The sequence below is a fragment of the Balearica regulorum genome, chromosome 2, assembly GCF_011004875.1.
Source record: "Balearica regulorum gibbericeps isolate bBalReg1 chromosome 2, bBalReg1.pri, whole genome shotgun sequence".
In the NCBI taxonomy this organism is placed as follows: Eukaryota; Metazoa; Chordata; class Aves; order Gruiformes; family Gruidae; genus Balearica; species Balearica regulorum.
Window position 1 is genome coordinate 92,344,734 of NC_046185.1, and position 69,052 is coordinate 92,413,785.

Sequence of the window (69,052 nt, forward strand, 5' to 3'; positions counted from 1 at the left end):
AATAATCACAAGGGACATGCTGATGGCCTGTTCTGCACAGAGTGAGTCGTTGCTTCTTGCTGTGAAGTGTTCTGCTGATTGACATCATCAAGTGGATCTCTTGTTTCTTGTTTTGGCTTTCCTATGTTTATATCATCCATGTCATCAGAACTCTTTGCGATTTATAAATCATATTGAGAAGTCTTCATTCCCTTGGTCCTGACCCCAAGGCCATCAGAAACAGTAATAAAAATGTCCCTGGCAAGTGAAGAAAAAGTTTGAGGCTTTCAGCCAGAATGACTGCAAACAGGTAAATAGTGCTGAACAAAACTTGTCCCTAAGGATGTGGCGCTATTTACAATCTTTCCTAAATGTGGGGAACTTCAGGGGTAAGAAGCAGCTCAGTCTGTGATCCACTCCTCTGTGCCTGAAAGCAACTTTACCATGACAAGCATCTGACCACAAGCTAAAAGGGCTATTTCTGAAATCTGCATTCTCTCCAGGGTAGTCTATCTGAAATAAAATCTGCCACTTCTTTTGTACTTGCAGTGCGTTTACATCTTCATCTTCCTTTCCACACAATGCATCTCAGCAACTACTTCTTTGTAATCTTTCAAAAAAATCCTCCTGTTATTTATCCTATCCTTATCATTGGAAAGGAATAAAGAGAGTCTCCTGATTCTGAGACTACCATGACCATCTTCAATCTTCTTCATTTTCCTCTGGCCAGCAACGAACCTTTGCATTACTTCAAGAGCAAGAAGGGAGTCACAGGGCTGACAGAGGTGCTGCTAGCTCTAGTCCAGCTCCCTGTTTGATGGCAAGATGAGCCACAGCTTTGTCTTTCTCAGCAGGCATTTGTGTACTGAGTCTCCTCAGAACTTACAACACAGGAGATCCTTCAATCTACTTGAACAAAAACTCCTGTGTTTCTAAAACACAGAGTGGTTTAAGCCACTTTTTAACCTGCATCATACTAACCTAGAAGAGCAGAAAATATCAAAGGAAAAGACTAGAAGAGCAGTAGAAAATGTTCCTTTCTGGAAAGTAATGCCAGTCCAGCTACTTCATTGGCTATAATTTGACCACTGACAGAAAATGATGCATGTGAAACAAACCTCCACCAAATGGAGCAACGGAGAGACACTTAACCTTCAGGGTAACTCAAAATGTAATATGAACAGAAGTACCAAAGAAATAGAGAAATAACAAACAACAACAAAGAAACCTGTTTGTCTAAGACAGTTAAGACAAGAGCTCAAAAGTATCGGAAAACTAAACAGGGCTAGGAGTATAGTGTTTCACTCTGCTAGTATATTAGACAACTTGAACTTTGCCTTGATAGATTCATACACAGAATGAATTTTAAGGGGACTTGTGGCTAAAGGCCACGATTTATTGTGCTCCAGGATTACAATTTTCCATTCTCTATATTAATTTGGATTCAAAATTGCCACTATTCCTGAATGAGAAACACATAATTGTGTCTTGCTGCTTGAAAACCATCTCCCTTGTGTTCTGGGAGATTACTGAATGCTACTCTGACTTAGAGCTGTTGCATCTTGCTGGTCCTACTCGCATACTTTCTGCTCTTATATTCCAGAACATTTTTCCTCCAACTATGCTACACCTAGTGCCAAAAATAAGAATGCAGAGAACAGCCCACTATGGCAAGAAAGGGAGCAGCATCTGCCTGGTTCTGCTCTGCAGTTTAGAATCATAGAATCATAGAATGGTTTGGGTTGGAAGGGACCTGAAAGATCATCTAGTTCCAACCCCCTGCTGCAGGCAGGGACACCCTCCACTTTCAGATGACAACATGAGGAACAGGCTCAGGAGCTGGGTTTTGAAGTGACTGTGTGGAGAGCAGCCATTTCCTCAGCAGAAACCAGGAAAGCAAACCAAACACTTTTCTGGGAAGTTTTCTTACCCCAACATTAAGTAAGTAAAACCAGACTCCATGGCTTTCTTCCCTTCAGGCAAAATCTGTGCAGGTCAAACTCTCTTGTCCTCAGGGCTTGAATAAACAGCACGTTTTAAATTTCTATTTCCTCTGAGAAAAAGATATGAGAAAATTCAAACCAGAAAAGAAATAAACTCATGAGTATCTTATGAGTGGTATGAAACCGCCTTCAGAGCTTCCTAAATACCAGAGAAGCCTAGCATCTGATTGGGTTGATATGTAAGTATACGTTAGCAGCAATAACTAAGTACTTCTTACAAAACAGTGTTATAAGTGTTTGTGCTTGCATACACTCATGCAAATACTTGCCCACCCACACATCATATCAATCTAAATGTGAAGGAAGACTTTTTTTTCAGGAAAATAACCCCAGAAACATACTACAACTTATAATTAGGTTGCTCTGTCCCTGCTGCCTATGCCTTGCTGAAGCAATATAAAGCAAGGACCAGACATCCTCAGAGTCATTGATAAAAATGAGGAGCAATGAGAAGTCCTGGACTAAACTTAGCTGACACATCAGTGGAAAGCCTGCCTGGACAAAAGTCGTCCAGCTTTCCTGTAAACACATCTGCAGAATGCAAGGTTTTGAAAGAAGACTATGTGGACAGGGATAACTTCTCTATGTTTTGCCCCTTGTGCCACAAATCCCTTCCCCACTTATAGTAGAAATATCAGAAATCCCCAGGAGGGGAACAGGGCTCTCATATTTCCATCAGGTAAACCTAAGAAAATGCAGATGATGCATGGGAAGCTCCCAACTTCAGTGTCTCTGCAGGAAGCATAGCATCTCAGGCGTACCAGAGTTAGTCTGCACGTGCTGTGTGGTTGGTACGGATGCACACAATCTGTGCTGCATCACTGCAACAGCTGCAGAGTGCTCAGCTGCAGCATACCCAATGTGCTGTGCATGCACTGGGCCCGCTCTTCTATGATGTCATGCAAATGACAGCATGCTACTGTTTGTCCAAGCTGATGGATATTCAACAAACTCTGGAACAAATAGCTAAATTCTTCTTGCTCATTAAGGACAAAATTTCCCCTTGAGGAAGAAAACAGGTAGGGAAAGCTCCCTGGAAGGGATCTTTAAGGGAGAAGTCTTCAGAAGCAGAGAACTGGAGCAAGCAAAGGGAATCCCCCTACCTCCACTCTGGAACCACTACCTTATGTCACAATTGGCCAAATAGATACTTTTGTATTTTATATTTTTCTTTCTCTTCCTACTGTGAAACCTGTACAGGTTTAAAAAATTAATTTCTATTTCAAAACCATATGTGTTTGCATTCAGTGGTGCCACTTCTGACAGCAACACACATCAAATATTGTAGAATTTATTTTTTTACAGGTAAAACCCCTGAAACCTCCTTTGTTTCTAGGAGTTTACTTTCTTTTTTATAAATAGGTAGAATTTTTTTACATCTCAGTATGCATTTAAAATTGTGACTTCTTTTTGAACTCCTAGGGATAAGGAAAAATTCAAGATTCCACAAAAGGTCCCCTAATTATACTAACTGGTTGCAACAGACAGGAATGTGATTCGTCATGAGCAAAAATTATGCTGCCACTGGGAGTGGCAATGGCTTTATATCCCATTGCTCCAGAAGCCCTGTCATCAAGCTCAGCAGCCAAGTTGACACCATCAATCCTGAGAAGAAGGTAAATATCTCCCTGACCTTTAATTCTAACCTTCATATTACAAATGACATAACTATGAAATATCTAAAGACTGATATGTGCATTACAGATGTACATATCTGCCTAGCACATATATACTGTACATAACATATTTTGAGGAAGTGAGAATATTTTCAAGATGCTGTGCATTAAAATGTATGGGCTGTGTGATGAAGCTGTGCTTAACTTGTACAATAGCTTTACCAAGTGTGTTTCTAAAGAAGATTAAAACCAAACCTTTTCTCACTCTTGCATGACCCAGGTTGATAATTTGTGAGAGCATAATCTTTCTACACCATTCCATCTTTTAAATATTTATATGGATAATTTAATTCTTCTTGTGTAATGGGGTAAAGGTATCTTCTACATCTGTGGAGAAAATTATTCAGACTCAGTAAGAACAAAAGTGACTTAGAATAGTGGAAACTCTAAAATACTGAACTGACTTTCTAAAAGGGACCAGATTCCTCTACATCACTTTACTGGATGAAGACACTGGGAAAATGCCTTCATAAGAAAGGAATTCTGTCCTAGGTGTAGGATGTGAAGAATTTTGCAGAACATTCAAGATCACCTACTAGTAATAAGTGTGATCACCACTAAAGTATATCTGGGAAAAGTGTTAAAGCTGTAGTTAAAATAAAAAATATGACTGGAATTTTCCACTAATACACAATGTGCTTTTGTTGAAAATCTTGCTAAATGAGCCTATCTGTAGTTCAGTTTTCTGTCAGATGTTTGTTAAGCAACCAGCCTTAGAAGGACACAGTATGTGAGGCACAGCTGATTAATACACCCAAACTTTTTAAAGACACAGACAGAGAGTGAGGTATAATCAAGGGGTGTGATTAATAAGTGCTATGCCTAGAGGACTTGAGACAAGAAAGATCAGGACATAAGGTGAGCTGGGACTGTGGTTAGGACAAAGTTAGGGCTACGTGACAAAGCCATAGCTATTGCTTGAGCTGGAGAAACAGCTGAACTCAGAATACTGTTTCTGAAAATGTATTTCCCCTGCCATTCAAGGTGCTGGTTTTCAGATTCACTGTGAAATCCCAGATGTGGTGCATCAGGACTCTTCCATGAAGTGCTGAACCCTTCAGCCATGCTACTGCAGAAAACCTTACCGTGCTCTACCAAGGCATCTAAGCTTAGCAACCATAAGGATGAGAAGCCTAAATCTTTGTTTCCCTTGTTGCAGGCAATCGCAGCACCACAATGTGCTCTCTCAGTGCAGCCAATGCCAAGTTCTGTCTTGACTTTTTCAGAGAGCTGAGCAAAAGAAAAAGAAATGAAAATATCTTCTTCTCCCCGCTAAGTCTCTCAGCTGCCTTTGGGATGGTTGTCCTCGGAGCCAGGGGCAACACACTCAAAGAAATTGAGAAGGTGGGTTTCCTTTGCTCTAAAAAGGGGACGGTGGCAGGATATGAGCCAAGACGCTGATAGTACCATCTGATATAGTTCCTAAGCATCCAAGTGATGTACACAGAGTGCCCTTTAAAAATACCCTTTTTTATGCTATTCCTAATACCAAACTTTTTCAGACTAAACACTGTTACAGTAATTGATTGTTCAATTAATACATCAGTGCTAAAGAAAGTGTTTTGGAGGTATCCCTTCACTCTCGAGGGCTCAGAAATGGTGGTTCCCTTTGATATGGTCTTCTGCTTTCTCTGGATACCCAAAGTCTTCTTTCTTAAGAAGAAAGATTTCAAACATTTCACGAGATCACCCTCTACAAAACCTTCTTGTTCACTTGCAAGGATCTCATGATAAAGGGCAAACAGGATTTTCCCCATTGACTGTGTCTGGCTATGTTTTGGGATAGACTTGTAACTCTCTGTTTCAGCTTTGAGGTACTGTCACTCAGCTGCATTCACCCAACATTTACATTGCAGGTATTTCATTTCAGTGAAGTTTTGAGCAGTACAAGCCAGGGAAACAGATACCCTCCTGAGAAGGTAAGACACAGTTGCAGCTCTGAGATGAAGCAATAGGTGCCGGTTTGTCAGCCCTTTTCCTCGCAAACAATCCCTTAATCAGAAAGCACGGCAAGGCTGACCAGCCTCTCTGACTAGGTTTGCAGACCTGCTTATTACTGTTCTTTTATTAGTTGTTCAAGAGGCCTTGTGAGATCGCACGTTTCAACAGCTAAGCCTTCCCATTAGAGGTTTCTAACCAAAACAGCAGTACCAATCTAAAATGTGATAAGTGCTTAAATTGCCACCTGCAAAAGTTTGTCTACAGAGCATGCCAAAGGCACCTTGGAGCTTGCTCCTCCCAGGCTCTAAACCAGCAGAATTTTGCTTAGTGTGTACAGAGCCATCACTGTAGGATACAGTGTGATTTGGAGGTGGACTAGTGCGGGCCTGAAGGGGAATTGTTTTGTCATTCTTACATATGGTACAGGGTGAGTTGGAGGTGGTGTCCCGGTGCATTTATTTCAATGCCCATATCAACTGTGTGGAGTCAGGCTTCTCGTACAGAGAGAGGCTGCCATTCACCCTCAGGTCCAGCTTTGCACAGGAAAGCTCAAGCCTGCCATGAAACTTCTGTTTTCCTGTTTGAAGTGTGAAGAAGTTGGAGGAGTCCATTCCCAGTTCCAGGCTCTGTTGGCTGCAGTCAGTGAACCCAGACCAGGCTGCTCTCTCACCATTGCCAACAGGCTCTTTGGAGAAATTACTTACCCGTTCTTCCAGGTAAGTGGCTGTGGTGTCCATTTTAACAGCTCCTGGGAGTTATGAGCTCAGCTCAATTTCTTCCATCGTAACGTACAAAGGGAAATGAAACACAACGGCGCTGCCAGGGTGTGCTGCCAAGTGACTGCACTCCACAGCTCTTGCAGTCAGGGAGCTTTTCCATCTCAGTTGCCCAGCGGTTAGATGTGGGGAAGAGCAGAGCACTGGCATATCCTTGCCATGCACACTCGGTGCCTAACAGAGCTGGCGCTTGCTGCATCATTTCTGTCCAAGGAACAAAGCTCTGTGACCAGCAGAAGATTTTTTTCTCCCCCAGTGTCTTCTCTGTTTCTAATAAAAGGATTGTACTCACTCTTCCACCTGTCCATCAGAGTCTATGCAGATACGGGACTGATTCCTGCTGCCTTTTCAAACAAAGCTTAGAAGAAAGTAGCATCTTTGAGGTTTTTGTCAATTAGTCTAAAATTGACCATCTCAGAATGTGCCTGTGGAACACTGACAGCCCAGGCAATGCAAATGCATACAAATAATTTCCTCAGGAAACCAGACCTAAGGTGTTTGTAAGAATATTGCTAGAAACAGCGCTGGTTTATCTCTGTAACCACCTTTCTCTTTTCAAGTCAAGATTTCATCTTGCTTCCAAAACTTTGCATTCTAGGTAAAGAGAGATTTTCAGAGACAGTAAAAGGTTAACCAGCAGCCTGGAAAAGCTTTATACTTAATACAAGTTGTAAGTTTTACAGTGTGTGTATCTACACAGAGTAAACCACACACATATACACCCACCCTCCCCCCACATCCCTCACTGTGATATTATCAATCACAGTTATTTGTTCAAAATAAGGCAACCTTCTTCGTTTGGTGTTTGGGGGAAGACAGGAAGCATAACAATGATATATAAGCTTAAAGAAAGGTATCAGGTTTTGATCTTAGATATTTTTTTGCTCTGCTGACACATTTCTGCTGCTCAGTACAGCTTGAAAATACAGAAAAATATATTTGCAAATATGTTTTTTACAAAAAATCTCTCTCTAAAATTGAAGGCTTGCATTATTTCAATGAATTTCTTATATGTACCTTTTTACTCATTTCTTTCTTGCTGATCTACTACATGGAATTATCCTGAAGTCATGAAATTATCTGTCTTATAAAAATCATCATGTTGCTATAATCTTCTGTCATTTGTACTTTACAGCAATACTTGGATTCCACAAAGAAATTCTATCGAGCAGAACTGGAACCAGTCAATTTTAAATACACTGAAGAAGAAGCCAGAGAGAAGATTAACTTCTGGGTGGAAAATGAGACAAAAGGTAAAGAAGAAAATGTGCAGGTTGTTTGGTTTCCAATTGAACCAGTTAGGAATATTGTGTCTGAATTTCAGTCTCCCTTTTTTCTTTCCAAAGATAGCGATATTTTTATATGTTAAACACTTACAGCATTTTTTTGCTCAAAAGAAAATAAATGTACACAGAAGCATGAAAATGCCTTGAGTTTCTGGCTTCAAAAGCTCTACATAACTTTTTGTTATTTGTCTGATAGCATTATACTACTTTTCAGATTTACAGAAATAATTATTAATAGTCAAATGCAGCTGATTGCCTGAATAAAGTAATAATTCTTCCTAATTCATTATTTTAAAAGGTAAAATCAAAGACCTATTTGCTGCTGGATTTATTGATCCCTCTACTGTACTTGTCCTGGTCAATGCTATATATTTTAAAGGAAAGTGGGCAGTAGAATTTAAGAAAGAAGATACTAAGGAAACATATTTCCAACTGAACAAGGTACAGTATGGGCAGGAACTGAAACAGCTGGGGGATGGAAATCAGATATCTGTCTCTTTTAACAACAGATGGGAGCTTTCCTCCTCTCTGTTATCTCTGCTAATAGAAAGCTACATCTTCTAGTGGAAGATGTCCCTGCCCATGGCAGGGAGGTTGGAACTAGATGATCTTTGAGGTCCCTTCCAACCCAAACCCTTCTGTGATTCTATGATATTCTTTCCCATTTGATAACCAAATATGCAACTGTTTCTATTAATTCACATCAGAAGTGGGTCTCGTGGAGCTGAGATCCTGGTTGTCATTGAGCACATGCAATAACTTTGTTGGGGATTTTGCAACTAATGATGCGTTTTCAAAAATAGTCTGCTTTTGGGTCTGAAATTGAGGATTCTGTTCCTCTGCTACTATTTACCAACAGAATAGTGTTTGTTTTCAGGAAAAAAAATGAATGAAAGACAAATTATCTCAGGAGGATGTATACATTATTCATAAAGAATTCAGATTCATGGTTGCATCAGATGCACCAGTTTCCTTATCTGAGATGCCAGAAAAAAGAAGGATGTAATGAAGGAGTTCTGAGTAAAGTAATATGGCACTGCTAGAAATGGAAAAGTAGGTTTTATGCTTATAAAATGGATAACTTCATTGGAGCTACAAGTCCATTAAACCCATGAACAGTGTAAACAATGTTTCTGGACTGAACTTGAATCTCAATACTGGAACCAATTAAACCCATGGTGATAATTTGTGTATTTTCTGTTTAATATGTTTCATGTGTTCTAGAATGAGAGAAAGACAGTGCAGATGATGTTTCAAGAAGGTTATTTTAACATGGCCATCATAGAGGAACTGAAAATGAAAGTGATAGAGCTCCCGTACTTTGATAATGAACTGAGCATGTTCATTCTTCTTCCTGAAGTTGTTTGTGAAGACTTTACTGGTCTAGAACAGGTAATACCTCATTTTCTCTCTAGTAGCATATGTAAGGGACTGTAAACAGAGCAGTACTTTAACATTGCTCCAGTGTGTGGTCAGAAGACAAGCGGGAAAAATTGAACCTTATTATCTTTTCCTTCCGTTCATTATGGTGTCAATCATTATTATCAATACCTCCTTACAGCTTGAACACACCCTCACATATGAAAAAGTAGCAGGATGGACCAGCTTGGATCGAATGCAGCAGCTGAGAGTGAAGGTGTACCTGCCTCAGTTCAAGATGGAGGAAAGTTATGTTCTCAACAAAACTCTCCAGGAGATGGGAATGATGAATGTTTTTGACTGGGGAAAAGCTGATTTGTCAGGAATCTCAAGAAAAGATGGTTTGGTTGTGTCCAAGGCCATCCAGAAGTCATTCCTGGAAGTCAATGAAGAGGGGACTGAAGCAGTTAGTGCCATGGGGCTTGTTGCAGTGCCTCTGTGTCGCCCAGTTTCTTACGAGTTCAAAGCTGACCATCCATTTCTCTTCCTTATCAGACACAACCCAACCAACACCATTCTCTTCTTTGGAAGATATTCCTCCCCTTAAGTGGAGGTTATTTTGGAAATTAGATCTTTCTCCCCACTAACATCCCCGTTTGCAAGCACTGAGAACAAAAGACGAACACACTTTTGCTAGGCTTTATCCTAATATGTTAATTTGCTGTAAAACAGCTATCTGATAAAGGCTAAATTAGAGATAAAAACCTAAAAACCTCAACTATTTCCTTTCTAACATCAACTTCAGGCATGTTTTACTTTTAGGAAGCCTCATTAAAATGGCATCTACCTTAAAATACACTATGCGATATTTGCCAAAGAGCTGTAGGCCTCTAGAGACATCTGCACAGAAAACCTTATTTTGAGCCTTTCCTAATGTAGTATGCCTCCAATAAAGCCATGATTTTAGTGTCCTAAAGATGAGTGATACATTCTCCCACATGAAGAAGACAGGAGGATGGGGATCTGCATTAAAAGGATAAACTCAGGTACTCAGTCTCTTTTAGCTTTACCTACCCAACCTCTGTATATGTGACAAGGAAAATGCCATTTTGTATGGGAGTAGCAAAGTATTTCTGTGGAACCTGCCCCTTTTAAATGTTGATTTGGGGTCATGGTTCCAGCTGGAACTCTTGGAATTTGTTCTCAGAGAGCAGAGAAAACAGAAGACTTTTTTGGTGTAACTTTGCTTGTTCTCAAGCAGGGCAGACCTATTGGTTATTTTTTTCTGTGAGAAACTCTGTATGTGCTAGAAAGTTTTCCAACTTCTTCATAAACTTCCATGTGACAAAAACAGGGCTCCAGAATAATGGAAGGCCTTTTCTGACAAGGCCTGATCTGGGATGGTTGTGAATTAGACACTTGATTCCCACATAAAACTTTAAGCAGTGATCAGCCATTCCCACTTCTAAAAGACAGCTCTGTCATACCATGAGTTTCTTGTTCCATCTGTTTTATTTCCCATTAGCATACAAAACTAATTAAAAAAAAATCTATAGTGTTGGTATCTAGATGGGTACCTTGTATTTGTTCCATTTAACATAATAAAACCACTGCAAACTAAATACAGAATGTAGTAGTCCACAGGATTAAGTGGACAGCAAGTCCGTATAGCAAGTAAAAATAATGGTAATCCTTTAAAAAATGTAAGTGACGCTGAAGTCTACTTCCCATTTTTAAATGTTCATCATGCTAAGTTTAGGCACCGGAAAACTCGTTATTAGGATAGGTAAACCCTGAACCTCACTTAGAGCTTCTCTCTTGCGTTTGATTTTACCAGGGAATTAACAGTGTGTTTTTCAGACATGGTTGAGCCAGTCTAATGCCATTGAGGAGGAGGATGCTTCTCCCCTCGTCTCCTTCCTTACATGTGTTTCTGCTCCCTCCCCTACACCACCACTATTAGTTGCCTGCCTTGATGATGAGTTCTCTGGGATGTAAATCAAGAGAAAAATCTGTGGTAAAGTTAATTTGCTTGCTGATGACCTAGTTACCTAAACAACCTCCTGGATGTTGTGGAGCAGGTGGTGGGAAAGTATAGCAAGGGGTTTCAGAGAAGAAAGCAGCCTGCCCGGTTTGGCAGCAGGCAATGCTGAAAATCCTTGCTTTTAAAGGAAAAATATTCCACCTCTTTGATAATTCACTCTCCTTTTCCTGTTGCTCACTGAGGGGAAGAAGGTAAATGCTGGGAGCACACTAGCGCCATTTCAGAACTGCGGTTTCAAAGGACTCTTCCAAGTGCTGAGATATGCAGGAAAGACTACAGTAAATTACATTACTCAACACAAAATCAATTGCTAAATAAAGCAGACTCATGATAGTCTGTGGAGCTGTCTCATATGGCTGCAATTCAGTATGAAACACAGCCTGAAATAGTAAAATTACCAGTAGAGGCACAATTTTCATATCAATTACCTGGTAAAAGAAGAGAACATCAAACAGGCTGTGGGCTCTTCTGATGAATAGAGTATGCAAAAAATAGCTATGCATGTTTTTCAATGACTGTCATCGGTATTTTGTGTATACCTGGTTTGTCTCAAATACAAATTACTTACGTTTAAAAAAAAACCTGAAATGAACAGTGTTAGAATGTATTAGCTTGCACAATCAGACCTATATATTTTCAGATAAAATGTGAAAGAAAAACAATTAATAGCATATACAATAAAGGCAAGTGCTGTAAAATATTATCCTGAAGAGCACGAGTCTCACAAGAGGAAAACGAATTCTGTGTGTGAGCAAAAGAGAAGGTGTGGCTGAAACAAGGATTGTCACTTAGCTTACTACAGCAGAAGCAGTCACTTATGATCTTTGTATTATTTTTTTAAAACTTGCTCCAGGGATATCTAGATAATTTTGAAACCAAGAACAAAATATAGTATAAATAAAAAAAAATATATATTATCTTCATATAACCTTTGTTCTAATTGACATCTTAATTTATAAAACATATTAAAAATCTGGTGAAAACAACCAGGAGCTGGAAAGTAGCCTCCTGCTGCTAGTTGTAGTGGTAGCAGCTCCTAGTGTAGAGGGCAGTGCTCCTGCAAAATCAGAGAGGTTTACTTAAAAAGAAACCTTCTACTCTGGCATCAAATGCTTCTCCTGTGTGGAACTGTAGACTGTAAATGTGCAATGCCAAACAACAGAGCCTGCAGCGCAGAGAAAAGCCAGAGCCTCCAAATGGTGCCTGGAGAAGACACAATGCTGAAGGGGATGCCACTACCTCTTCCCCAGGGACAGGCTTGATGCTGAGTGTTGCTGCACAGCCTGCTGAACCACGCTGGCATACCTCACAGCCTACAAATATGTACACTGCCAAAAAGCAAAGCAAAAGAAGTCAAATACTATTTGCATGAGCATCCATGGAAAGATAATGCCCATTTGTCCCACAGTAGAGAGATCTGTGTCTTTCCATGGTCTGATTACTGAGTAACTCTCAATTTACATATTCACCTTTCCACTGGACTCTAATCTCTCTGATGGCTGCAGTTCTCCTCAGTTTTCTCTGATATTTTGCTTTCCTTTAAAGTATTTCTTAGTATCTATGTATAACATAATTGTTATTATATCTTCAAAAGATTTGCAACGGATGGACAAGAAGAGCAGAGGAAGATTTTTGGGTTGTCACTGAAAAAGCTGAAGAGAGCAGTTTTGAGAAATACTTTTTTCCCATATTGTGTTGGGTTTGTGTAGCAAAGTTTTGGTAGCCGGGGCGGGCTACAGGGGTGGCTTCTGTGACAAGGTGCCAGAAGCTTCCCCTGTGTCTGATAGAGCCAATGCCAGCCAGCTCCAAGATGGACCCATCGCTGGCCAAGGCCGAACCCATCAGTGCCTCTGTGATAACATATTTAAGAAGGGAAGAAAAAACACCAGTTAGGGAGAGCTTTTGCAGCCAGAGAGAGGAGTGAGAAGATGTGAGAAACTCTGCAGACACCCAGGTCAGTGCAGAAGGAGGGGCAGGAGGTGCTCCAGGCCCCGGAACAGAGATCCCCCTGCAGCCCGTGGTGAAGACCATGGTGAGGCAGGCTGTCCCCCTGCAGCCCATGGAGGAAGGATGAGGGGGTGTAGAGATTCCACCTGCAGCCCGTGGAGGACCCAACGCCGGAGCAGGTGGAGACACCCAATGGAGGCTGTGGCCCATGGGAAGCCCACGCTGGAGCAAGCTCCTGGCAGGACCTGTGGCCCCGTGGAGAGAGGAGCCCACGGCAGAGCAGGTTTGCTGACAGGATTTGTTACCCCGTGGGGGACCCATGCTGGAGCAGTCTGCTCCTGAAGGTCTGCACCCTGTGGAAGGGACCCACGCTGGAGCAGTTCATGAAGGACTGTCTCCCGTGAGAGGGACTCCATGTTGGAGCAGGGGAACAATGAGAGGAGTCCTCCTCCTGAGGATGAAGAAGCGGCAGAAACAACGTGTGATCAACTGACCCCATTCCCCGTCCCCCTGTGCCACTGAGGGGGGTGGAGGTTGAAGCCGGGAGTGAAGTTGAGCCCGGGAAGAAGGGAGGGGTGGGAGGAGGTGTTTTAAGATTTGATTTTATTTCTCATTCCTGTACTCTGTTTTGCTTAGTAATAAATTAGATGAAATTCCTCTCTAAGTTCAGTCTGTTTTGCTTGTGACAATAATTAGTGAGTGATCTCTCCCTGTCCTTATCTCGACTCACAAGCTTTTCGTTATATTTTTTCTCCCCTGTCCAGTGAACAAGGGGAGTGATAGAGTGGCTCTGGTGGGCACCTGGCCCCCAGCCAGGGTCAGCCCACCACACATATGAAGACTAATGCTGATTTCCTTCAAACTATAGCTGATAGAAGGTTTTATACCAGGATGTCGTGGTTCCTTATGATCCCAGTAAGAAAGGCACTCAGACTCTGTAAGGTATCACTTCAAATGCCATTTATTGGATCTAATACTATAAAGAAAAAGAAGAAAGGTCCCTTCAGAGGCTGCACAGATGAGCTACTCAGCAGCTGCGTGCACCAGGCAAAGGGCAGCACTGCTTGCCAGAGAGCACCACCAGCATGAGACTGTTGCATGAAGTGAGTGCAATCTGGTGACCTGAGGAGTGGCAATTGGACAAGCCTCTTCCTTTCTTTTGGCAAGCGTGTGCAACAGAACAAAAGTCACTGTTTTACTGCTGCTTTATTATAACAAATTGAGTTATTGCTAGAGCCAACCAGCAATCAAGGGCCATAGAGGACCGGTGGATGTGCTTGGCCTCCTTCTACCTTGGGTTGCTGTGCTAACACAATACACATTGACATACCAGCTACTATGAGCTCTGAAGGGGAAAGGACACGTTAGGCATTAACTTTACTGCCAGCCTGACACACTGACTCTCTGAGAGGTTTAATAAAATGCGCTGGTTGTCTTTAAAGTGCTAGCACCTATACCAATGACAGTCTGCCTCAGACTGTATGTGCACCACACAGAGCAGATCATCTCTAGCACGGCAAATACCATGACTGAATAAAAAGCATCTGAAATCCTGTAAGCTTCTTTGGCCACATCTCAGTTCATTTAAGGTGATTGAAAGATGCCAGTATAGCCTCTGCTGAGCATAGTGCAGATGGACAGGCCATCCAAAGCATAAGCAAACATTACCCCCAAGCATTGCACAATAGTTGCTGAGCAACCATAGGAAATTAAATGTGAAAATCTGAAGAGCAAAATGCTGGAAAGAGCTGTTTTTTTCTGCTGCTTAGTATTTCCTCGATTATACCAACACTGGAGAAGAGGGGCAAACACCATGAACTGGTTTAGGCACAAAGGACAGTAGAATCCTTGCTGACCTCTTTCTTGGCACAGACATGGATATGGAGCAGATTTTAACCAGTATGTCTTGCTTTACAGTACTACACTCTTAGCTTTTGAATTTCAGAAGAAGCATCTGATTTCCCCAAGTCTAATGCCCTAACTAGGCCAAGTTACAAAAGAGCACTTGACTGCTAATGACTGCATATGGTAGCCCATTCTGATCAAAATTTTCAGCTGCTCCCAAGCTGCTTTTGCAACACTTTTGCACTAACATTCAGTGTAGAAAAAAATACAAAACAAACCCAAGGGTGTGTAGTGAAGACTTCTCTCTGGAAAAGTTGTACTGCCCCATCCATGAGTACTAGCAGAACCAAACTCGCTCTCTTCCATGATCTCATTTACTTTGGGTGTATTAAACTATTTCACTTGCCTTGACAAAGTAGCTTTTTACACTAGGGTAGCTAGCCTAATTCAGAAACTGAGCAGTTATCAGATGTTCAACCAGCTTACCTGTGTGGAGAACTGTTGTGGTGATCGTGGTGTTGCAGAGGTATGAAATGTAGAGTGTACAAAGAAGGAAAATATATTGGCAGGGAGAACATACCAGAAACATCTACATGCCTTCTTCTAGAGAAGCTTGTGCAACAAAATGTTTATTTAGAAAATCTTGGACATTAGGGAAAGAGCTGGCCCTCTGTGTCCTTCATGTGCGTGCTCCACAGATGTCCAACCAGGACAAACACATTGAAGCAGAACATATATAGGAGTGTGGGTGCCCAGGAAAGCTCTTGATGAAAGCCCGAAAGGCGTGTTTGAGCACCTGCTGACCAGTAGCTGGAACTCTAATGTGAGTGTGTGAAAATGGGAGAATAAGAAAAGACACACTACAGCTCTTTCCACACAAAGCCTGTGCCCTAGGGTAGTAACAGTTTGATAGGATAAAGTAAAAGTTACAGCTATAAGTATAAGGAACATTGAACAAGGTGAGAGGAAAGCTGCTCACTGTCTTTAGATTTTTCTCATCCTCATCACTGCTATAACATCGTCAGATGAAAAGCTCATTCTGAGTTGGGAAACTGAAAGCCACCCCAATTATCAGGCTCTGCATGTACATGCCTGCATTTCAACAAAACAAAACACACTGTTAAGGGTAAAGTAGCTGCCTTTCCCTTTCACAGAGGGTGCACCTACTGCTGTATGCTCTGTGAGTTAATATGTACAAATTTGGGATTTCTATTATCCACTCCTATGGCCTTTATAGATGCCAGGTTTGTTTCTTTACTGCTCATCAAGTCTATTATTCACTAAAGAGTAATAGCTTTTTACAATTGAATTATATTTGATATTGTGCATTATGATTGTCTAACAGACCATGAATGTTTCTGCAGACAGATTCTGTAGTTTATTCACCTGCCATAGTAAAAAGGTAGGTATGGAAGATCTATGAGAATGGCCTGTGCATGTACCATGGGCCTTGTTGCCATGACCTGGGGAGAATGAAAATTAAAGGTGACCCTCAGTCATCCTTTAAATCCTAGTGGCTGGTTAAAATCCATTTCTGAATATCTGAATACTCTGGGGTCTGACTTACAGGCCAGCAAATATGTAATTCCTGACTGTTCTTCAAATCTCTTCCTCTGCCCACCAGACCTCTAATTCACCTCAACACTACTGCTCTGAATATTTTCATCAAAACAAAATTTTAGCAAAACATGCTTTCCTTTCAGAGCCCTTCTCCCCCTCTTCACATGTATGCTGTAGACCCTACAGTTTGACTTCAGGTAAAAAACTTTGGCCTCACCTCGGTACAGAAATAGATGTGGCTGTGCTTTTAACAAGTACAAGCTCTAAACCACACCAGTCCTTGGACTCCAGGAACATACTTCTGCATTTTGGCAGACCAAAACACCTTTCAGTACTATTTTGGCCTTGGAAAATAAACAGAAAGTTGTGGGTTTGTTCTTACATGGAAAAAATCCATTTCAAAACCCTCTGACTAGAATGACCATCCTGCAGCTGGTTCTGCTTGGAAATGCATTAATTTGGCAACATCAAATGGTCACTGTCCACGAGGAAGATGTGTTCTGCTGCACAGATGATGTAATGAGTTGTTGCATACATATCAGACCTTCAGCAGTTAGCCCAGTATCCGCTTTTCCCTTCACGCTTGGTGGGACTACTATGTTACAGTGCTTCCTGTACTCACTGTGCCTCATAGGTGAGAAGAAGAGAAACAGCTAGGTTTTCAGGGACCGATGCACTTTTTTGCACTCCCTGGTAATAGAAGACTCTTTCCTCAGCTATGTCCATGGATGCTTACTAACGATAACCTGTGGTGGGAACTGTTTGCTCACTCCCAAATCACTGCACTATGACTAGGTCTTTTTTTCCTGTAATTGGATCTTTAGCTTCACTTTATTGTGAGAATCACCTGATCTGATGTACAGCTAGGTTTATTAAAAATGTATTATGTTTCTCTGGATATATTTTTAACACTGTTTTTCCTCTGGTTTTTTTTTGCATTTGTTTTTCATTTGGCTCTAGTTACCTAATATGGCCCAATCACATTAATGTGTAATTTCAAAAGAACTGTATGAAACATAGGTTTAGGCTTGAACTCCAATCGCTTTGGTACAGCCTTATAAGTTACAGCAAAAGCTTAAATAATTCATTTTTTAAATTAAATTTTACTTCAATAAATAAAGGTTGACTTGCTGCAGATGATAAAGTACCAGCTTAACATTGGTCTACTCAATGTTTCAAAGTGCAATGAATCAAAGGGTCATGATGGAAGGTAGTGACTCAAAAGATCGCTCCTTGAAGGCTAGCAGTGGGAGTGTCTCAAATGGTACAATATATATCACCAAGAGCTCAGAGAATCTGTTTAGGTTCAGCTGGCGAGTTGGATTATTACGTGCCTCTTTGAAGTTTGTGGGGTAAGTATTTCTCCAAGTAAAATATAATTTCTAATTTGTATTCTTTAATATGGAAAAAAAAGAGTGATATTATGTTTAAGAACTTTAAGGTAAGTATAAGACAGATACGTAAAAAGACAGCATCTACAGTAATTTTACCTTGCCTTATCAATATATCTTGTACTGTTTGACTGTCAAATACTTTTAGGTGTGCAAAATAGGAGTGTTTGTGCACCATAGCTTTGAGTAGAAATACCTCTTTTTCATTGAAAATCTGGTGTCACATTAAAACTGCTTTTTTATAATTTTAATACTTATTTTGGGAATAAAGGTATTTCTCTTTTCTCAATCTCACTCTGGAGAACACGGGCGAGGTACAGTATGATGATTCACAGAGTCTGTGCTTCCACAGTCATAAGCGCCAGATGCCTCTCAGGTCACATAATCAACCACATCTGCTCCAAAGCACAGATATGCTGCTGTTCCTCCAACTTTAACTCTTTTAGAGATAGAAGAACAGTATGCAACTTTCTTGGTTTCAGATTCAAAAGAGAGAATAACTGCAGGTTTCAAGGAATATCCTTAACATATCACAATCATTTGCATCTGACTGCATGAATGCAGCTCTACACTGTTTCAAGCTGTGCTGCCAAAACCTGTATTCATGATATATATGCTCGTGTTTTTTCTCAACAAAAAAGCATCAGCAGAGATTAAATGTCTGAAATGGGACTACAGGAAAGAACCCTCCTAAATCCATAGTTCAGCATCTAAGCAACTGGCTGGGTTTACAGAGCAACTTACTCCCATTATTCCTATAAACTACAGGAAAGCAACTGCCAAATTTGTGGCTGGTTGTACTAAACAACAGTAGGAAGTACAATAAGAGTATAGTGACTTGACTACATTCGATTTAAAGATCGAGAGCATAGTCCAGAGCAGCCACAGAAGAAAGGAAATACGAAGTTTGCATCGTCTCAAATGTCATTGAGAGTCCTCTGGATGGCCATAGGGAAACTCATCCATTCAGTGTTATACTTATCATATGGAAGGATGGATGAAACTATCTATTTCCTAAAAGGCAAATACAAGATACTATCTTTATGATGAAGTAGTGTCTTGCTGAAAGAAAACAAACATGTGTTCAGAGATAAATGGGTCAGGAGTTACAATATTTCTAATGATCACAGAATTTGCAGGCTTCACATCATTCATTGGTTCAGCATCATAAAGCCAGTGATGAACTAGCAGTTTCTGGGCTATTGACAGTACTTTTTGCAACAAGTGCTACATATCACTACTATACAATTGCATTTCTGTTTGCTGCAGATAACACTGATTTCACAATGGGCTCCATCAGTGCAGCAAATGCAGAATTTTCTTTTGATGTATTCAAAGAGCTGAAAGTCCACCATGCCAACGAGAACATCTTCTACTCCCCCCTGAGCATCATTGCAGCCTTGGCCATGGTTTACCTGGGAGCAAGAGGTAACACTGAGTATCAGATGGAGAAGGTGAGTTACACAAATGGATACAAACTCCTTTTGATCCCATTCAACACAGCAACAGATTATCCATTTACATCTTTGGGACTTTCTCCAGTTAAGGGGACAAAGTCACACAGTCACATTTGGCACTGGATTCAAACCTGCCTAAAAAAAGCATAGCACTCCAAACCGTGAAGTTTGGATCTGGAGCTGAGGTTTCACTTACCATTGCTTTTCCCCATGAAAGGCAAGAACAGCCTTTGGTTTCCATTAAGAAAGAGCAGTCTTGAAGAATGGTTAAGGTAGGTCTCTTACTTCAGCTCATATTATTTCACTGACCTGATTCCAGGAAAGGATAATCTGTAATATACAGAAGATGAAACATTCAGAAAACAAGAGTGACAGTTATAAATACAATACAGGAAGGCTGTAGCTGGTTTATAGACTGATGCCATTAACTGGGAAAGAAGGGATCTAAGCTGAGGATCATAGGCACAAATTTTCAATGTGGCATACGCAGTAAAAAACCCACCTGATTTAAAGCTTACATGAAATTTCACAGTTCATCTATGTGCTGATCAGACCTGGCTAGTCCAGACCTATCGTTTCAACACAAATATCAGTGACTATTCATGTAGTTAATTTCTTCTATTGCTACCTTCAATTGCAGGTTCTTCACTTTGACAAAATTGCAGGACTTGGAGGAACTATTCAGACCAAGGTACAGAAATCTAAGGTACATTTATTTCTCTTTCACATTTTTCTACTGAGAACAGACTGTTCTGACTGTGCTTCAAGTAGGTTCAACACTTTCCCAAACCTTTGCTAATGCTCTTAATTTAAGAGATGTAAATTTAAAAAAAACCAGAAAAACAAGACAGGCTGCACATGTTGCACCAGAACAAGTGACAGTACAGGATAGGATGCTTTGGGCACCAGGCTACTGTCTTGTGTAGAGGAGCATCTGCACACCTGCCAGTGCTGCTGGGGGACAGCATGTGAACGGGGCTCAGCACCTGGAGCCAGGGTACAGCAGTCAGACTTGCAGCTGAGACTCCGAAGTGGGGCAGGAAGATGCTTTGGCAGAAAAGAGCCCAGAAGCCTCAAAGGCTGGAAAGTAACCACACTCTTCCAAAAGCTATAGGGACTTTTCTAGCCTCAATTCCCACTGCTACCCCAAGAGAACCATGAGGGGCACCAGAACCTTGATACCACCTGTGTGCTTTCCTCCATGTTAATCTGCTTGCCCTAAAAGTAACATGACCCATGCTCCCTGGCTTGTCCTCATCCACTTGGGATACACAAACACAAGGTGGGACTTTCAAAGGACAAGAAGACTTTTCCTTTTTTTTTTTTTTTTTAAATAAAGATAAAGGTAATATCAGCTAGATCATTTAGTGGCTGGTTAAGCATTTAGAAAGGAACAGTTTAACACAATTCTCCTTCTCATAAAATGAAGTCCCAGCCACTGTTTATCATTGTGCATTTTTCTTACATGTTGTTAGCCTGTGTCACCTGGAACACTATTCTTGAGGCATTAGACAGTTGATCCATTTTTTCACTATGAGGCGCTTCCTGAATCCCTTGCCCTCTAGCACTCTTCTCCCATCTGCAGCTTCAGCAGAAAGCTGCCATTAAAATCCAAGCAGAAGCTGGGAACTAGAGGGTCTATATCTATGACAACTAGCCAGTTGCAATCATTGACATCTGAATTTTTCTTTTTGTCACCTCACTCCTGAGCCACGCGGTTTCAAATTCATCACTGAGTTTTTCTGCTTGTTATCACCTAGAATGAGTGTCATCATATGCTATGAGTTAATTGTACATCATTAGTTGCTTACATTGAACTGCCCTCCCATGGAGCTTTAGATTGTAGTACATGTTCATTTGCAAATGTCCAAACACTGTGTTTTCCTATGTTGTTTGCACCTTATAATAATTATATTCCTAGTAAAATAAGCTAACAGCTATACTTTTTTATCTTCTTATCAACAACTTAGTGTGGCAAGTCTGTGAATATCCACATACTGTTTAAAGAACTTCTCTCTGATATCACTGCACCAAAAGCCAATTATTCACTCCATATTGCCAACAGACTCTATGCTGAAAAGACATGTCAAATCCTACCGGTGAGTTGTACATTAGAGTGATTTCTTGCTAAACTTTGTATAAACCTGTAATCCAGGAGGACTAGCCAAAGTAGATGATCTGTTAATCCAATGGTGCCCACTGGTAGGAACTTCCATGGCTTCTCCCTTTGCCACAGCCCTGACAATAGCCTGAATGGAAAGCAATTCCAGGCAAAAAGATGGCCCTCTTCAAAAATGAATGCAGCAATAAACAAAATTATTTGGTAATATAACCCCCCCACACCCCTTGCTCCCCCAAAGCCTTTTCATTTTAATAGGTTGTTTGTTGTGGGTTTTTTTGGGGGGGGAATAATTTGACTTCAGTGCATTTCTTCATTTGAAAAACTTAACTCAAAACCAACTTTTGGAAGTGTCAAAATCTTTCATTTGACATTTTCAAAACAAAATATACAAATATTCTAAATCAAAGAAAGTTCTTATCTTTAAAAATAAAGAAAAATGCCCTTTTTTTTTTTTTTTTTTAAAGGAGTGGACATAATGATAATAAAACACTCTGAAATGTACCTGAAACAGTGGATTAGGCTTTCTTTAAGAAAATGTTTAAACATTTCTAACATATACTCTTTACTGGTCAAGTAATAAAAATGTCAGATCTGAAAAAGTAATGTATCAGAGTAATTTTTCTGGCCCAGTTTTAGTAGATTCTTCCAGAAAGTCAGCAATGAGAACAGCCTAACCATGGCATCACTATAAAAATCCTTTTAGCCATATTTTATTTCACCTTCCTACTGTTTTTAAAAAATGACTAGTTTGGTGGCCACAATTGCTGTCTTTACAGATCTACTTAAAATGTGTGAAGAAACTGTACAGAGTAGGTCTGGAAATAGTCAACTTCAAAACAGGATCAGAACAAGCCAGACAGCTCATTAATTCCTGGGTGGAAAATCAGACAAATGGTAAGGTCAGACAAGATTTTGAAATATACTTCCCTCTTGCAACTGTATTTGAACAACTTCTGGAAAGACTAAACTATTTCTTGCAGAAATATCTGGCCTGGTGCCAGTCATTCTGTATTAAATCATCCTCATGAATCTGAATTCCACATGCAGACCTTTGAAGAAGAGGTAGCCAAGTCAAGCAGCAGCATATCGATTGACCTCTAAAATGCAAGACTACTGCTATGAACCTTACCACTCTCTGCTCTGCTTCTTCCTTAAAGGACAGATCCAAGATATCCTTGAACCAGGCTCTGTTGATCGCCATACTATGCTGGTCCTTGTGAATGCCATTTACTTCAAAGGGATATGGAAGACAGCATTTAAAGAAGAAGATACTCGGGAATTTCCCTTTACCGTGACAAAGGTAGGGGGGCACAGACACAGGTTCTGGCCAGGAAGCCAGACAACATGCTGTGGTCATTGGCTAGGTGATTTAGTTGGGCCCCTCACTGTCAGGTTTGCAAGAGCTGTGTCTGATCAGAGCACACCAGCAGGCAACAGACTGAAACAGAGACACAGCTCTTCTTCAGAGGCAACATGCTTGAAGATCGAGTCCTGTCCCTTTCAAAGAGCTTGTACATTTACCTGCCTAAAGAAGAAAATGCTGCCTGGTCATATTGTCTCACATTTCTGTTTTTGCAGCAAGAAAGCAGACCTGTGCAAATGATGTGTCAGAACAGTACCTTCAAAACGGCAGCGGTGCCTGCAGAGAACATGAAGATCCTGGAGCTGCCGTATGCCAGCGGAGAGCTGAGCATGTTGGTGCTGTTGCCTGACGACATCTCTGGCCTGGAGCAGGTACGGCCCTGGCAGGGGAAGCAGAAGAGTCATGTAAATGGACAGCAAAAGGTCTGACAGCAGAAGTGGGACTTGTCCATTTGCATCCCAGCTGCCCACACCCCAGCTGTGCTGGGCAGGCAGGGGAGCACAAGAGACCCCCAGGTGCTACCGGGTGCTCAGGTAGGGACTGCCCTCTGGGGAGAGCCCTGGACTCCGTCTAATAAAATGAAGGTAAATGAGTGTAGTGCTGCTGTAGCCCTGCAGAAGAGGATGTATGTATGGGCAGATTTATGGTTTTTTTCATTGAGAGGTAATTTCAGTTGCTAAAACTGGGGAGAATTAGGCATTCTTTCCAGGAATCACTAATGGGCTGGTTTCAAAAATTGCTCTGATTATGTCATCATGGAATGAAAAAAAAGGGTTTTTTTCTTGATTTTGAAATGGGGAAATCAATCAAGCTAACCTAACTGATTAGTAACACTTCATCAGGTAAGACTTCAGAGAATCTTAAATAGACATGGGAAGGAAATGCATGTAAGATATTTGGAAATTACACATCAAACAATGAAAACTTTGAGACTTGGGTCTAATGAAATGAACATCAACAGCAGAAAGAATCCATGAACATACAGGGACAGAAAATGAGAACAGCATAGAAAGTAAAAGAAAACAAAAATACTTTAAGTCAGCTTGAGTCAGTTTTTGCCACATGCATGAAAATTAGTAAAAAAAAAAAAAAAAGGTTTTATCCTTTAAAGAAAAAAAAGAGAAAAGTGGGACTAGTATGTGGTGAGGTAAGAATACAGATATAATCTACTGACTGTGCAAAATTAAATGAAACTTTTGTCTTGGTCTTGGAAGAAAATGAAGCTAAACAACTGAGTGAATGCAGGATGCTAATGGCAAAGAGGAAATAAAAATGGACAGACGCAAGGGAAAAGCAAAACTCGAAACCATAACTTTCTTCAGTCAGGTGGACTGGATTATCTTCATGCGGGATTTCTGAAAGAAATAGCAAAAAAATCAGAATTCCAATGTAAATAATTTAAAATAAAATTATCAATGTGATATCAAATTACCTATTTGTACTCAAAAAAGGGAAAAAGGCAAAAAGGAAAAAGGGATGCAGCCTTTATATAATCTATTATTCTGTTTTCAGCTTTTTTTTTTGGAATTATGTTATAAAGTAGAGTTAATAAAGATGTAGAAGAGTTTGCATTTCTTAGGTACTATCAATTATAGGTAAATTTTCATGGCCTTTTTTTTGCTATCTGTTTCACAAGCTGACTGATATGCTAGGCTATGAAACTGTTGGGTTGTGCCTCATGAGACACAAGACTAGCTGGACTAGCTTAAAGGTGGGTAAGGAACTGAATAAAATGACACTGACACAGGCAGTACTGGAGAGACAAATAATAAATTACAAGAAGGATATTGATACAATGCACTTCAGAAACCATTCTGGTTTGATGTTTTTATAGTAGCCTTGATTAAAATGAATGGTAGGAAGAAGTTGTATTCACATCCTAGGCATTTTGTTCCCTGCCTGTCTTTGCAGCTCGAGAACAAAATCAGCTTTGAAAAACTTACGGAGTGGACCAGTCCTAATGTGATGCAAAAGAAGAGAGTGAAAGTGTACCTCCCACGCATGAAGATTGAGGAAAAATATAACCTCACATCTGTCTTAATGGCCTTGGGTATGACCGACCTGTTCAGCCCTTCGGCCAATCTGTCTGGCATCTCTTCAGCAGAGAGCCTGAAGATATCGGAGGCCATCCATGAGGTGTACATGGAAGTCAATGAAGAGGGCACCGAGATGGCTGGCTCAGTGGGTGTGATGGGAGACATCAAACATTCCTCTGAGTTTGAAGAATTTAGGGCTGACCATCCTTTCCTTTTCTTGATCAAACACAATCCAACCAACAGCATCCTCTTCTTTGGTAGATACTGTTCCCCCTAAAGAAAGAAAGAGCTGGAAATAGCGCTTGCCTTCCCCTCAGCAGCAGACCCCCTTTACAATAACGTTGTAGTGCTCTTCAATATTTTCTCCAGGTGGAAAGCCTAATCTAAGAAATGCCCATTTGGGAAGCTTCCATAACAAAGACATACCTGCAGGTGAGGAAACAGCAGCAAGCATGTTTACTTCTTTCCCTTCTCATACTGGTTTCAGGATTGCTTGAGCTGAGCAAAGACTGAGCCAACAGAGAACAGAGGCACCCACCAGCCAGGAAGGGGCCAAGTGATTTTCAGTCAAGGAACAGGGTGCAGGCATGACTCCAAGTCTTTGGGAGTTCAGAACTCAGTGAGAACCACCAGGCAAAAGAGCTCTCTGAATTCTTGTTTAAAACATTGGAAGACAGTTCAAATTTGAGAACATTTTGATTTTTGTGAAAAATCCTGCAAATGGTATTAAAGAATCTGATTTCTCCACAGGAGTTATGTGAAAAAAACACAGCTTTCAAAATAATCCCTTTCTCTGTTGAGCTTGCTTAGTAAGTAAACTTCAGTTAGGCCCTGGAAAGCCCTCAGGTGAAGTTCAAAACTCAAGTACATTATTATTCCATGAATTCAGCTGGGCTTCTTCATTTCTGTAACAGTTCAAGGCTACATGTCTTGTTTTTTTACAACTACACGAGAATCCTAATATTCTCGGTCTTTTTCTTCCTTACGTGTCCATTGCCATTTGCAAATATCGATATATTGGCTCAATATTATGTCCTGTTTTCATTCTAATCATACATTATCGATTTTGATGCATACGATTGATTTTTTTGTTGTTAACATAATAAAAGGATATCACAAATGCTTGTCATGAGAATTATATTAATTTTCTGGACTACAAACCCTTAAAAATATCATTACAATGGTAACTGTTGCAAGTAAAATGGGATTTAGTACAAAATCCTATTTTTAGACTGAATAAAGAATGTAGACATGAAGTTTCCTAGGAATTTATGAAATGCATAAATGCACACATCTAGAGTTTGATTCCTCTGTATTACAGATTACCAAGAAATAGCCCAATGGGATACTAATTTATTCTTATGTATTTTTCAATACAATTTCAATGAGTATTAAAGATGCACTGACGATTAGCCTGATACATATGTCAAGGAACAACTATTCCAGCAGCTCTGTCATTTTAGACGATGAAATAATCTGAAAATCATATAACTCAAAAGGCATAAGAAAGAATAAGTAGATTGAAAACTAGTAGGCAAAGCATTTCCCCACTGAGAATCTTGAGAGGAGGAGCTCTGTTGTTGATATCGGCTGTTTCCACATAGTGTGGTATGACGAAAGCAGATCTGTAGAGGAAAGCAGCTGGTGCTACAGGTCTGACATCCACATTATTTGAATATCATCAGGATTTTGGATAAAGACTCAGACATTTTGCATAGGTAAAAATTAGCTATTTTACCAAGTATGCTTTTTGTTCTTTAGAAATGAAAGCAGTGATATGAACAGTTCCAAGAGATGCAAAATTTCAACATCTCAAGGTTTATCATAAGCAATTTATTCACCTTTTGCATCTCTTGTAGCCAGAAGCAGTTGATCCAGTCTGTTAAATTTAAAAGCCCGTGCACTTAAACAATAAGAAGACTTGAAAAGGGTTACATTTGCAAACTAGCCTTCCTATGATTATTAAACTGGAAAGTGTTTAAAGTACAAAGATATGCCTCAGTGACCAGTGTTGTTTCTTGAATGACATAAAAGGTCAAAATGAAGGAATGGGAAAAAAGCAAAGGAGCCATGAAGCTTACAAGCAAGTACAAAGTTTTCCCTTTCCCCAAAGGTAAAACAGGAAGCAGCAAAAAGTGCAAATTTAGCCATAGTGGACCAAACCTGCAACAAAGTACCAAAGGCTAGGACCTGGCTCTGGCCACCACAGACCAGGTAGGAGGCACAATATTTAATGGGAAGTGGAAAAGTATTCCCCATGAAGGGGGTGGCAGACCTGGCCGCTGGGATACTGAATGCCTGCTGTGCGCTCTCAGATCTCCAAAACCTTGGGGAGATGTGGGAGAAGCAGCCGTTCCTGTGTCCCAGAGAGATGGGACTTGTTGTTCAGTCTCTCTGTGCTCTCGCCCACTGAGCAAGCATGCAGTGGAAGGGTGCAAGTGCTCCAGGAGCCCAACTGGACCCTGTGCTCTGCCTCAGCACCTCTGCACTTTCACCTGGCAGGTTTCATTTCCCAGGTACAGTTCTGGTTCTCATGCCAATAGGCAGCCGAGTGTATTTGCTTTAAAAAAAAAAAAAAAAAAAAGGGCCAAAATTTTAACAATATTAAAATGCTCCAAAAGTTTTTATCTGAAAAAAGACAAAAATAAATAAACCTTGAAAATATCCTTGTTGCTACTGGCATTTTTGCTGTAGCCTTCCAAATGCTTCTGGCATTTTTGTTTTCTGAAGAATTGAGACCCTGTGCAGCACCAGACGGAAGGCTTGGCAGGCAACACATGGGGGGCAAGACAAAGTCTGAAACCTTCTCCACCTCTCGGTGCCCACCTCCAGCAAGCACAAAGAGAGGTCCAAGAGCCTCCCAATATGAGGAGACATTGCTCCCCGTGCAACATGGAAACAGTACTCCTCTGTGGGACTTGCCATACAGTCCCATTCCAAGTGTCTCATCTGCACCACAGTACTTTCTTTGCACATTAATGCGCAGTAATCTGTCTCCATCTCCCTCGAGATCTTCTTCTACATAGAGCACAAAATCACAGAACAACTGAGATTGGAAGTGACCTCTGCTGATTGTCTATTCCAGGCTCCCCCCTTCAAGCAGGGTCAGCTACAGCAGGTTCCTTGGTACCATGTCCTGCTGGGTTTTGAATATTTCCAAAGATGGAGACTCCCCAGACTCTTAGGGTAACCTGGCTTTACCTCCCTCCCCATAACCAAATACATTTTCTTATGTATAAATGGAATTTATGCTATTTCATGTTGTGCTCACTCCCTCTTGCCTGTTCGATGGGAAAAGTCTGGCTCTATCTTCTTTTTGCCCTCCCATTAAGTAAGTTATGCACATGGATAAGATCCCCCCCTGCACTTTCTCCTCCCCAGGGTAACAAGTCCCATCTCTCCAAGCCTCTCCTCTCATGACAGATGTTTTATTCACTTCATCATCTTTGTGGCTCTCCTCTGGTTCTGCTCCAGTACATCCACATTTATTTTGTACTGGAAAGCCCAGAGCTGGACATAGTGCTCCAGCACTGGGCAGAGGGGAAGGCAATTACCTGCTGGCAATGTTTTTTCTAATGCAGCCCATGATGCTGCTGACTTTCTTTGCCACAAGGATACATTTCTAACTCACAGTCAGCTTGGTGACCCTAGGACCCCCAGCACCTTTCTGCAAAGCTGACGAGATAGCATGGAGCTTTGTGCAGTGACATTTCTCCTTTTCTCCTTTTCTCCATCAGTCTTTTCCTGCAGAGGAGGCGGGAAACATGCCAGGAATATTATTAAGAATCTCAGTAGGCCACTAGTCAGAAGAGAGGAAGGCTTCATGGAGGAACGTCTGTGTTGAAACAAACCAAGAGATTAGTTTATCCTATTTCGTGCAAAAGAAAAACGCTATTTTTTCCTGGGAGCATGTGCCAAGATAAATGGCATGCTGGGCAGCCTTCCAGTCAGCAGTGGGAGGTAAAGTGACAGGCACGGTAAGATGAGCAGTGCTAGTCACAGGCTGCCACAAACAGTCTTTTCTGTGGGAAGGGCCCCTGCTAAGTAAGCTCCCACATGGCACAGCCAGTAAACTAGTTGTGCCAATGCCAGTGGCCACCTGTCCTGTACCATGTGTATGCTGGGTGTAAGGGCCTGGTTACCATGCTGACTCCATGGGACCCAGTGAGGTAAGGCCATCCACAGCCTCACCCTGGCCATCAGTGATCCCAAGGACTTGAGGGATGAATAAGGGACTTCACATATGCTCTGGTGACGGATAAAGGGACTGCTGTGTGCGCTGGTCCAGAACCTGTATAGTAGCAGACCCTGGACACTGTGTGCACTGCTAAGCAAATGCAGGAATTGTGAGAGATTTGTGACCAAAGTCATCATAGGATGCTTCTGAAGATGCCTTCACTGGAGAAATCCACTCTGCCAACAGTGAGGTATGCACATCCCTGTCGCAGCCTGTGAACGATCAAGGCAGCACTGCAGGCCACAATGCCCATCTCTTCCAAATGGCACAGTGCTGCTGCAGAAAGGTGCCAGGCGGGCTATAAGCTTCTGTTCAAAGGAGCTTGACCAGACACTTAATTTTCTTTGTAATTTGTACTTTGTCCTACCAGACAACTGAGAGAGAAACCATCATTGATAGCTACAGCACCAAGGTCTGCAATGGCAACTAACTAAACAATCACTGGCAGTCACTCTGAACAAGACAAACATGAAACAATCAACATGCTCGCTCCTACTGGCAAAAGAGTAGCAGCATGGATGAGAACAAAATCTTGATTTCTGCATGGGTTGTTATGATTGGATCAGAGGCTTTGGTCTGTGAGCTGACCTGGACTTCATATCCTTTTGGAAAGGTTCTAATGTCCAAAAGTCTGTTGGTTTAGGGACAGCTCCACAATGAAATGCCCAGCAGAGCAAAGGACAGCAGAGCCTCAGCTGACCTCTTTCTTGGGACAAGCATTGTCGAAACAAGGACATGTGGCAAAACACATCGTTTTATGTTTGTGCTGCATTACACAGCTGTGCTGGACAGGGCAATCCATTATCTCTTATCCCAGGAAGCATTTCAACTATAGGAAGGTTCGCTTAATCTCACTAGATTCCATGACAGATCTAAAGTCGCTGAGTAGACTATGCAGTACCTTACATCCTTATTATTCTGCGCTGATGGCTGATCATAATCAAGATTTTTACTTGTGGAATGATTTTGTCACTTCTGCAACTTGCTTTACATTAATCATTCATTTGACCAATAAAAAATAGAAATGCTAACAGAAACAGTAATTTGGGTTGTCCATGAACATGCTTCTGGAGGAGTGTACTGCCCCTTCTCCACTGCAAAACAAAAAATTCCTTTCATTAATGAATATATTCAACTCAGAAGTATTTTGAAAACCATGCCATTGCTAACAACATAAATGCAGCAAATTGGCTGTTATGAAACAACTGTACTGACTCACTGGACACCTTCGTAGCTGCTAAGTTACAGCCTGTCTATGACAATCCAAATGTGATTCAGGTAGATGGTGCACAAATGCAGCCAAGGTAGCTCCCATACGGTGAGCTGGAACGTACTGCTAGACAATTTGATTGTCACGGAAAAAGATTCAAGGCATACTCAAAAATTAGAAGTGACAGGGTAAAACATATTGTCTAGTCCTTTGACTTCTGAGCTGTAAAGTATACAACAATGGACCATGGCTGTGAGTGTTAAAGCATATTAGAACAGAAACAAAGCAGTCTTAAGCAGGAAAGGCAGAAGAGGCAGCAGCCGCAGGAACAGCTTGCAGTTGTGGGAGCACCCCCAGTTGTGTGATTAAAGGCATTCACCATGAACAGACACATTCACCCATTTGACCTGTCTTTCCACCAGCATGGTGATACCATTTTCAGCTAAACATCCTCACAACAGTGGTGACCAACTTACATACTGCTCCTGTGAGAGAACAGCTCATTCTCTTCAATAGATTTGCAGTCATGGGCCAAAATGTGAGGCAAGGTCTAATAACCTTTCCTCAAATGCACTGTCGCTGCATAGCAATGCCTGTAGCAGACTGGCCTGGGCTACAAACCATGCCATGTAAAGTACTAGTTGCACATAAGTGCACCAGTCCAGACTGAGCTCTTCACGGTTATTATGGCACTAGCAACTTCATCTGAATGGGACGACTAAGGACTATATTAGGGAGAAAGTTACGCATGATTCAGAGGCTTTCCACCTGCATAGAAAACTAAAAGGGTTAAGGAGTCCACCTCTTCTCTCCAGAAGCATAATTTGTTCTAGACAATTTCAGAGGCATTTTGTGTATTGACTTTGGATTTCTGTTTTAAAATCACATGGCATTTAGAGAGGTCAAAGCAGTTTCTTTTATTGCCTGTTCATTCTTTGATTTCAAAGAAATTATGCGACTGCTTTATGCTTGCTATTGTATATTATGACTGTCCTGCAGACCATGAATGTTTCTTTAGCTGGTTTGTTCACCTGATGTTCCATGAAGTTACTTGTGGAAGATCTGTAAGAATAGTCTCTGTGTGTACAAAAGGCAATTTTGAACCTAGCATCTGGTGCTATGACCTGTGGAGAAGGAAAAGAACAACTCTCCTTAAACCACCCTTCAAAATTTTAGCAGCAAGTTCAAATCCTTTTCTGGTGGCATCTGACTGGGGTCTAAGTATCCTGATGTCTGAATTTAAAAAGCAACAGAAGCCTTGTCTTTCTTCTTTGGTCAACCGCTCTTTCCCCAGCACACCTTTCTTCAGCTCTGTAATTCTTCATACAGATGCTCTGAATATTGCTTTTGAAATTAATTTGTATTCCCACAATATGCTCACTGATGGTTTTGTTCCACTGATGTGCTGTGCAGACTGTGCCTATGTCTGAGTTCCCTGAACTAGATTGCTCTAGTATAAAAACCTTTGTGCTGTGAAACACTATGTCTGTGGTCTTTTACAATGCAGGCTCTAAGTGAAACCAGGCAATTACATAGAGGTTTTTGCAGAATAATCTATTTCAATATTATTAAATTTGGCAGCTAACATTTTAAGGATGTGCTCTTTCTCAAGTTCCTTGGTAGAAGAAGTTTCTCCATTCCTCAGCAAGAGTTCTGGATTTGGGAAGAAAGACTAGCGTCACTGCTAGTCCAGGTGACAACAGGAGAGAGAAAAGTTGCAATAAGTGTAGTGTGGGCATACCATAGCTAGCAGTTCTGCATATGCTGATCTTACCAAACATTTTCAGTTCATAGAATGGTGACTCTGAGAGGGATCTGGCCTGTCAGTACTCATTACAGGGAAATAATAAGGAAATTAACTTAAAATCCTTTAGAGACATTCTGCAAGACTGAATTTTTCATGTTTTTGTTTTATATTCACTAGCTGTGCTGCACTATTTGCTGCCATAACCAAATCATACTTTCTGTTCAAGTTCCAATGAACAGCTTTTATCATTATTTTTGCTTCAGCCATTTCAATATGCTCCTTCCTTTTCTGCCTGGTTTCACATGCTATGATGAATGAATCTTCCGTTCTGGATATTTTAGGGTAAAATCCTTTCATTCAGGCACTATTTTTTTTTTTTTTTTTAAAGAATGGACTTATTCCAAGTAAAAGTGCATGTCTGACATTGAGCTCCATCCATCACTTTATTTGGTAAACACAGAACAGGCAGCATGGGGCGTGTCACGAAATTACACATGATATATTTCAAGGAGTTCAGCAAGTCTGCCCCAAGTACAGCTGAGAAGCTGTACTATTACCTTCACAGGTGAACCTGATAAGGTAAGCATTTCTTTCAATTATGATTTAAATTCTAATCCGCAATTTAAAGCAAAGTTATCTGTTACAAAACTTACAGAAAGATTGATGTAACCTCATTTTTATGACCCTCAATATCAGTTGAAGAAAAAAAATGATTAAAGGATACCTTCTGCAGAAACCTCATCTCACCTTCACATGTGTGTTCTGCATTATTTTACTGTTTCACATTCTGCCATGCATAAAGTCAAAGTATTTGTTTGTATGAACTAAAGCTTTGTTTACTAACTCTTCCACATTGAAGACCTGATGATTTGTTATGACAGCCTTTCTTCCTTCTTCCTCTATCTCTTTAATTTTACATTTAGAATTAAAAGTCAAAATTGAATTTGTTTAAATTCCAGAGGATGCAAACAAAGGTCAGTTGCAGGTTTTATGGAAGGTATTGTCTGAATGAAATTAAGGAATGCAGCATGTTCATGTGACCCTAGCATACTGCAGCTCTGTGTTATATATAATATCTTTAATAGTTACATTTTCTAAGACAAAAAAAAAAAGCATTTGCTTAAAGTCTAAAATATAATACTAGCAGAATTGGTAAATAAACAAAAAGTCTACTGTATATCGCCTATATAAGTGGTTCAGTTTAGAGAGTGATTGAGCATCCATTCTAGCAGAGGAACAGCTAGATGTTGTTCAAATTATCCCACCTTAAGAGATGACTGTCACATGAATGCGTTGATTCCATAGGGACTGTGATACATATGGCAGAGCATCCTGGATTTTGTTCTCTAGCAGCCACAGAAGGAAACAAATTACAGTTTGCACTGCTTGAAGATCCCCAAGAGCTCAAGGAAATTCCACCCTAGCAAGGTTCTCTCTGCTTGTGTCAACATGTGGGAAGTTATAAGTGGTACTAACACTTTACTGCTGCATTAGACTTTACAGTACTGTATTTTCTACTCTGTGTTGTCGTCTTTACTAAAAAATCCTTCCCTTCAGTGTTAGATGAAATACTAGGTGCTGAAACCACAGGGAAAGTTTTACAAGAATGTCAAAAAAGGGCAGAAAAAATATTTAAATACTGAAGATGTGAAGATGTCTGCAAATTAAACACAAAGCTAAACAAACACTGTCTTATTAAAAGGTGAATTTCATGGAAAAGGTGATAATGAAAATTGAAGAACACTTTTTAAAAACAGAATGAGATATAATTGAGTCAACAATGAATGGAATGTATTAGTTATAGATGTTTGTCATAAATTGGATGAATTTTGTAAATAATTTGCAGTCTCCATTGCTATGCCTTCATTATCCTACTTAAAAACATGAAGGTAATGTCGCTAACATTGGAGACCTCTGATAAAGTAGGTGGTGTAAGAACCTAGCTTCCGTTTATGCTAGGCTGAAATTAGAGTAAATCTAGTAAAACTTACGCTGTTGCTTCAGACTTGCACACTGTATACTGAAATTAGTTGTAGTTTGGATCATAGTGGGCTGATCTGTTAACTGATCTTAAAAGTGATGTTTAAAACTATAGCGATGAACCTGGTTTGGAGTCTCAAAAATATTAAGATTCTGAGAACAAATCTATGTGGGTTTTTCTCCTTAAGAGATAAGACTGTTAGTGAGCTTCTTTCAAAGTAACTAGTATTTTTTGCAGTATTTTCAGCAATATGGTATACATGTACAGAGAAGGAGAACTCAAGTTTCAAATAAAAGAATCACCAACGTAAGCATAACTGGTAGCTATCCAGCATTTTGATTGCTCATGAATCCAAAAGCATGTCTGCCTTTTAAATCCACACCGCTGGAATCTGTTTGCTGAAAAAAAGCTTGTACACCGAGTTCAGAGGTTCAAGGGCACTGACTTTCTTGCATTACAATTAATATATTTCATCATAAGTCAGACTCTTTCTGTTTGCTTTAGACAATACTGATTTCACAATGGGCTCCATCAGCGCAGCAAATGCAGACTTTTGTTTTGATGTATTCAAAGAGCTGAAAGTCCACCATGCCAATGAGAACATCTTCTATTCCCCCCTGAGCATCATTTCAGCACTGGCCATGGTCTATCTGGGAGCAAGAGGTAACACTCAATCTCAGATGGAGAAGGTAAGCTACATGGGTGTAAAGTGACCTCTACTTGTGCTTGTTGTTCCTTCTAAGTAACATCACTGAAATATATTATCCACTGACCAAGTTCTCACCTGTTTTAATGCACAAGAAATAAGCCAAAATCACAAAGTGGAGAACTGAATCGAGAGTTATTTAGAGAAAATGCTAAAAAAAAGATGTATATTTTCACTATAAGGGGCAGTTAGTTTTGACTTAGGAAAAAAGAAATCTCAAGGACAATAACAAAATGGATTACCAGTCAGCAAATTTTATTATATAATTTTTTTTTCTAAATTCTGACACTTTCCAGATAATGTGATCAGATTTTTTTTTAATATATAAAAAAGAAAAATCCCAGGAAGAGAGGAAGACAGAATATTGTTATCAGTACATAATACGTAACTCAATTTCTAGCCATTCACTAGAAAAAATATATAAGCAAAGAGTGGTATTTACAGTTTCCAAGAAGGCCACAGAGGACATAAACTTGTTGCAAGTTCACTTGTAAATTTTTAGTTCATTTATGTTCTCAGTTAGCATTTTTTTTTTTCTGAGCTAACAGCTTTACCTCAAATATTGTGTGCAAATCTCAAATTCACATAATTTTTGGTCATGCTTGTAATTTCTACCACTGGCATTTTCTCTTGCAGGTTCTTCACTTTGATAATGTTACAGGAGTGGGTGACAGTACTGACTCCCAGGTAGAAAAAGAATTTAATCTCCCTTTCTGTCTTTTCTCCTCAGAACAAAACTAGAACAGTTCTGCCTCTCCTCCTGGCAGTTTCAGACCCTGTCAAAAACCATGGTAATGCTCTCAAACCAAGGAGACCTGTGGAGAGAGCAAAGAGGGTGTAACTAACTCACCTATTTGTTAAAAACCAGTGAAAGGTGGCAGGTTGCACATCTTGCACCAGAACAAGTGATGGTGTGGGGCAGGATGCTTTGGGCACCAGGGTGCCTTCCTGGGCAAGTGCTGCTGGGGGACAGCACGTGAAAGGGGCTCAGCACCTGGAGCAAGTCAGACTTGCAGCTGCGAGACTCCAAAGCAGGGCAGAAAGATACTGGGCAGAGAAGAGTCCAGAAGTGTCAGTGACAGGAACACAACTGCACTCTTACAAAACGCACATTTCAGGGCACTTATTTGAGAAGAATGAACTTGTCAGTTCAATGTGCCATCACCACAGCACCTGCTGTCCCGAAGGTGACAGCCCTATGTCTGTGAGGGAGGACTCCACTGCAGCACCACTCTTAACTGACAGGGACAATCCTTTAGGGTTTTATTTCTTAGATAAGAAGAAGCTAATGCAATGTATCTTCTTATTTTCATGTCATCACCTCAGTGTGGCACTTCTGAATACATCCACAATTCATTCAAGGATCTCCTCTCAGACATCACCATGCCAAATGCTACATATTTGGTCAAGATGGCTGACAGACTGTATATTGAAAAAACATATCCCATTCTTCAGGTGAGTTGTACTGTGACCCAACTTCAGCGAGATTCCCCAGAAAGGCCCCTGTGTCTCTACCCTAGAGAAGCACCACCACCAAAAGCCCACTGTCTGTTGACGAAGAGGTGGTTGTAAGCCTTGATGAGAATTGGTTCAGAACGAGTTTGAACCTTCCTGTGGCTGTTAGGTGGAGGCCAGGCAAAAGTATAATGGCATAAAATATGCCTATGTTGCAACACTCACATGGAGTAATCAAGATTACTGTTCATTTGCTAGAAAATGGCTTTTAATGAAAAATGTAAATTTTAAGGGAAATGAAATAACGTTTTATGACTTGAAAGCATGAAGACCGAAATTGTCAAATTTGGATTTTTTTCAAAGCCAAATAGCAAATCTTCCCAGTGAAAGGAAGCTTTGTTTTTGAAATCTAAGAATTTAAGAACACAGTATTCAAAATAAAAAGTGGGCACAAAGAGAAGGAAACAAACATTGCCTGTCCTTAAAAATGTTTGTTAAACTGAAAGTGTTTTGGTAAAACAAAGAAAATATTTCAAAATTTTAACTTAGAATCCTTTCTGAAAAAGTGTCAGACCTAAATATGTGAAGTAGTCTTTCTTGTCCCACTTTAAGATTCAGTTACAGGAAGAGAGCTGTGTGTGACATGTTCAAACACAGGGGTAAAAGTTGACTGTTCTTTTAACCATTCTGCTTCATTTCACAGTCTTGCATTTCACATTTTACATTTTCAAGTTGTCATCAGTCTGACAACTGCAATCCCTCTGTTACAGGAATACTTAAAGTGTGCAAAGAAATTCTACAAAGCAGGGCTGGAAGAAGTTAACTTCAAAACAGCTACAGAGGAAGCAAGGCAGCTCATTAATTCCTGGGTGGAGAAAGAGACAAATGGTAAGGACTGAAAAATGGGTAGCAGATATTTTCTGAAACATACCATAATCTATACCCTTTTCTTCCTCTTCTCATAATGTCTGGAAAAAGTGGGTCAAGCAAGAACAGGTTGCTTATTGCTATGAAAACAAAGTTCCACAACGCAGCACCACCCACCCCAATGCCTTCATTACAGGCATTTGTGCACACCGGGAGGTGTATCTTACCACTCTCTGCCCTGCTTCTTCCTTAAAGGACAGATCCAAGATTTCCTTGAACCAGGCTCTGTTGATGTGGATACTGTGCTGGTCCTTGTGAATGCCATTTACTTCAAAGGGATATGGAAGATGGCGTTTAAAGAAGAACACACTCAGGAAGTGCCTTTCAATGTGACAGAGGTAGGTGGGCACGGACACATCTTCTGGCGAGGACAGTTGTTGGCTCACACAGCCAGCAGTCTGGGTGTTACACATACAACCTGATGCTGTCACAGGTTGGGTGATTTAGCTGGGTCCCTCACTGGGTCAGCGCCTGGGCCTAGGACCAAGGACTGTTTGCAAGAGCTGTGTCTGATCAGAGCACACCAGCAGGCAACAGACTGAAACAGAGACACAGCTCTTCTTCAGAGGCAACATGCTTGAAGATCGAGTCCTGTCCCTTTCAAAGAGCTTGTACATTTACCTGCCTAAAGAAGAAAATGCTGCCTGGTCATATTGTCTCACATTTCTGTTTTTGCAGCAAGAAAGCAGACCTGTGCAAATGATGTGTCAGAACAGTACCTTCAAAACGGCAGCGGTGCCTGCAGAGAACATGAAGATCCTGGAGCTGCCGTATGCCAGCGGAGAGCTGAGCATGTTGGTGCTGTTGCCTGACGACATCTCTGGCCTGGAGCAGGTACGGCCCTGGCAGGGGAAGCAGAAGAGTCATGTAAATGGACAGCAAAAGGTCTGACAGCAGAAGTGGGACTTGTCCATTTGCATCCCAGTTGCCCACACCCCAGCTGTGCTGGGCAGGCAGGGGAGCACAAGAGACCCCCAGGTGCTACCGGGTGCTCAGGTAGGGACTGCCCTCTGGGGAGAGCCCTGGACTCCGTCTAATAAAATGAAGGTAAACGAGTGTAGTGCTGCTGTAGCCCTGCAGAAGAGGATGTTGCTATATGTACCCCATCTCCATTGGGTACCAGAAACAGACATGCTAGCAGGATTTTTTTTTTAAATTTTGAGTGATTTCAGTCTTCCAGGAGACCACTCAATGATTTGCTAAACAAGAAAAGTTTATTCAAGGGGAAATAAAAAACGGAAGTGATGAGGAAAGCATTCCAAGAGCTGACTAAAAGGAAAATGGGAAAAGTAGCATTAGAAAGGAATGAAGATGATGGAAAGGATCAATAAAATATCTTCCAGAAGGAACAGTTTTGGGGCCATTTTGATGTGATGTTTTCAAGAACTGCATTTTCACCAAAAAAGCCTTGATCTGATGAAGAAATTTTCAGATGGCAAAGTTTTGGAGAACTTCATCAAGACAGATGATATATAGGCCATAGTCAGGAGGAAGCATACACAATATACAAATACACTTACGATTAAGTACCAGTTCTATTGTATACACAAAGTAAATGGAAAAAACCCCAAATAAGTGGTATAAACACAGCTGTTAAGGCCATTGCACTCTTGTCTCAGGCATTTCATTCCCTGTCTCTCTTTGCAGCTCGAGAACAAAATCAGCTTTGAAAAACTCATGGAGTGGACCAGTCCTAATGTGATGCAAAAGAAGACAGTGAAAGTGTACCTCCCACGCATGAAGATTGAGGAAAAATATAACCTCACATCTGTCTTAATGGCCTTGGGTATGACCGACCTGTTCAGCCCTTCGGCCAATCTCTCTGGCATCTCTTCAGCAGAGAGCCTGAAGCTATCGGAGGCCATCCATGAGGTGTACATGGAAGTCAATGAAGAGGGCACCGAGATGGCTGGCTCAGCGGGTGTGATGGGAGACATCAAACATTCCTCTGAGTTTGAAGAGTTTAGGGCTGACCATCCTTTCCTTTTCTTGATCAAACACAATCCAACCAATATCATCCTCTTCTTTGGTAAATATTGTTCTCCCTAAGGAGAAATAGAGCTGGAAATAATGCTCACCTTCCTCTCAGAAACAGACCCTTCATACTGTAGTATTATAGTATAATCTCATCTTTTCAATATTTTCTCCAGGTGGAAAGCCTTCAATATCTAGGGAGATATTCCTGAAGTGTGTGACTTTTCAGATCTTTCAGTGCAGGAATTTCTGCTCACACAACTTGTATTCAGGACTTACATCCAGGATTGAATAAGAATTTCAGAGGTAGTTTAGGAATATTTCCCATTGTCATTGAATAACTTGAGAGGGCCGGTGTTTTGATTTTTATGAGAAATCTTGCCACTGCTATTGAGAATCTGTTTTCTCTATAGGAGTTCTGTCAAATAAACACAGCTTTCAGAATAATCCTGTTCTTTTGTTGAACTTGCTAGGCAGCCATCCTTAAATTGATGCCTGGACAACTTGTAACTGACATTCTACACTTCAGCAAAGCATTCTTTTTCCAGGAATGCATTTGGGCTTCTTTGTGCTGCACGTACTATAAGGCTGTGTCTCTTGTTCTGAGGGAGCATACAGAAAGTCTACCATTTCTTCATAAATCATCATCTTCAAATACAACATCTTCCTGGCTAATTTCCCATCTTCATTCCAGTGAATGATTTTGTGCATGTTAATTGGTGGTCCTTCTATTTATTCTAATAAAAGCATTGCAAACTAAACACATCATTACCTATTCTGGGTTACTACACCACACAGCCTGAAACATATAATATAGTGGGTAGTGATTATTGACAGAAGTGGTTCACACTAGGATTTAGATCTTGTTTTGAAAACCAGAATGTACCCATATATGAAGTCACTACATAGCTTAAATTTATTATTTTTTTTAAATTTTGAGCTTAAGCAAGGTAAACCCTATAGCTCCTATTCTTATCTTGAGCTTACCTCCATATGGCATATCAAATAACTACATTTTTTGAATTTGCTATTGCATTTCCAGATAGTTTTAAAAGATTTCCTCTAAGTGTCCTCAGTAAATACATCAAGGTGATACTCAAGAGATATAACTTCAAAAACATGAGAAGAGTGTTTGTCTTAAAAGGTGGACTGCTTCAGCTTTCTAACATCCACAAGAATCATATAAGGAAATCTTTATTGCCTCTTGATGTAATAGTCCTCTAGAGATGTTATTTCCTATTTCACAGTCTTTAGAGGGAAGGTTCTTTAGGTTACAGTTTATCCAATTAAAAGATTATTAGTGTTACTTGCTAAGTTAAGCAATCTTCCTTCTGCTGGGATACACAGGCAGAACTGCAAATTACAGTATCTGTACTTAAAAAGTCCTTAAAAAAGGAGACAAATGGCAGTATTTGGAGCTGTCTCAACCATTTGCAAAGTCAGCATTAAATATAACTTGAAATGATGATGTTGGCAGCAGGGAAACACATTTTCATAGTTGCTATGAATTCTATGGGAGAACTGCAAATACTGGTCTTCCCAAGACAGTCATAAATGATTAGCTACGGTTAACACAAGTGTTTAAGCAAAAAAGTATTTCAAGAGATATGACATTTCAAGGTTTACTGTGCACATTATGTTCTGCTTCCCTTATAGCCAAAAGGAGTCAAGAGAGTTTTGCTACAATAAAAAAAAAAAAAAACGCAAAAAAAAAAAGGCAAAAAAAAAAAAAGGCAAAAAAAAAGCAGGATTTGTAAAATATTGTCCTAAGGAGCAGATTAGGTATGGTTATTAAATGATTATAAAACTGTTATTAAACTGAAATAAGCATGTCTGTCACTCTGCACTTTCTAGGTATAATGACAATATAACTATCAACATTTATTATGGAAGTATTTATCACATTACATGAAGAAAAAAAATGGCTATTCTCTTGTTTAATCATTCTTTTGCTTGATAATTATTTTAAAGCAAAGAAATGGAGAAAATCAAGGCTGAAATGGTAAGTGGTTTCCTAAAACTACACACGAGAGGTTTTCAAGGCACAGAGTCCACCTAACATCCTTACTGTGAAACAGAACTATTTGACTCATTTTAAATTGGGCCATTAGGTGTCACTAGGGATACGAAGTGATGTCTATCAGTCTTCTGAAAATCAGACATCTGTTGAAAACTAGGTTTGGGAGCTTAATGTAGGTTCCAGTTTTGTTCTTATTTTAATTTTTATGCAAGCAGATGATTCTGATCAATATACTGAAAATGTAGACCGGTGACAGTGTGCTTGGAAACCAGTAATTTTTAAAGAAAAAGATAGAAGTATTATTTGGTGAAAGTCCAAGAGGCATTTTAAAATGTGTGTCCCAAATGAAAAAAAAAAAAAAAATCACAGTCAAATACTGAGGAAGGAATAGAGCTATTTGGTTTATGAAGGAGAAAATGTCTTCTGTGGAAACTAAAATTAGAGGTAAAAATGCAGATTCAGCAAAATTGAATAAAATCTCTACACCTGTATCAATGGCTGGGCCCAGAACTGTGCCTATGCATTGCTGGTCTGGGCCAGCAGGACTTGCTGTAAAGGCACTGCCATGGTGAATGTGGCTGCTGCAGCACCCATGGGAAGCAATTCTGCAAAGAGCAGCGTGGAGGGTGTTACAAAGGGAGGCCGGAACAGCAGCCATGAGGGGAACAAATACTGCCTACTCCTTCTGAGCTCCAACAACAGTTTAAAAACAGGAATCCTCGTTCCCACGAAGTCTAGGTAATGTCCAATAGTGCTTTTTGTTCCCTGGCAACATGATTGAAGTTGGTACATCAATAGATTGCTATCTGTCCATTTGCTACGCTCCATTTCCACTATGTGCTGTGTTGTTTTGGGTACACAGTACTGCAAGGGGGCTGTGGAACAAAACCATTCACATGCAATCACATTTTTTTTAATGCTGTGTGGGATGGCATTAGAAGTGCTCTGTGGACTAAGTGTGCCTTTCCTTCTTGTGTCATTTGGGGAAGGGTTGGAGCTGACATATCTTCTCTGCCCTGTGGGGAATATAATTGTCTGAGACCATTCCACACTTCTCTGCACATTTGATTTGCAAGAAAGGCCTACCTTCTCCTAAGCAAACCAAATCCATGGCTGAAGGCACAAGACTTTGCAGGCAGTATGCTCTAATCGTAGTCACCAGAGGAAAAGCACTCAGAGAACCTCCTGGACTCCAGAACAAAAGCTGTCCTGGGCTCCCAAATGATATTTGAGAAAGCACAGCATGCTGAATTAAACTGAAAGCTACACATCCGCTGGGAAGGCTATGACACAGGGCAGTGTTCAGTTTTCTGTTTCTTGTGCCTAGTGAGCTAAGAATCTTCAATCTGGAAAAGAGACAGCAGAGAGGGGATTTTCAAGGAGCAGCAAGGGTGAGGGTGCTTGGCAAGGGAAGGGGACCCACAGCAGCAGGTTACCGGAAGGCCAGCAGGGCAGGGGCCTCCCCAATAAGATCTTCAGTGCTATAGTTCCCAATATTACCACTACAATTCAGTGATTCTCAAACAAGTCTGTAGCGATGAGGTAGGTCAAATATCAAGTCTGGAGGTTAAGTCCACGCATCAGGGTCTGGAGTGGTCCTAACCTGAAGACTGTTGTGCATTGAGGAGTTAGTGACACACATAAAAATTGACCTGATCAGGCACAGGCCTGTGCTGTGCTATGTTATGCTGCACATATTGCTTGGCCTCCAGGCCTATACTGTGCTGAACATATCATGTGGCTGCAGGATAAACTTTGCCTCCTAAACATAATGGAGGAAGTTGTGATGGTCCGAACTGGCACCTGGTGATGGTGCTGCTGGCATATCCTTGTCTTTATCTTGAAATGAAGCAGGATGTTTCTGTGCAGATATACTTTTCTTCAACAGTGGAAATGATAAACAGAGTTGTTTACTTCTACATACCTATAAAAGCTGTAAAGATCACACCACCAGTGAACCTCTGCATGCATTGGGATATGCAGAGTGTGCTGTGCCCTGAACAAAGATCCATCCAATGCTGCACAGCTTGGGGTTTCCAGCATCTGAAGGAACATAAAATTATCTATGCTATCTCCTTTTTCCCTCTCATGTTATCTCCAATAAATTGCATTTTAATCAGTGTCTTACTAGTGTCCAAAATGAACACTTTGCAGTGGTGCCTTACAGGGTCCAACTTAGTGAAGTTCATATCCAGGCATAGGCGTGCAAGGTAGCAAGGACCACAATCAAGATATTCAGTTTAAATTCTTCTCTCAATTGCGGGGGATGTAGTCCCCCATGGAGGCACCTCACAGCTCTATCACAAACAGCGCTCTGATTCAAGGCTGGGCAGTTGCTGTGGAACTGCAGTCCATGGAGCAGACTAGAGGACAGGAAAAAAGTGTGCAGATAGAAACAGTTATACACCAACCCCAACCTCTTGCATTGCCTGCTGCTTCACCAAAGTGACTGGGAAGCACTGAGTATAACAAGAAAGCTGAAACTAGGAAGCAGTTTTGGGACTTGACTGTGGGGAAGCGGGATGAAAGGTCTAAGTGTCTGTTTCATAGTTTGTTACATTGGTTTTTGGTAATACCTGAATCAACAACAAAAATGTTTTGTTAATCAGCAAGAAATTATTTGAATTAACTCAAGACTGTTGCCCACAACAGAAACCCATTTCAGTGGAGCCTTGGCACTTCCATGCTTGCCTGAAGTATGCTGTAGGTGCCTGCCTCCTGATGGATCTCAGACCCAGGCCTTGTAGCCTTGTCTCCAGGCCCATCTCTTTTGCTGATAAATGGGCGACAGAGCTCTGAGTGCACTAATAAGCCTTTAATACCTTTAATGGTCCTGGCCAGCCACACCTGGAGCCTCTACCCACACCTATGGGCCCAGGAGTTCTAAGCTATGCCCTGGACCATCAGTCCCTCTCTGTGCTACATCAGAGCTGTATCAGTCTCCAGTTCAAACACAGCTGTGCCCATGCCTGGCCAAGGACTCCTAGTGTGACATTGGCCCTGCCTTGTGATCACTGGACCTAAGCCTAGCTCTGACGTGTGAATTGACTTCGTGGTTTGTCTTTGGACCTGCCTCATAGCCATGACATTGCCTTATGATCTGGACTCTTGGTTGGACCTACTCTGCTCAGGTCCTGTGGGACTGAGCCCTGGCTGGTGAGGGTCCTGCCCTGCTGGCTGTGGGATCCCCCTTGCCCCCTAATTTGTCTTTCCTTGGGGAGAAGCTTGCCTTTGCTGCTCCCTAACAGGGAGCTCAGGCCTCCTTGAGCCCTCTGCCAAGAACCAAGGAACCTGATCTCTGGTCACACAGGGCCTTGTCTTTAGAAAACTTCCTGATCTCCCCACAGCACTTGCCCATTACTGAGCTCCAGGCTCCTGAGCGTATGCCCTTCCACCCAACAAGACCCTCCTTCCTCCCCGGCTTGTGCCCAACCAGCCTCCAGGGCTCGTTGAGGTGGCCTGACCCCCTCACTCAGCCCCCAACATCTCATGCCATGTCCCTTTCCAATCCACTGTCCCTGCCCTGGCTCTGTGTCCCCTAACACTGCACAGCCACTCAGTCACACTAAAGCAAGTCCCTCCGGAGCCCAGGTCTCTGTATGGAGTGAGGACACACCTTCCTCAGAAGGGAGGCTGCTGTGTCTGAGCCCTGAGGGTATTAATAGCCCTTGCTGGCCCTGACCTCCTGTGGGGCTTCCCCCACCTGCCCACAGCCCAGGACCCCATGTTACCCCCCAGGGCCATCAGCCCCTGCCCCAATGACACTGCATCAGGGCTGATCTCCAGCTCCCCACAGCCCTGCCCTGCCCAGCCATGGGCCTTCTTGATCCCAACTTGCAGACTGATTTCCTGACCTTGGACCTGCCTGGTGGTCACTGGACCTGATCCCAACCCTCACTTGTAGATCAACTTCCTGGCTTGGTTTTGGACCTGCCACGTCACTATATTGCCTTATGCTCTGAAGACTTGGTTGGACCTGCCACCATTCCAGGGTCTGTCCTGCTCAGGTACCATAGGGTTGGGCCCTGGTCAGTGAGTCTCCCATCTCACAGGGAGCAGCCAGCTCTCACTCCTCCCTGACCCTGGGCTGTGTAGATGGCCCTGGGGGGCTAACCCTGGCCCTGGTTCTTCTCTTGCTGTATCCATAGCTGTTGATGGACCCTGTTACTGGCATTTGTTTCTGCCTCCCTGTGGTCAGATCTTGTGGTGTGGCACTGGGGGTGACCCTTGGCCCAGCTCACTGTCCTCGTGGAGCAGCCCTGCTCCTGTTGCTCCTGGAAGCCCAGCTAATTTTCCCAGCTAATATTGTCTGCTTACTCAATCTATCGCTCCACAAGGATATTCCAGGAGATCGTTCTGAAGGCCTTACTAAAGTCAGAGTGTATAATATCCTCTGCTCTCCCCTTGTTTATAGAACAAGCCAGCCCATCCTAGAAGATAATCAGGAGAGATTTGCCCTTGATAAATCTGTGCTGGGTTTTCCCATCATGTTTTATTCCTTCATGTGTCTCGAAATGCTCCCAGGAGGCTTTGCTTTCAAGCCCTCTGTGGTGATTCAAACTCAAATACAATTGTACATCAAGGAGTTAGTGATCCACAGAACAGTTGACACAAGAAGGCACAGGCCTGTGCTGTGCCGTGTGTAGGTTGGCTTCCTGTCCTGTGCTGCATGTACGCCTGGGCTGCAGGACAAAGTTTGCATGCCAATCAGAAGGAAGGAACCTGTAGGTAGCTCCCACTTGGTATGGGTGATTGCACCACCTGTGTCCTTGTATATATCGTAAAGTGAAGGAGCATGTTTTCATGTGAACATCCTTTTGGTTCACAGTAGAAATGAATTGTTTACTTTTTTAGAAAATCCTGCAAGAGCTCTAAAGACTAAAGTGTCAGTGAACATCTATCTCCATGGATGAGACCTGCACTGCACTGCATGCCATTCCTTGACCGCTGGTCTGTCCGGTGCTGTACAACTTGGGGTTCCCTACATCTGAGGGAACGTAAGATTCTCTTTTTCCTTTAAACATTAGCTGCAATAAATGGTATTTCAAGCAATATCTTACAGAGTTTGAGTGCCTTTCTTAATGCAGATCATAATGAACACTGGCCCTAGTGCCTTGCAGCAGTGCACTACACCTTTTCATTGACTGCAGAGACCTGTAGTCTCCTGAATTCTCCTCCTTTCCCTTTCTGAAAACTACTCACTTTTTCAAATCATCAGGAACCTTCCTCAATTATCTTGACTTTTCCTTAGTCTTCTGTTTGCTATTCTACCTAAAGAAGCTTTTCTTACTACCCTTCACATCCCTTGTCAGTTTTCCCTCCAGCAGAATTTTTGCCTTTTAAATTCCATCCCTGCATGCATGGGGAAAGCTTCTATACTCCTTCCTGGTGGATTCTCCTTGCTTCCAACTCTTGCACACATTCTTTCTGCATTTGATCTCAGTCAGAATGAAGGCAACTTCATCATCAGAGACAGTCTGTATATTACTTCAGCAGCAAGATATGTGGCATGTGTGGGAGCAAACAAAAGGCTTTGCATGTAGGTGAGACTAAAACTCAACCACAGTGAGGACAATTTTCAGGTTCTGGGTCAAATACTCCCATCCAACCTGTTGCTGGCCTGTGGGATGTGATCACTGAAAGTTATACCATGAAGGCCACATCAACTGATGTCAGATCAAATATCCATGGGGGAGCATTAAGAAATCAATAGCTGCACAATGAACGCTGAGCCCATGTCAGGATAAAATGAATGCAAGTCCTGATACGGGATATCGCAATGACAGTACCCCTGTCACAGTCTGTGAACGATCAAGGCAGCACTGCAGGCAACAATGCCCATCTCTTCTAAATGGCACAGTGCTGCTGCAGAAAGGTGCCAGGTGGGCTATGAGCTCCTGTCTGAAGTAGCTCGACCAGACACCTTATTTTCTTTGCACTGAGGAAAAAACACATTCCTATAGGACAACTGAGAGAGAAACCATTGCTGACAGCTACAGCACCAAGGTCTGCAATGACAACCAGTTAGACAGTCAGCTGCAATCACTCTGGGTAAAATGATTTCTCTTTCTGTGAATGGTTGCTTCTGTCCTTCACTGAAAAACAGCTTCCAGATTTACAATGTGGAATGAAGACAAACAAAAAATTTAACATGCTCTTTCCTATTGGCAAAAGAGCAGGAACCAGGAGGAGAACAAAGTCTCAAGTTCTGCGTAGGTTTTTGTGATTGGATGAGAGGCTTTGGTCTGTGAGCTGACCTGGACTTCATATCCTTTTGGATAAAAAGTGCCTTTTATGCTCTCAGGTGTCCAAGCTCAGGTACTCAAAAGTCTGTTGGTTTAGGGACAGCTCCACAATGAAATGCCTGGCAGAGGAAAGGGCAGCAGAGCCTTAGCCGACCTCTTTCTTGGGACAAGCATTGTCAAACAAGGATGCGTGACAGAACTGTTTGTACTGCTTTGCACAGCTGTGCTGGACAGTGCAATCCATTGCCAGTTGTCCCAGGTAGCCTTCCAACTGCAGGAAGGTTTGCTTACTCTCTCTAGACCCCACGTCAAGCAGACTATACAGGACCCTTTGTGTGCTGATGCTATGCTGATGGCCTGTTCTGATCCAGTTCTTCATTTGCTCATGGGTAGATTCTGTTACTTACAACTGGCTTTGCATTAACTATCAGTTTGAGCACAGAAAACCAAGCCAGGCCTCTGGGAAAGAATGTAGCATGTCTTTCTCATACACTATGAAAGCAGAGCTTCTTATCCTCCGTATCTTTGCTCATTGTGGGTGTGTTCTGAACCTGAAATTCCAATTCTTGAAGAGAAAACATGGCTTTTTTATAACTCATGAAACAAAGCTCCGCATCAAACACAGACAAAACTGTTGTGCAGATCCAGAACCAGGACATTACACAGAAGTCAAATTCACCAGGTATAAGAAACACCTATGGGATCATTTTTATTCTATACTTGCAGTGTAATGGCATGAAAAAATGATCACTGATGAAACTGCAGCTGCTTCCTGCACATGTTTGTAGGTCCTAAAACCACAGATCTGAACACTTATGTAATTCATGTACAATAAATCAGATTAAGGGACGGGGAATCATGGCTGTTTAGGAGAGAGGCTTGAGGGACACTTGGAAGGCAGATTTGACTGAGTTAAATGTACTGGCCAAGTCTTACATGCAGCAATGGAAGACCAGTGCAGTAGAAATAGAAATAAACCCTTGTGAACAGTGGTCCTGGACAAGGAAGCAACAAAGAGTGAAAATAGTGGCATAGATCTGAGGTTCACTGTAAACAGTGTGAGAAAACAGCTTATAGGGTGTAGACACAGATTCACAGAATCACAGAATATCTCAAGTTGGAAGGGAGCCATAAGGATTATCAAGTCCAACTCCCTGCTCCTTGCAGGACTACCTAAGCTAAACCATAAGACTAAGAGCATCATCCAGACACTCCTTGAACTCTCACAGGCTTGGTGCTGTGACCACTGCCCTGGGGAGCCTGTTCCACTGACCACCCACCCTCTCAGTGAAGAACCTTCTCCTAATGTCCAGCCTGAACTTCCCCTGACACAGCTTCATTCCATTTCCTCATGTCCTATCACTGGTCACCACAGAGAGGAGATCAGCACCTCCGCCTCTGCTGCCCCCCTTGAGGAAGTTACAGGCTGCCATGAGGTCACTCCTCAGCCTTCTGTTCTCCAAGCTGAACAAGCCAAGTGACCTCAGCCGCTCCTCACAAGTCTTGCCCTTGAGACCTTTCACCATCTCGTTGCCCTCCTCTGGACACTCTCTAACAGTGTGAAGTCCTTCTTATATTGAGGCACCCACGACTGCACACTGTAGCGGAGGTGGGGCTGCACCAGTTCAGTGTAGAGTGGGACAATCACCTCCCTCAACTGGCTGGCTATGCTGTGCTTGGTGCACCCCAGGACACAGTTGGCCCTTCTGGCTGCCAGGGCACACTGTTGACTCATATTCAAGTTGCCATCAACCCAAACCCCCAGATCTCTTTCCGCATGGCTGCTTTCCAGCCTATTGACCTCCAATTTGTATGTATAACCAGGATTACCCTGTCCTGGATGCAGAACCCAGCACTTGCTCTTGTTAAATTTCATATGGTTGGTGATTGCCCAGCTCTCTAGCCTATCCAGATCTCTCTGTAAGGCCTTTCTACCCTTGAGGGAGTCCACAGCTTATTCTAGTTTAGTATTGTTGGCATATGCCCAATTTGTCATGTTCTCTTCAGCCTTTTCATCTTCAGCTTTGAAGGACTCCTGATAACCATTATTTTGTGTACATGAAGCTTAAAAGCAAAGCAAGGAATGATACACTCCCTTTGACTCTCAGGGTCCAGGCACACCTCCCAGTATTTAATTATATGCTGGATATTCTTCTGGCCACCTAGCATTAAAAAGCACTTCTGCCTCTCCTGATGTCTGTGGTATCACCTCACCTCCTGAGCTACACAAATGAAATGGGGAACCACTCTGCCAGTGGATACAAAAGAGGGAATGTGAGTACTTGTTTAAGTGTTCAGTGCCTTGGCTCACTGGTACACCAAACTGTTGGGTGAGAAACACCTTGTTGTTATTCATCACTCTTAAGACAGGTTACGGTGAAGTATTAATAAAAGCATTATTCATAACATCCAAAGTAGGAAACACACTGAACTATATTCATGAAAATGTAAGTAATTAAAAAAAAAAAAAAAAGCTTAATTATATATGCCAGGGTTACTTTGGAAACACCTTGCCCTTACTGACCTGACCTGGTGTCTGCTCAGACAAAATGGCTGACAGTTTTGGCCATAATGGATAACTCGACCCTTTTCTGTAGTGGAGACTCTCATAAGACAGAAATTATTCAGGATCCTCCATCTGAAAACTCAGACAAGGATACAGCTTCTCCCAAAGAGTTTCTGTTAAAAAAGCACCATATTCTCCTCTTTTCACAAGGCTTATTCACACTTAAAGCTGCTCTCCCTTTGAACACCAGGGAGGGTGAGCTAGGAGCTGAGGTACTGGCTGAGCTGCCAGTCCCCTGGATGTATCCATGTGAAGTGCTCTCAGACCTGGCCTCTAGAAAGATCAACATTTTCCTACTAAAACTGCCTCCTTACCACCTCTCAAGGAGATCTTTGACCATTCTTCTCAGTTATGGCAGCACTGTCTTAATGCTTTAAAGTATCTGGAAGCATCCCTTTGAGGCTGGATGTCTTCTCCAGCACCTGGCTGGCTGGTAAACAGTTCCTTGCTTCAGTCAGAGGCAAAACTGTCCTTCTTTTCCTTGTTATTTCACCAGTGTGTTTCAGTGTGGCAGGACCATCAGGTCTACATTGACCTGTATATTAACAAACAGATATGAAGAGCTAAGTAGAATATATGTCTACAACTCATTACTGGTGTTTGATTGAACAGATGGTAGAGATTTTTGATTAACAACACACCTGGGAGACCCATTCTCCATTCTCCTTCTCCATCAACATACTAATATATATTTTACAGGTAGGGATAATGTTTTCTGAGAAGCACTTCAATCATCAGAAAAAGCAGACAAGCTTTTAAAGCTTTCTTAAAGGCTGAACCAGAAGCAGTAGGCCTGACAAAAAAAAAAAAAAAAAAGAATTATTCTGTGTTTAAGTACAGATATATATCTGTTAGACTATTTGTGGGAAAACACAAAAAACCCAAACCAAAACAAACCCCTTGGCTGATACCTATGGAGTAGAGATCTAACAAAAAAATAACACTTCCACTACAGTCTTGTCTTGCTTAAGTCCTCTGACTGCCTTGGTGACAACAACTGGCACGGAGAATGGAGATTTCTATGGCACATTTATTTTCACAAAGGGAAGCAGACTGAGACAAAGAAAATTGCATTGTCTAAACTTTTGACAGCAGCACAGGATGGTACCTCCTCTACTTAACAGAGATCACAGTCATCTCCATATATGTTCTAAAGAATTATGTTGTACTGACTTTGGGATTTCAGCCCCCTCCCCGCCCCTTTTTTAAAATTGCATGGTGCTTTACAGAGGTCAGAATGGTTTCTTTACTGTTTGTCCATTCTGTTATTTCAATACAGAACAATAGCTTTTCTAACTGAAATATATTTGCTATTGTATATTATGATTGTCCCATGGACCATGAACACACCTTTAGCTGGATTTCACAGTTCCTCCATCGTCTTCCAGGCCATTCGTTTACCCACAGAAGATCTGAGAGATACTTTGCAAGTGCATACCACAAACACATTTGGAATTGACTGCTTTTTTACTTTGTCTAGGGCTGAGTTTTGCTATTACTCCCTGAGAACAAAATAGTTTGCTATAAAACCTTCGCACTCATCAAAAGATCTTTTTAAAATATCTCAACCTTTCAAAGAAAATGTCCCTGCTTTTGACTTTCATCTCAATTGGTTTTCTCACATGCACCCCTTCATTTCCCCAGTTTCATTAGCAGAATACTAGGCCAAGTCCTGTTCTCACTTGTCTGCTGTCTAGCATGGTTCAGCTGCACTTTGTACATTCAAAAAGCAACAATTGAAAGAGAGTTCTGGTCTGTTACTACAACCATAATAACAAATTGACTAATTATTGGCAGATTGACTAAAAACTGCTAATTATGTCTTCCCTCACTAAGGTTTTCACATTTTTTTGTTTTTATTAACATCCCTGTATCTAGTTGCAAATGAGGCTTAAAGGAACGTAAGCATTATTTCCCAGTCTTTTCTCCAATCCAACAGTCCTGATGTACTGGTGGAAAACACTTTGTCATACAGAATAAAAACCTAATATTTGCTCTCCCTTCAATCAAAAAGGGGCCCATTGAAACTAAAATCTGACTTAATCCCATTAAATTATTTTTATGGTGTCAAAGGTCAAACTTCTGAAGGGCAGCAGCGGGGGGGGTCACAATTCAGACCGTATAAATTCCCAAGGGCTCAGCCAGTCTGTCCACATACAGCTGGAAAGCTGTATTGCCTTTGGTGCTGAAGGTCGAAAGGTAAGCATTTCTCGAGGAAAATTTACCTTCTCGCTATATTATTTCTTGTTTATGCCTAAACTTAAAAAGAGAGCAATTGTTGTCTTGTGTTTGGCATCTTTAAGGACAGAATACTTACATGATATTCTCTACAAATCTTCTCACCTGTGTGTATGTGTTCTATGCTATTTTATTATGTGAAAAACCTGAGGGTTTTTTTCAGGAGACTTTTTTAAAGTTTATTGTTTGTGCTTAAAATATTATTTTGTGCTTAAAATATTATTTTATTTCAGAGTGACTTATCTTCTCACTCGGTATCTTTTAAGTTTGATTTTGGCAGCCAAAGAATGAGTTTGCTTGCTTGACCTCCAGTTCAACAGTGTGCACTGAGAGCAAAACCGTGGCATTCAGTGAATTTGCTAGGTTTATATTAGTGTGAAATTTCTCTTTCAGTTGCATCCCTGGAAAATACAGTTGGTGAACATCACACAAGATAAGAACATGTGCGGGCATACAGACATATTTTTACATTAATCTATAAATGTGAACTTGTATACAGAAAGGAAAGTAAGAGATGTGTGTGTGAGTGTATGTGTATACTCATGAGCATGGTCACTAAAAGCCTTGGTGGAGTTTAACACTCCAAAGACAAACTTGAGATACCAGCATTAAGCACCTACATAAGGGTTTGGATTTTGAAAGACAATGAACTTTCACAATTTCTATAAATCACAGGAAGTAAACCAGATCAATGCTGACTTCAAAAGTTGTGCTTTATATAAGTACTGTGGCTACACAGGACTTATACCATCCAGTACTTTATAGCAGCCTCAGAGAGAAACAAATATAAAGCTTTTACGGGTCTATGCCACAATATTCATTTAACAGTGCTGTATTATGGTAGCTATTGTTATTTTACCATGTCTGCATTTCTATTCTATTTGAATGTCACTAACAAAATTTAATTTCTCAGAAAGCTTATAGTGTAGTATATATAGATATATTTAAGCAAAGTAAGCTATACATGAAAGCACAATAGCATGGAATATGAATCTTGTGTATCAGTCTCTTTCCTAGACTAGGTGACCTTAGACAAACTATATTGCCTATCCATGCTTCCATTACTAAAACAAGGGTAAAGCTACGAGCCTTTGAAGATCTACTGACAGTAACTACTGTGTAACAAATAGATATTTTACTGCATTGATTTATTTTTAGAAAATAAAAATAGTCAGCCAGCCTCTGCTTTTACTTATATGTGTCCAAACCTAGAGCAAGTGTACTAAAATTTGCACTTCAAATTTCCAGCTTTGCAAGTATATCAAAGACATCATATTTTCTTGTTTTCATCAAAGGTACTAAAAAGTACCAAGGAATTCTAGCCTTCACTGAATGAAAATAAGTACAGGCAATTTTTGTTTGTCTCCTTTAAAAAGGTAAACAGAAATCACATACAGATTTAAGACCTCTGAGGAACTTCACTGCCAAAAAAGCAACTGAATACAAATGCAGAAATAGATTTATGAATATAGAGTTTCTAACGGGCATGAGCATAGCAATAGGCATGTTACCACAGAATGACTTCAAAACTACTTGTTTATATTTCATTGCCTAAAAACTACTATTAAAGTGCATTGCGCTCTGTTTGTACAGTATTCCATCATTACATTGTCATTGTACTTCTTCTGTTCGCTCTAGGCAATACCGGTTTCACAATGGGCTCCATCGGTGCAGCAAGCACAGAATTTTGTTTTGATGTATTCAAGGAGCTGAAAGTCCAGCATGTCAATGAGAACATCTTCTACTCCCCCCTGAGCATCATTTCAGCTCTGTCCATGGTCTACCTAGGTGCAAGAGAAAACACCAGGGCTCAGATAGATAAGGTGAGGCTACAGTTAAGGATATAAACCTTCCTGCTGCTCAATAGAGCTATAGCACTTAATTATATGATAATGTCCCTCACATAGCTCAGAGGCTAAAAAAAATCTGGATCCAGAGTTACCAAAAGCTGTGGCCACCTCAAACTCCCATAGTGTTAAACAAATGCATCAGCCAGAAATCTTGAAACTGGATTTAAATTTTAATTTTGTCATTGTTAGCAGTAGGATTCTCAAAGAGAACAACACATTCCAGTGGTCCTTTTTTTAGAGTAAGGAAAATAGATGAAATCTCCAGCGAAAGAGCCAAAACATGTCTCCAGACCATAAAATGTTTCACACGAGTTTCCTATGAGGAAGCTCTTCCTTCATAGAGAGTGGCTGGCTTGTTACCTGGAAAAAAGTTAGTATTATTAATGGCACACTGGAGCTGAATTCTAGATGTTCTACAGAAAAAGAGAACATCTAAGCAGGCAACAGTGGGCACAGCTATTCACAGATGGTACAGATGGATTGCACCTTGTGAGTCATCCAGCTTCTCAATTAGCCAATAGGTTTACTTCAAACAACATGTGTTAATCTAGTTGCATAACCTTTTTTTTGTCATACCTGTTATTTCAACTACTGTTATTTTCAATTACAGGTTGTTCACTTCGATAAAATCACAGGATCTGGAGAGGCTATTGAATCTCAGGTACAGAAATAATTCCATCTCCTTCTGTATGTCACTTTCTCCTGGGAGCAAAACCTAGCAGATAAAGCAGTCTCTTAGCAGTTCCAACCCCTCTCTGATGTGCAGGTAGTGCTCTGCATCCAGCAGATGGGGGAACACTTTGTTCATAAGAATAGAGAGAGAAGGGAGGTAACAGAGGATTCAGAACAAGCATAAGATGAAACCCAGCACCATAATATAGGGCAAATAGGGAAAATTATAGATATTTGTATGCTTAGGCAAGGTAGCTGGATATTACTGGTTAAATGGGACTGGTTGAGAATGGAGGAAACCCTACCTGATCTGTTGGAGCTAGATTACTGTAGTGGGTAATTAAGAATCCCCCTGAGAGAGGGATGAAGAAATAACAGTAGAAAACCAGCACAGAATTGTATATATTAGAAATTTCCTACATTGGTGTAGTTAGAGCAACAAGACATACAGGCTGAACAACAGTTTTGTAAGCAGGAGTGTCTGAACTACTCTACACTTCTCATATAGTATGAAAAACCTACTAAGTACTAAGACTAGAATAACATCATCTATCTTTTTATTTGCATTCATGCCAACGATTCAGTGCGGCACATCTGTAAGCGTCCACATTTCACTTAAAGACATGTTCACCCAAATCACCAAACCAAGCGACAATTATTCACTCAGCTTTGCCAGTAGACTTTATGCTGAAGAAACATACCCAATCCTGCCGGTGAGTTGCTCTAAGATCTGATCTGCATGTATTTCCATGTCAAAGCTGTACCATTCTGTAATGCAAAAGCACTGTGAGAAGTCTAGGTTCTGCTAAAGAAATTTTCTTTATGGAAGAAAGAAAATTTTATGTCTATAAAAATAAAGACATAAATCTTTATGTCTACATGGAAGACAGGATTCACAACCTCTCTATCACAGCCCTAACCCTCTACAGCCTTGAGAAAAATGTGCCTAGCAAAAAAGATGTTTGTGCAAAGTACAATCATGATCCAATCACCTCAGGGTAAAATTAATAAAGGTAACTTTTGTTGGAAAGAGTTAACTCCAACTGTTTTCTCAACTTGTAAAACAAACCTGAAAAATAACTTAAGGTTAAAAATATTTCAAGTTTTCCCATTGAAAGGAATATTTAATTTGAAATTAAAGGAAAATACCATTGCAAAATAAAAAGTTAAAAAGTGGGCAAAATGAAAAAACCAAACCCTTATACTTCAATGGAAATGAATGCCATATTTTGACCAAACTCAGTTTTGGAAAATATTTTAAAAATGTGAGCATATACTCTTGCTTGAAGCAATGAATGTCAAATCTTGAGATGCTTATGCCCTAGAATCATAGCTTACTGATTAGCCTTAATAAGCAGATTATTCATATCTGTTAATTTCATTCTTGCATTTCACATTTGCAAAATGTTTTGACATTCCGATCTGAAAACTGCATACTCTTCCTTTGCAGGAATACTTACAGTGTGTGAAGGAACTGTATAAAGAAGGCTTGGCAACTATCAGCTTTCAGACAGCTGCAGATCAAGCCAGAGAGTTCATCAACTCCTGGGTTGAAAGTCAGACAAATGGTAAGAGCAAGATAAATATTGGCATAGGTATTTTCCCTTCTGCCACCATGTTTGAACAGTATATGAGAACACTTAAGTCAGGAGACAAAAAAATCCCCTAAACCTCTCCCTCTGTTCCTTCTCCTGGATAATAGATGAGTTCCCAGTTAGGGAGCTATCATTTAACAATCTTCTTTTCCTCAGGCACATCCCTTTTAGAGGACTCTTTATATCTGTAGGGACTTTGCGGGTATGTAATACTTCCAGTCCTGATGAAAGGGACAGCACTAGAATATGCTTTTTACACATTGACAAGTGGTTTGACACTAATGTTTAGAATCTGGATATCCTTTGATCAGTGTGCTTTGCCCTCAAGCTTCCCAGACTTGTTGTGTGCCTGTTGTGTGCCTGTAGGGCATGCAGTCACAAGGTACTTGAGAAATTTTAACAGGTAAAGGGCAATGGAAAACCACAGAGTTAAGGAATGGTAGGGAGGTGTATGAAATGCATAGAGGTATACCACAATTGGGATTTCTACCCTACTGCATCTCCATGTGGTTCCTCCATTCTTCCAGTCTCTTCCTGGCCTCCTCACTCACGCTTGAAACACGTCCTGCACAGCAAAGACAGATAAAATATGCTGAATTTTAACTGAAATGAAAATATTCACAATCACACAACCTCTGGTGTTGTGTCATACGTTGAAGGAGAAAACCAGTCTATGATTAAGATATTAGTGGGAAAGGACTAAGGGAGGAGCTTGCTATGTGCACGAGGACTGCAGAATAAAAAAGAACAAAGTATAAAAAGAAAGCAGAATCAAATTCTGGTTTTCTTTCCTACTACCTTCTTTATATAGTCATCTCCTTTCAACTTTGGTTCGAAGCAAGAAGTATTTATGTTTACTGTTTGGGTTGGAAACTGTCTTGGGATAAAAGGTTCAAATGGGTCTTCCTATTGTCACAAAATATACAGGTCTACTCATTTTCTAACAAGTAAATCTCTGGGTCTTATAAGTCTCATTATAAATCTCTACAAAGAGGGAAACAACAGTTGTTGCCAACAGCAGTGAGCAAATCAACCTCAGAAGCATAAGATTACAGCTGCAAAAACAATGTCCCTGCCCTACACCCTCCTCCCCACAGATTCTATACTCTTCATTTAACGTTGTGATTGCCAAGTAAGATGTGATATACACAGATGTGTTATATATGTGTTCTCTTTTCCTCTGCATTCTTAAAGGAATGATCAAAAATATCCTTCAACCGGGCTCTGTGGATCCCCAGACTCAAATGGTCCTTGTTAATGCCATTTACTTCAAAGGAGTGTGGGAGAAAGCATTTAAGGATGAAGACACCCAGGCAGTGCCTTTCAGAATGACTAAGGTACATGGGCATACATCACCTTAAAGGTGTCTTCTAGAATTTATGAAGAGAGTAGACAAGTTGTTATACAATCTTCCTGAACAAAAGCTATCAATAGTTTTAACCATAAGTAGACATTTCTACACTCTAAGAATAATCTTTGTGAAAACTATATTATCTTATTTGGCTTTGCAGCAAGAAAGCAAACCTGTGCAGATGATGTATCAGATTGGTTCATTTAAAGTGGCAGTGATGGCTTCTGAGAAAATGAAGATCCTGGAGCTTCCATATGCCAGCGGGCAGCTGAGCATGTTGGTGATGTTGCCTGATGATGTCTCTGGCCTGGAGCAGGTATGGTCCTGGTAGTTAGATTCACCATAAACACAGTGAAATTTAAGTGCTGCAAAGCCCTTCACAATGAAGTTATCCTAAAATGCTTCACCAGCACAGATCTGAACACAGGCAACATGGAATCGTTGCATAGAAGCATGCAGCTGTCTCAGTGGTCTTGCAATAGTTTGTGCTGAGCATGGATTGCTTAAGGAACTGGTTTAGTGGGGTAAATATTGGTCACTGCAGAACAGATTCTTCTCAGCTAAGCAGCTGTTACTCCAGCTGCTTGAACTCCAAAGGTTTTATATCTCCATTCCTGCACACTGAGGAGCTTCCTGGGAAGTTCATATTAGCTGTACTAGTTGTAATTATTGTTTGGTTTGGCAGTGCTCAACATGCTTCCTTCATACCTTCAGTAATTAAACTATCTAAAAACTGAATATGAGGGCTACTGGAATGGTTAAAGCAATTTCAGACAATAAAATGTACATGTCATACTATTGTTGAGATGATCAGAATACAGGCATGGGATATTGCCATTAGGAGGACTGTAGTTAGTCTGAATAGGAAAAGCAATAAATGAGAGTTCATTGAAATGTTTGTACACTAACTCAAAGAATCTAAATTATAAAAATGAAGAGGCATTTGTACACAGCTAAATTTCCTCAGTAATAACTGATAGTTCAGGTATTACTAATTGGTTACTTGGAGGTCTTAAATGTAGATAGAGCTTACAACTCAAAAGCACAGAATACTTTTTGGAATATATTTCCCAAAGAAAGAAAATAAATACGGAAGAAGTTCAGGTGAAATTTGCTGCGTAGCCATCTCACTAAGAAAATTAATTGGCAGTGAGCCTGTCAAAGAAATAGAAAGCAGGACAGAGCAGAGACGAAAGAGTCATAGTTTACTTTCCTCTCCTAGATACATTAATCTGTATACACTTAGAAAAAATGCTATGCCAAGAGCAGTCGGTTTAAAAGAGAAAAAACCCCACCACTGGTACTGCCTTGCCACAAAGGAAGTTGTGCTTTCATCCCAGAGATCTCATTTGCTTGTCTCCTTGCAGATTGAGAACGCAATCACCTTTGAAAAACTCATGGAGTGGACCAATCCTAATATGATGGAAGAGAGGAAAATGAAAGTGTACCTCCCCCGCATGAAGATGGAGGAAAAATATAACCTCACATCTGTCTTAATGGCCTTGGGTATGACTGACCTGTTCAGCTCATCAGCCAATCTGTCTGGCATCTCTTCAGCAGAGAGCTTGAAGATGTCTGAAGCTGTCCATGAGGCATTTGTGGAAATCTATGAAGCAGGCAGTGAGGTGGTAGGTTCAACAGGAGCTGGGATAGAGGTTACAAGTGTCTCTGAAGAGTTTAGGGCTGACCACCCTTTCCTGTTCTTGATCAAGCACAACCCAACCAACAGCATCCTCTTCTTTGGCAGATGCTTTTCCCCTTAAAGAGAAGAAAGCTGAAAGAATTTCTGTCCCTCACAGCAAGACCCAAAGCACTGCAGTATCAAGGGTAAAAAGAAATGCATACTTTCTCTTTCATCCATATTTTCTAAAACCGGAAGGCTTTATTTAAAAAAAAATTAAAAATAGTAAAGTCAGAGAAATTATGCCATGAAAACAGAGGCCCTTTGCCTTTCCTTTCTGCAGGGTAGCATTATTTGCTCATGCATGAAGAGTTAAGGGAATGAAAATTGGTCCTAAAGAAAGCACGAGCATGAACAGAGATGTTCCTGGTCCAAGTTAGCAATAATAGTGCCAAATCATCACACTGAAAAAAACACAATGCCATTTATCAGCAGAAGTTTTATGGAAAAAAATGCAGCCTTCTAATCAAGCCAGGTTTCTCTATGGCCAAGCTTCATGGTGACTCTGCTGCAATTAGTCACTCGAAAGCTCCCAGATTAAACTGTCTTCACTAACATTTCCTGCTCTGACAAGACAATTGCTTTTTCTTTGTGCTCCTGATACTGCAAGGCTCTTCCTCACTTTCTAAAGATGCATTATAGAAATCTTATAATTCATATTTCTCCTCAAACCTTTTTGGCTCAATCATCATGATCAAATATGGCATGTTACTATTCAAATTGTTTTCCATGTGTCCATATGTAATGGGTCTCTTGCTCCTTCAATCGTAATAAAAACATGTTTAAGCAAAAACATTTCATTTGGAGTATTTCAAGTGCACCTGGGACAGGGTAATCCTGGTTATACATACAAATTGGGGGATGAGAGGCTAGAAGGCAGCCATGCGGAAAGAGATCTGGGGGTTTGGGTTGATGGCAACTTGAATATGAGTCAACAGTGTGCCCTGGCAGCCAAAAGGGCCAACTGTGTCCTGGGGTGCACCAAGCACAGCATAGCCAGCCAGTTGAGGGAGGTGATTGTCCCACTCTACACTGAACTGGTGCAGCCCCACCTCCACTACAGTGTGCAGTCGTGGGTGCCTCAATATAAGAAGGACTTCACACTTAGAGTGTGTCCAGAGGAGGGCAACGAGATGGTGAAAGGTCTCAAGGGCAAGACTTATGAGGAGCGGCTGAGGTCACTTGGCTTGTTCAGCTTGGAGAACAGAAGGCTGAGGAGTGACCTCATGGCAGCCTGTAACTTCCTCAAGGGGGGCAGCAGAGGCGGAGGTGCTGATCTCCTCTCTGTGGTGACCAGTGATAGGACATGAGGAAATGGAATGAAGCTGTGTCAGGGGAAGTTCAGGCTGGACATTAGGAGAAGGTTCTTCACTGAGAGGGTGGGTGGTCAGTGGAACAGGCTCCCCAGGGCAGTGGTCACAGCACCAAGCCTGTGAGAGTTCAAGGAGTGTCTGGATGATGCTCTTAGTCTTATGGTTTAGTTTAGGTAGTCCTGCAAGGAGCAGGGAGTTGGACTCGATAATCCTTATGGCTCCCTTCCAACTTGAGATATTCTGTAAACCTTTTAGCAGAGTTGGTTCATCGCTTACAGAGGGATAAGGAATGAGAGTCTGTCCTAAGTCTGGGCTAAGGTTCAATACTGAGACTAATCTTCTGCCAGGAAGGGACAGCATGACCCATAATCCCTCATGCATGCAACTCAAATTAGTCAGATATAACATTTTCAGCACAAACCATGATTCATCATTCTCTCTGAAACAGGAACTGATTAGCATTTTGGAAGGCAGCTGGATATGTGCAGAATCTACATCCCACTGAGACACAACACTGCCTCGGAGAACACAGGGGAATGGGAAATGGGATGGAGTTTTCTAGTTACCTTTGTGGTGTGTTTATAAAGCTTTATAGGATCTTATTTTGTAACTAAAGAGAATAACCATTCTAAAAGAAGCAATGTCTATGGCAATTTATGGTTTCTCTCTGGAACAAATTATTCTTCCCTTTGCCACTGAAGCAAGAAAGGAAACAGACCTGTGAAGAACTGTCACAGAGAAGTACCAGACAAGTGAGAGAGAGGCTTTGGGGGGTGAAGTTACTGCAAGAAAGCTATGCTCTTTCCTGACTCCAGTATGCACAGCACGGCACCAGTGCTGGGTGGTCTGTGGTGGAATGTTTTTTCAGTCCCACCACACAGTATTTTGCTTGTTCTACTTGTTTTGGCTTCTCCCCCTCCCCCCATCCCTCAAGATAACACATACTTTGGTAGGACCTAGGGGGCATAAATTGCTGGTAGCAAACATGATCTTGCAAAAGAAGGAAGATAACATGACACCGCCTTCGCTGGTGTATAAATAGTTCAAATATTTTCTTTCACTTTCCTGTATCTTATTCAATTGCTGGTTAGGAGATAAAAAATGGGGAAGGTTATTGCAAGAGAGCTAACAATGTGTTTACTATTGTCCTGGAGTTTCTGTTGATCTGGTCATGGAAATAGGGCACCTAAAATCCTCAGAACAGTTAATTTTCAGCATTTGTTCTAAAACTGCACTATTTCTAGGCCGTTGTAGTTCTTATCAATTAAAACATACTTCCTCACAAGCGGAAGACACAAAGAAGTACATCTGCTCCTGTATATAGACAGATAGATTCAGTGCTGTCTCCTGACTTCTGCTGACTTCTCCTGCCAGCACAGCAATAAGCAGTCATACTCTTGTCCTCAGTAGTCACTTCCTTAACCAGCTGTCCAGTCCATCCATCTCTAACACAGAAATGGAAAAAACATAAACATGCATTCTCAGTCCTATCTTTTCAGAGACTGAAGACTTTGAAACCATTTTGGACTTGGCAAATCACACACCCACTAAGGAATGGATGTTCGAGTCCTCAAATCTGAGAGAGAGAAATACCTGCCTAACAGCTAAAAACTTCAACAGCCTTCCACACCTGAGGCACTGTAGCTTCTGTAACAACAGGCACCTAAAGAACAGGCCTCTAAAGGACAGGCCTGGATTCAGCCTCAAGTTGAGTGACAGACATCAGACCTCCACCAGCCAGCATGGAACAAGTCCTCTCCTTTGTGCCAACAGAGGAGGCTACAGCTTCTTTTCCCCATCCCCAGAGAAGCAAAATCATCAGCACTGCTGACAGGTTCTCTGCTGTCTCATGAAGTACAGGCAGATTACCCTGTCTTCTACCCCTAGTATTTCTTTCAGCACGAGTATCAAAGAAGGCTCAGACTCACAGCTTTAGGACCCATCAAAGCATTACTGCTTTGCCACCACACCCCACATATATTTGTAATTTCACACGTGCAAAGAGACACAATTTATTCAAAGGATTAGTGAGTTGCGCAGATACAAGACCATACTTGTTTGCTTGCCTGCAGTCTTACAATGGGAAGATAATTCATGTAATGAATTTCCATAGAGATGACAAAATTTGACCCTAGGGCCCTACTGTTTATTCCAGTCGTAATTCTTCAAATGTGTAAGAGTGTAAGTAATATTGTTCAGTTGAACAAAGTCAGTTATTTGCAAAAATTGGTCTCCTGAAGTTTACAGGGTTAGAGAGTAACTTGGGTTGGAATGGGCAGCTGACAGTCATCTGGTCCTAACGTCAAAGACATAGCAGGTTGCTCAGGGTCCATCCCAGTCAAATATTGCATATCTTTAAGGCTGGAGAATCCACAATGTTCTCATTAATGTCATTTTAAACATAAATCCAAAACTCACTAATGTAGAAGAAGTGGTGTAAGCCATTCATGCTACACATTTTTAGTCCCAGTAGCATAATTTATACTTTGTCTCCATTTTATTATATGTGGATATCAATGGGCTACTATTTGTACCTGGCCTCCCCTCTCCTCAAAAACTCTTATCACAAGATAAAGACTTTAATACCATATGGTCTGTCTTGTGGCATGAGCAAACACTCACAATTGCATGCTACTCCCAGGAAAAAAAGATTGCAAACTAATTTTGAGCTTTTATTTTTTTAACTCATACAGCATTTTCCTACTTTTTCTGAATGTTAGCAATAGCAACCCACAGTCTAAAATCAATGCAGGCAAACAATGAACCTCTATTAGTGGCACCTTACAGACGACAGGAACAGGATCCTGGAGGTGAGCAGATCCTTAGAGTGGAAGGCTGACTTCTTAGTTACACAGGTAAAATTCCAGTGTTGTGGATCTGATAAGAGGTCAATATGGAGAGGGAGAATAGCGAGGTGCCTGATGAGTTCTTGTAATGAAGGCAGAGATATGAGAATTAACAATGAACACAGGGAGTGGAGGAGGTATCGTAACACTTCACAGGGCTGTGTGTAAGAGCAGTTCCTTTTCCCTCGTCCTTCTTTTCTATTTCATTCTGCCTCCTTTCCCTTGGACACAGTTAATTGCTATCCAGTAACTCCCCTTCCCCAAGTTGCTGACTATCCCCACCCTCGCCACGTCCTCCTTGATCCTTCTTGCCCTTCAGCAATCTCTATCTGCTTCTTGGGGCAGTGAGGGAAGAGGGCAGGGCTGGCGTCGAGCCTTGCTTCTAAGAGGAGAAATGTCAAGGAGAGGAAGTTTTGGGACTAAGGAAAAAAATGAGAGGAGAGCATTGCCACTCCTATCGCCCAGAGGGATCATCTGCCATGCAATAAGGCTGCGTTAACCGCAGAGTCCAAGCTGCATCTCAGCTGCATCTGCAGGAGGTGGGGTGAGGGCCCATTCCTCCAGCCACAGAGAGCAAGTGCTCTGCCTCTCCTTACGCCTAGTGCTAACTTTCCTTAGCCTGATGTTGCCTCTCTACTACTGAATTCAAATTAGACTTGGTCTATGTCTTGGTCTATCTATGTGCCTAGACAAGGAATTAGCAACCACAGAAGCAAGAGATGTTAAGAAAGCCTTGGAAGATAAAGCCAAAACCCTAGAAAATGAAGGGAGATAGACTAAGAAGAAAGGTCTAAAGCATCTGAAAGAGACAATCACACTAGTTTTACACTACACAAAGAGAGTTCTGTTTTTGGGTTTGAAAAGAGCCTCAAATACCAGTCCAAAAGATAATGGAGCCATGAAGATCTGCATACACTTCAATCATATCTGGAAAGTACAGCTCCAAAGAGATTGGAAATGCTTTGGTAGAGAAGAGCAGATGATCATCAGGATATTTCAAAAGAAGGTCCTCAGTGCAATACCCTGCAAGTTCATACTTTTGTATTGCTCACAAAAGCTTGAGGAACAAAACTTTCAATCTCATTTTATCTGAGAGCAGATAGGAACATGAGATCATGTTGTCTTACTTGTCCTGAATCACTTAATTTTTGCCTGGTCACTGTTATCAAAAGTTTGCTAACTTGTACCATGTAAAAAGATGTCAGGTCTCAAGAGACTGAGCTCCTTTGTGCAACAGGCAGAGAACATTAGAGATGGAAAGATGGAAGAATCCTCCAATTGCAAAGGCATTGGTAAGACATGTTCAAATGATGCTAACAACACTCCAGCTCACTCGAGGTCCTTTTCAGTCTGAGGGGGAAATTCCATTCCAAGTCTCGTTTTTGGGCTTACCCTCTTCCAGGACAAAGACTTACTGCCGTTGTATGTGCACTTAACCAGGTAGTTCAGATCAGTCCCAAAGGCAGTCTAAATGTGTGAAACTACAAAGGTCCAGCAGATGCCAAGCAGATCAGTGAATAGCTAAGATTTCCAGTGCACTTCCATAAGTGAGTATCAGGGAAATTCTCCTGATGAAAATTCTGAAAATACCAACTGCCTTGTCATTCCACTGGTAATTCCACCAGGCAAGAATATTTGCAGCTGTATGAAAAAAAAGCTGTATGAAAAAAAAAAGCAAATGTTTAAATGGGTTTCTTAAAAGAGAGTCCTTCCTCTATACCCTGTTCTTGCACATCAGCAGGACTCCTGTTTAGGATGCACTCTTGTTTAGAAATGTGTTTTGAAGATACATTGAATTGATACTCACATTATCATCCCACGACATGGCACATCTTGCACTACAGCACTGCAGCCTGGGAAACTCCCATTAACACAAAGCAGGGATCAGCTTTCTGATTCAGTAGTTGTGCAGCTGACGTACAGTTACACCCTTTGAGAGATTTCTTCGGAAAAATGACAAGTATCGGCTAAAGTTCATACAAGCCACACATAATGTCATTAGTCATAATGCAGTACTGTGTATCATGATTGAGAAATTCAGGCCACTCTTCATATTTTTGATGTTAACTGCTACCTGGGATACTTTAAAAATGCTCACTGCCTGAGTCATTCAAAGGAAAACTGCACCCTTGCATATGTGAAAACAGTGTGCATATTCATTAGCAGATACACTATCTTCAGATAGACAGATCAGTCCTTTCTCAGAAGTGTTGTGCTTCTTAACAGAGTTGAATTTCTCAGGACAAACACTGTCTTTGTTAATTACAGTATCTAAGCCAAAGCATGGAGAGGTAATAGTAAAGTATAATGAATTATGCCAGTACTGTCAAATTTCACCACACCTTTGCTTTCTGCAGGTGTGGAGCAAAATGCCTCAGTAATATCTACACAGGAACCTCACCACACCCTCTGGCAACTCATAAGGTTTTAAATACTGTTAGAATATGTCAGCAAGGATTGCTTGGCAAGGGAAGGCTTGCAAACTTACTCTTAGGAGGTACACAACAGATAACTATCTATCTATCTACTCTGTTTCAAAATAAAGACACGTGCATTCTCAGCCAAAGCTTTAAAGGGAAAAAAGATACCCAAAGAACTAATCTCAAACTTAAAAGCTATTTGAAATTTCAGGATAATACAAATTATCCTACATAAAAATCTGTTATAGCACAATCTGTTATAACCAGTCTAGATGATGTACATAAGTATTGTTTTTTTAGTTGACAAGGTTAGGAAAAGCTCATGCTGTGCTCTCAATTACGCTATGACAGAGGCATCACCCAGAAGGGAGTCCTCCTTAGCACAGAAAGGTTCATGTATCAAGCCACTCAGCACCCTTACTATTTTCTCGGTTTCTGTACCCCTTTCCTCCTTACAGTTTTTAACTTTAAATCACACAGATACTTTAAAAAAATTGCATCAGACATCCAAAGGGATCAAAATATTCTCAGATTTCAAAACCCTTCTCCTCCCCATGCTTCTTTTATCTCCTGAAGTTCTTTTAAAGGTTTGCAACATTTAAAATCCTTTCATGTTTAAAATATACTGGCCTGCTCTGGCTGAGCAAAAAACTTGAATAGAGTGCTGTGCTGGCTGAACCAGAAATTCTTGTCTCCCAAGTAAATAACCAGTGCTGATGCTGGTAAAAAATTTTTGAAAATGGCAGGGAAACTGAACAGCTTTCCTGCAAAAATCTTTTTTTTTTTTTTTTTTTAAATCTACCTGAAATATAGAACATATTAGTTTTGAATTAAATCAAATTTTCAAGAGCTATACAGAGTTGGTAGCTAAAATAAGGTACCAATGAACATGAAAACCAACCATGGAAAGTTGTATAGAATCATAGAATCATAGAATGGTTTGGGTTGGAAGGGACCTCAAAGATCATCTAGTTCCAACCCCCCTGCTGCGGGCAGGGACACCCTCCACTAGACCACGTTGCCCAAAGCCTCATCCAACGTGGTCTTAAACACTTCCAGGGAGGGGACCTCTACAACCTCTGTGGGCAACCTGTTCCAGCACCTCACCACTCTCACAGTAAAGAATTTCTTTCTAACATCTAATATAAATTGACCCTCCTTCAGCTTAAACCCATTACCCCTTGTCCTGTCACTACACTCCCTGATAAACAGTCCCTCACCATCTTTCCTGTAGGCCCCCTTCAGATACTGGTAAGCCGCAATTAGATCTCCCCGGAGCCGCCTTTTCTCCAGGCTGAACAACCCCAACTCTCTCAGCCTGTCCTCATAGGAGAGGTGCTCCAGCCCTCTGATCAGTTTCTTGGCCTCCCCTGGACTCCATGTCTCTCCTGTACTGGGCCCCCCAGAGCTGGACGCAGTACTCCAGGTGGGGTCTTACAAGAGCGGAGTAGAGGGGCAGGATCACCTCCCTCAACCTGCTGGTCACGCCTCTTTTGATGCAGCCCAGGACACTCTTTGAGTGCGACCATCCAGCCAATTCCTCATCCACCAAGTGATCCATCCATCGAATCCATGTCTCTCTCAAAGACAATGTGAAAGCAGAAGCTACCATTTTTTCTGTGACAGAAAGTCTTCCTAAAGACCCTCAAGAGCCTTTATAGAGCACTTTATAATGTTCTGTTTAGATGTCAAGCATTTCACCTACTCCTGAACCCAGGTGCTAATGAAGAGAGCAACACACTGTGTAGGAAAGTCGCAACGACTTGTGCTAAGTTACACTGAAACTGGAGGAAAATTAAATGTGTTTATGTAGCTGAGATCTGGCCAGGGCACTGACGTCCTGCCAATATTTGTCCTGACGAAATGGAAACGTGAACGACTACGGTGAAAGAGCCCACAGGTTTACTTCCCAAAGGAAGGACCATTAATAGAAATATAAGTCTTCTAGTGTGCTGCTGTGTTGACTTAGTATAGAGTGGGAGTGAGACGACCGCTGCTACTGAGTCAGCAGTAGCACCACCCATCAGCCGAGTCCTCTGGTGCTGCCAATTTAAAAGGATATTGGAAAACGTTATCAATCCATCACATTGATTTAGCATATGTTGTCCTTTGCGAACAGTGGAATTTTAGTTACTTGGTATGCTTCCCACCCCCCACCCCCTAATCACCAGCCATGCTATTCCAGAGGTGATTTAACAAGGTAGCTTTAAAACCTTGTACAAAGGCACAAGCCTCTCATTCAGTCTAACCCAGCATTTCTGTGTAAACAGAACACCTCAGCCACTTCTGGTAAAGCAGCAAGCAGTATTACAGGTTAGCAAATTAAATTCACCCCTGCTTTAAAACCAGAAAATCCACAGTAATTGCTCTAAGGATGAAGTCTATCCAGTGTATATCTGTCACTCGTTCAACAACATGGCTAAATTTGCAAAGATTACTCAAATCATTTAGGCTTTGGAAATCACTTAAAGCCAATGTAAACAGATTACAACTTTCCCAGGCGCAATGGAAGCAATTAATTCTGCAGTGAACACCTCTCCTACGCCATGCTGCTCTCTGGAAAACGTAACAGATCCAGCTAATTACAACTCACACTGAAACATGCTGTTTTCATGTAGCTACAATTTCAAAAGACCCGAAGGGCAGGAAAACACCATTTGATTAAGTTTGTGCTGTTCCTCACAAGTAGGAAAGCAACTTTAACAAAGCTTTCAGTTCCCAAATTATATTGATGCAGAAGGTTCACCATCAGCAAGGGACCTTTTGTAGCTGCACAAAAAATAAGGAATAGATCTCTGAGGTGCTACATATTGGTCAAACAGCAGCTTTCAGATTAGGGTGGGGAAACAGAAGCAGAAGAAAAATGAAGTCTAATCTAAGACCCACACCAAGTTCTAGTGATGTCACCACTGCTAATAAAAGCAAGGGTCTGGTGCCTGTTTCTCAGCCTTCACTATCTCACAGTGACAACATTTCCCTGGTTGTACAGTGGTAGAATCCTCCAAGATTAACAAACCCCATTTTTCTAAAACAGAAACCCACCAGGAGTGACAAATACTTTGTCAGTAGGAAACGGGCAATAGAAAAACTTACACATAAGAAGTCACTGTCTTTTCTTTGTCTGTCCGTTCCTCAGAAATAACTTGTATTAGACAAATAATAAAAGAAGTAGGTCAGCAACTGCCTTTTTTTTTTTTTTTAAACCCTCCAAACCGCAAAAGAAAGGTTGTTTA

General features: G+C 41.2%; 4 protein-coding genes across 4 annotated transcripts; all 4 read left to right on the top strand.

Annotated features, from left to right (window-relative positions):
• The first annotated feature begins 2,043 nt into the window (after positions 1-2,043).
• On the top strand, positions 2,044-9,996 carry LOC104631484 (serpin B4). The gene is made up of 9 exons (XM_010313456.2): positions 2,044-2,161; positions 3,405-3,598; positions 4,885-5,002; positions 5,515-5,577; positions 6,187-6,315; positions 7,511-7,628; positions 7,960-8,102; positions 8,886-9,053; positions 9,223-9,996. Exons 2-9 carry the CDS (start codon positions 3,498-3,500, stop codon positions 9,625-9,627), a joined length of 1,245 nt encoding a protein of 414 aa, XP_010311758.2. The 5' UTR covers positions 2,044-2,161; positions 3,405-3,497; the 3' UTR covers positions 9,628-9,996.
• Positions 9,997-18,406: 8,410 nt separating this feature from the next.
• LOC104635851 (ovalbumin-related protein X) lies at positions 18,407-25,346 on the top strand. The gene is made up of 7 exons (XM_010302834.2): positions 18,407-19,261; positions 19,905-19,955; positions 21,235-21,363; positions 22,163-22,280; positions 22,544-22,686; positions 22,965-23,120; positions 24,661-25,346. Exons 1-7 carry the CDS (start codon positions 19,094-19,096, stop codon positions 25,060-25,062), a joined length of 1,167 nt encoding a protein of 388 aa, XP_010301136.2. The 5' UTR covers positions 18,407-19,093; the 3' UTR covers positions 25,063-25,346.
• A 7,170-nt stretch (positions 25,347-32,516) lies between these two features.
• Positions 32,517-39,753, top strand: LOC104635852 (ovalbumin-related protein Y). Its single transcript, XM_010302835.2, has 8 exons — positions 32,517-32,558; positions 34,465-34,649; positions 35,303-35,353; positions 35,993-36,121; positions 36,892-37,009; positions 37,244-37,386; positions 37,727-37,882; positions 38,696-39,753. Exons 2-8 carry the CDS (start codon positions 34,482-34,484, stop codon positions 39,095-39,097), a joined length of 1,167 nt encoding a protein of 388 aa, XP_010301137.1. The 5' UTR covers positions 32,517-32,558; positions 34,465-34,481; the 3' UTR covers positions 39,098-39,753.
• A 13,993-nt stretch (positions 39,754-53,746) lies between these two features.
• On the top strand, positions 53,747-59,379 carry LOC104635853 (ovalbumin). Its single transcript, XM_010302837.2, has 7 exons — positions 53,747-53,914; positions 54,552-54,602; positions 55,198-55,326; positions 56,064-56,181; positions 57,403-57,545; positions 57,720-57,875; positions 58,927-59,379. The coding sequence occupies exons 1-7, from the start codon at positions 53,747-53,749 to the stop codon at positions 59,320-59,322; spliced, it is 1,161 nt and encodes a 386-aa protein (XP_010301139.1). The 3' UTR covers positions 59,323-59,379.
• Positions 59,380-69,052: the final 9,673 nt, after the last annotated feature.

Excerpts from the sequence above, each read along its gene's own strand:
- LOC104635852 (XM_010302835.2), top strand. The coding sequence starts at position 34,482 with ATGGGCTCCATCAGCGCAGCAAATGCAGACTTTTGTTTTGATGTATTC. Across the intron at positions 36,122-36,891 it reads AAACATATCCCATTCTTCAG|GAATACTTAAAGTGTGCAAA; the intron begins GTGAGTTGTACT and ends CCTCTGTTACAG. Across the intron at positions 37,883-38,695 it reads ACATCTCTGGCCTGGAGCAG|CTCGAGAACAAAATCAGCTT; the intron begins GTACGGCCCTGG and ends CTCTCTTTGCAG.
- LOC104631484 (XM_010313456.2), top strand. The coding sequence starts at position 3,498 with ATGCTGCCACTGGGAGTGGCAATGGCTTTATATCCCATTGCTCCAGAA. Across the intron at positions 6,316-7,510 it reads TTACTTACCCGTTCTTCCAG|CAATACTTGGATTCCACAAA; the intron begins GTAAGTGGCTGT and ends TGTACTTTACAG. Across the intron at positions 7,629-7,959 it reads GGTGGAAAATGAGACAAAAG|GTAAAATCAAAGACCTATTT; the intron begins GTAAAGAAGAAA and ends TTATTTTAAAAG.
- LOC104635853 (XM_010302837.2), top strand. The coding sequence starts at position 53,747 with ATGGGCTCCATCGGTGCAGCAAGCACAGAATTTTGTTTTGATGTATTC. Across the intron at positions 54,603-55,197 it reads GAGAGGCTATTGAATCTCAG|TGCGGCACATCTGTAAGCGT; the intron begins GTACAGAAATAA and ends CCAACGATTCAG. Across the intron at positions 55,327-56,063 it reads AAACATACCCAATCCTGCCG|GAATACTTACAGTGTGTGAA; the intron begins GTGAGTTGCTCT and ends CTTCCTTTGCAG.
- LOC104635851 (XM_010302834.2), top strand. The coding sequence starts at position 19,094 with ATGGGCTCCATCAGTGCAGCAAATGCAGAATTTTCTTTTGATGTATTC. Across the intron at positions 19,956-21,234 it reads GAGGAACTATTCAGACCAAG|TGTGGCAAGTCTGTGAATAT; the intron begins GTACAGAAATCT and ends TCAACAACTTAG. Across the intron at positions 21,364-22,162 it reads AGACATGTCAAATCCTACCG|ATCTACTTAAAATGTGTGAA; the intron begins GTGAGTTGTACA and ends CTGTCTTTACAG.